The sequence below is a fragment of the Rosa chinensis genome, chromosome 6 (genome assembly GCF_002994745.2).
Source record: "Rosa chinensis cultivar Old Blush chromosome 6, RchiOBHm-V2, whole genome shotgun sequence".
Lineage (NCBI taxonomy): Eukaryota > Viridiplantae > Streptophyta > Magnoliopsida > Rosales > Rosaceae > Rosa > Rosa chinensis.
This window is the reverse complement of record NC_037093.1, coordinates 11,829,397-11,899,115: the sequence shown is the minus strand read 5'-3', so window position 1 is coordinate 11,899,115 and position 69,719 is coordinate 11,829,397. Positions and strand designations below refer to the sequence as shown.

At 40.9% G+C, this 69,719-nt stretch overlaps 8 protein-coding genes across 15 annotated transcripts in view; 3 read left to right on the top strand and 5 right to left on the bottom strand.

Moving 5' to 3' along the window:
- Window positions 1–16,108: 16,108 nt before the first annotated feature.
- LOC112170824 (heat shock 22 kDa protein, mitochondrial-like) lies at window positions 16,109–16,561 on the bottom strand. The gene has a single exon (XM_024308115.1). It carries the CDS (start codon window positions 16,559–16,561, stop codon window positions 16,109–16,111), a length of 453 nt encoding a protein of 150 aa, XP_024163883.1.
- Window positions 16,562–17,056: 495 nt separating this feature from the next.
- Window positions 17,057–19,564, top strand: LOC112170823 (stomatin-like protein 2, mitochondrial). Its single transcript, XM_024308114.2, has 9 exons — window positions 17,057–17,206; window positions 17,311–17,557; window positions 17,664–17,828; window positions 18,071–18,128; window positions 18,214–18,306; window positions 18,400–18,498; window positions 18,624–18,781; window positions 19,198–19,257; window positions 19,366–19,564. The coding sequence occupies exons 1-9, from the start codon at window positions 17,067–17,069 to the stop codon at window positions 19,465–19,467; spliced, it is 1,122 nt and encodes a 373-aa protein (XP_024163882.2). The 5' UTR covers window positions 17,057–17,066; the 3' UTR covers window positions 19,468–19,564.
- Window positions 19,565–23,709: 4,145 nt separating this feature from the next.
- Window positions 23,710–26,039, top strand: LOC112169215 (O-acyltransferase WSD1). Its single transcript, XM_024306211.2, has 6 exons — window positions 23,710–24,690; window positions 24,812–24,884; window positions 24,980–25,047; window positions 25,135–25,353; window positions 25,453–25,590; window positions 25,700–26,039. Exons 1-6 carry the CDS (start codon window positions 23,923–23,925, stop codon window positions 25,853–25,855), a joined length of 1,422 nt encoding a protein of 473 aa, XP_024161979.1. The 5' UTR covers window positions 23,710–23,922; the 3' UTR covers window positions 25,856–26,039.
- Window positions 26,040–26,049: 10 nt separating this feature from the next.
- Window positions 26,050–31,201, bottom strand: LOC112169213 (filament-like plant protein 7). Of its 7 annotated transcripts, XM_040507817.1 has the most exons (7): window positions 31,032–31,201; window positions 30,774–30,893; window positions 29,412–29,518; window positions 29,183–29,297; window positions 27,249–29,061; window positions 27,097–27,157; window positions 26,050–26,769 (listed from the first exon to the last, which is right to left on the bottom strand). In XM_040507817.1, exons 3-7 carry the CDS (start codon window positions 29,508–29,510, stop codon window positions 26,311–26,313), a joined length of 2,547 nt encoding a protein of 848 aa, XP_040363751.1. In that variant the 5' UTR covers window positions 29,511–29,518; window positions 30,774–30,893; window positions 31,032–31,201; the 3' UTR covers window positions 26,050–26,310. The 7 variants fall into 7 exon arrangements, with proteins under 7 accessions (XP_040363751.1, XP_024161976.1, XP_024161975.1 ...); XM_024306208.2 differs by having other exon boundaries at window positions 29,412–29,521; window positions 30,774–31,201; XM_024306207.2 differs by having other exon boundaries at window positions 30,774–31,201.
- Window positions 31,202–32,831: 1,630 nt separating this feature from the next.
- On the top strand, window positions 32,832–38,768 carry LOC112169446 (probable E3 ubiquitin ligase SUD1). Of its 2 annotated transcripts, none has more exons than XM_024306468.2 (9): window positions 32,832–33,300; window positions 34,426–35,118; window positions 35,436–36,206; window positions 36,299–36,510; window positions 36,619–36,981; window positions 37,224–37,381; window positions 37,465–37,628; window positions 37,743–37,889; window positions 38,020–38,768. In XM_024306468.2, exons 1-9 carry the CDS (start codon window positions 32,992–32,994, stop codon window positions 38,524–38,526), a joined length of 3,324 nt encoding a protein of 1,107 aa, XP_024162236.1. In that variant the 5' UTR covers window positions 32,832–32,991; the 3' UTR covers window positions 38,527–38,768. The 2 variants fall into 2 exon arrangements, with proteins under 2 accessions (XP_024162236.1, XP_024162235.1); XM_024306467.2 differs by having other exon boundaries at window positions 32,833–33,300; window positions 37,221–37,381.
- Window positions 38,769–40,613: 1,845 nt separating this feature from the next.
- LOC121048894 (disease resistance protein At4g27190-like) lies at window positions 40,614–47,115 on the bottom strand. The gene is made up of 3 exons (XM_040508119.1): window positions 46,826–47,115; window positions 43,504–46,701; window positions 40,614–40,920 (listed from the first exon to the last, which is right to left on the bottom strand). The coding sequence occupies exon 2, from the start codon at window positions 46,687–46,689 to the stop codon at window positions 44,353–44,355; it is 2,337 nt and encodes a 778-aa protein (XP_040364053.1). The 5' UTR covers window positions 46,690–46,701; window positions 46,826–47,115; the 3' UTR covers window positions 40,614–40,920; window positions 43,504–44,352.
- LOC112170822 (disease resistance protein RPS2) lies at window positions 43,531–44,244 on the bottom strand. The gene has a single exon (XM_024308113.2). The coding sequence runs from the start codon at window positions 44,242–44,244 to the stop codon at window positions 43,531–43,533; it is 714 nt and encodes a 237-aa protein (XP_024163881.2).
- An 18,023-nt stretch (window positions 47,116–65,138) lies between the features above and the next one.
- Window positions 65,139–69,719, bottom strand: part of LOC112170249 (polyadenylate-binding protein 2) — a 4,617-nt gene continuing 36 nt past the window's right edge. The window contains exons 1-9 of the mRNA XM_024307466.2: window positions 69,494–69,719; window positions 68,153–68,271; window positions 67,410–68,066; window positions 67,231–67,308; window positions 66,928–67,017; window positions 66,627–66,764; window positions 66,200–66,373; window positions 65,919–66,119; window positions 65,139–65,709 (exon numbers count right to left, since the gene is read on the bottom strand). The exon at window positions 69,494–69,719 is cut by the window's right edge and continues 36 nt beyond it. Coding sequence (XP_024163234.1) covers window positions 65,464–65,709; window positions 65,919–66,119; window positions 66,200–66,373; window positions 66,627–66,764; window positions 66,928–67,017; window positions 67,231–67,308; window positions 67,410–68,066; window positions 68,153–68,271; window positions 69,494–69,719 — 1,929 coding nt within the window. The 3' untranslated portion in view covers window positions 65,139–65,463. The remainder of the gene's footprint in view (window positions 65,710–65,918; window positions 66,120–66,199; window positions 66,374–66,626; window positions 66,765–66,927; window positions 67,018–67,230; window positions 67,309–67,409; window positions 68,067–68,152; window positions 68,272–69,493) is intronic.

Sequence of the window (69,719 nt, the reverse complement as noted above, 5' to 3'; positions counted from 1 at the left end):
CGGTCCGCCTATCTAACCACTGTTAACAAAGGTTTAGCTACCGCTGAACTTTAAATATTAACATTGGCGCCGTCTGTGGGAATCCTTGAACAAAAAACCACCCCACCACAACATCCACCATGACTAACGGTAGCAGTAGCGGGGGAAATGCTGAGCGGCAGGCAGAGCAATCTGCCAACCCCCATCCCACCAACCCCACGATCAATTTTAATCCAGCGGTTAACGTTAATCGTGCACTATTCAACACACCGGTCAACCCCAGCGGGGAAGCTCAGGCCAGTTGCCAGTTCCCACCAACCCAAACTACAGCGGAGGCTCAGTTGAGTGGCAGCCGCCCCCCGATGCAGGACCTCGCCGCCATGTATGAGCTGGTGCTAGCGGACCTTCACAAGGCAAATCGAGAGCGCGAGCAGGAGCGCAGAGAAAAGGCCGAGGCACAAAAGTAGGTGGCCATGCTTATGTCAAGATTTGATGAGCTGAAGAGGGCGTTGGAAGCAAACGCCAACCCAGAGCAAAGCGAGCAATCGCGAAGCACCAGGGGCAGTCAGCCCAACACCGGCGGATTGGTACCCGGACTAATCATACAGATGTAGGTACCGTTAAACCTACTAGAGCTACGAGGAATGAGACCACCTCCTGAACCCCGACTAATGCTGGAGCAGGAGGTGGAGTCACAGCCACATACCAGCCGCTCAACAACCAGGGCCAGAATCGAGGGTAATATACCCATCCCCAAGTGAGAGCTAGTTCAACGGAACATCCAGGCAAGACCCGATGGAGACACAAACACCCTAATACTGGAGCGGATGCAACAACTAGAGCAAAGGCTAATCCGGGTGGAGGCAGGCGCCCCAGCGCCAATACCAAATCCACTCTTTACGTCCAGACCAGGACCATTCACCGCTAGGATCCTGCATGCCATCCGCCCTGCACACGCAAAGACACCAAAGATGTCACATTACAGCGGCATGACTAACCCCTTTGTCCATATGGACACCTTCAAAAAGTCACCAATAACAAAGGCTTCGATGATCTACCCTCTGTCATTTGTTTAGCGAAACGCTGGATAGTGAGGCAATGAGTTGGTTCTTTGAGTGTTCGCCAGGGTCCATCGACTCGTTCAGTGCACTATCAAATGCTTTCCTCTCTCAGTTCATCCTATTGGCTGCCGGACACCACAATACATCTCAATTATTCAACCTCAAGCAGGGGGCGGAGGAGACATTGAAGGCGTTCGTCACCAGGTGGCGAGCAGCAACATCCCAGTGCCATGATCTTGATAAAACAATGGCGCTTGCAGCTTTCAAGCAGGGACTCCTCAAGGGACCATTTCTCTATCACCTCAATTACAACCATCCAAATGCCGCTTATGACCATGTCATGCGCGTGGCTGTCATCGATGCACAGGCAGAATTCATTACATATGGAGAATCCCCCCCACCACCACCAACGCCTGTAAAGTCCACCCAACCCTTCACCAGCCATCAAGAAACCGCTAAAAAAACCTCTATTGCACCGCCAACTGATAAAAAGAGAGAATGGCAACAAACCAACCACCAGAGCAAGCGGCAGAAGGACCAACATTACAATAAGGGCAGCCGCTTATTTCATGGGGATAACCTTAATAAGAAAACGGAGTCATCCCAGCGGTACGCAGTGTTTACAGTCCTCACGGCCTCATACGAGGAAATATACGACCAATGCAAGGACCAGGGCCTGCCACCACCCCCAAGAAAGTACCCAAGGGTCGAAAAGCCCAGAAACACTGGCAAGTGGTGCAAATACCACGAGGACAGCGGCCACAACACCAACAATTGTAACGCCTTCAAAACAGCCATCGAGACTCTGTACCAAGAAGGTAAGATGGAACAATTCAAAGTACACCAACCACCACCCGTGATTGCTAACATTGAACCCTTGGGCCACACCAACACCATCGACTGTGGTGCTCCAATCACCAATATGTCTCACAGTGAAAAAAAGCAATATGCACGTGCTAATCGCCCCAAGGAGGTGTGCAATATCCGCTATGAGAGGTCCGCTAAACTCCCAAAATCTGGTTGGGAGCCCATTACCTTCTCAGAGGAGGAAGAACGCGGAGTACATCTGCCCCACGACGTTCCATTCTTGATCGACGCTATACTCGATAAGTGGTCAGTGAGAAGGATCCTTGTCGACAGAGGCTCCGTTGTAAATGTCATCTTCAACAAGTGCTACGACAAACTTCGGCGGCACAGAAAACTACTGCAGGATCATGAGCCACTACTTAGTTTCTTCGGTGACATCACACAGCCATTGGGTTCCGACTACATGCGACTAGTCATCGGCGCCAGTCCATGTATGGCGGAAATCCATACAGAGTTCATCATTGTGGACTACTTCAGTTCATATAACGCCATCATTGGTCGACCGACACTTAACAAACTCAAATGCATCATCGCCGGGTACATGCTCCTCATGAAGTTCCCTACTCCCAACGAAACAAGCTGTGTGAAGGGAAGTCAGCAACTGGCACGAGAGTGCTATTCCATAATTGTGGCATGATTAGTGCGCCGCCATGAAATCCTAACATTAGGAAATCATGCAACGACACCGGATATCTTTGAGGACCGCAGGGATGACGAGAAGAAGTATGTCAAAAAAGAGCCTGTCAACCCAGAAACATCCTTAAGGATATCAGCATATCCGACGAACACCCTGAGCGGACAATCCTCATCGGCGCCCAACTAGACCCAGAGGTAGCGGCTGAACTCACCCAATTTCTACGTGACAATGCCGCCGTCTTTGCATGGTCATACGCTGACATGCCAGGCATCTCCCCTGAGATCATCACCCACAAATTGAGTATCAAACCATCCGCCTACCCTATCAAGCAGCGACGAAGGGCCTTTGATGAGGAGAGATACCGTGCAATAGGGGAAGAGGTTGCCAAGCTCCAGAGCATTGGATTCATTCGCCAAGTAAATTACCCTCAGTGGATTTCCAACTTGGTCATGGTCAAAAAACCCAGCGGAAAATGGCGAATGTGTGTTTTTTTCAAAGGCCTCAACAAGGCATGCCCCAAAGACAGTTTCCCGTTACCCCGCATAGACCAACTGGTCGATGCAACCGCCGACCACGAGCTACTCAGTATGATGGACGCCTTCTCCGGCTACAATTAGATCAAGATGTACCCTAGTGACCAGGAGTGCACCTCCTTCACCACCGACAAGGGCCTATACTGCTACAATATCATGCCTTTCGGTTTAAAGAACGCCGGTGCAACTTACCAGCGGCTGATGAATGTTATGTTCACGGAGCATCTGGGAAAAATCATCGATGTCTACGTGGGCGATATGTTGGTAAAGAGCATAAAGGCCAGCGGACACGTGGCAAACCTCATAATTATATTTGCCATTCTTTTGGCCTACGGTATGTGCCTTAACCTAGAAAATTGCTTCTTCGGCGTCACCGCCAGCAAATTTCTGGGTTACATAGTCAGTGAGCGGGGCATAAAGGCCAACCCTGACAAGGTCCAAGCCATCCTCAACATGAAGGCTCCAGAATGGAAAAAGCACATTCAAAGCCTCCAGGGAAAACTGACCGCCCTCTCTCGGTTTATCTCAAGACTCACTGACATATGCCTCCCATTTTTCAAAGTACTGAAGACAACCCACAAGAAGGTCATCGACTGGAACCCAGACTATGAGGCAACGTTCCAAAGCTTAAAGGAGTACTTGGCAGCAGTACCGCTCCTCTCTATCCCAGTGCAGGAAGAAATATAATACATATACCTAGAGGTATCACAGTCAGCGGTAAGCTGCGCCATTGTCCGGCGAGACGGCCAGGATGAGCTCCCCGTTGGCATGAAAGGGACTGAAACAAGATATCCCCCCTAGAGCAGCTCGCCCTCGCACTCATTGTCGCCGCTAGACGCCTCCACCAATATTTTCAGGCCCACACAATTCATGTCTTAACAAATCAACCGCTGAGGCAGCACTCGGGCCGTCTCAGCAAATGGGCCATCGAGCTCAGTGAGTTCGACATTGACTACAAACAAAGAACTGCCATGAAGGGCCAGGCGGTGGCAGACTTCATTGTCGAGCTCACTGAGCGTTTAGCTAAACCCAACATAGAGGCAGAACCCAGTATAGCAATAATAACCGTTGAAGAGCCAGCCCCCTAGCAATCAGACTGGAACCTACACGTGGACGGCTCCTCTTGTGCCAAGGCCAGTGGCGCCGGAGTCATCTAGACAGGGCCAGGGGGACTGAACGTAGAATACGTGTTAAAATTCAACTTCAAGGCCTCAAACAACATGGCGGAGTACGAAGTGCTCATCGCAGGCCTACTCCTCGCCATCGACTCAGGGATTGACAATGTCAACATATTCAGCGACTCCCAGCTTGTCGTTAACTAGGTCAATGACAGTTTCCAGGCCAAGGACCAACAGTTAGCTGCGTACTTGGGGTACGTCAAAACGCTCCTCAAAAAATTCAAATTTCACACCATCACACAAATCCCCAGGGAAAAGAACGCCAAAGTTGATTCACTAGCAGGACTAGCAACCGCTCAACCACACCAAAGTCCAGCGGACACAAGGGTGGAGTGTCTTGGCAAGCCTAGCATCACAAAAACCATAGCAGAGATCTTCAACATTGAGGTCAATCCTAGTTGGATGAACGAAATCATCGAATACAAGCGTAATGGAACATTGCCAGAGGACAAGGTCGAAGCACGACAACTCAAGCGGAGAGCAACCCGCTACAACATCCAGAATGGCAAGCTTTACAGCCAGGGATTCACCCATCCCAACCTCCGGTGTCTAACCTCAGAGGAGGGAAGGGTCGTTCTGGCAACGATACACAGCGGGGAATGTGGAAACCACTCGGGCGCCAGATCCTTGGCAAATCGCACAATGCGACAAGGCTACTTTTGGCCTACGCTCGGCTACGACGCCAGAAGGATATCGAAATCTTGCCACAAATGTCAACAGTATGCTGATCTCCCACATGCCCCTGCGGAACCACTGTCGATCATCATTGGTCCATGGATTCACTTTACGTGGGGTTTAGACTTAATGGGAAAATTTCAAACCGCCAAAGGCCAGTTCAAATACATCATTATTGCAATCGACTATAATAGCAAGTGGATAGAGGCGGAGCCACTGACGGCAATCACCACCGCCAAGGTAACTCACTTCCTCTAGAAGAACATCTATTGCTGCTATGGTGTCCCCCACACAATCATCACAGATAACGGCACACAGTTCAACAATAAGGAACTCATAACTTTCACCACTAACCAAGGGTTTGTGGGCGGAGAAGCTTCCGGAAGTTCTATGGGCCATCAGAACTACCCCAACTTCCGCTACTGGTGAAACACCATTCTGCATGATGTTCGGAACTGAGGCCGTTCTACCCATTGAGGTAACTCAACCTACCGCTAGGGTCGAAGGCTACTACCCCAAGACCAACGGCGAGGGCGTCAACCTCGACAGAGACCTCCTAGAGGAAAAACGACACAAGGCCCATTTGCACAATTTTCAAAACAAGCAGCGGGTATCGCGTTTCTACAATGCCAGGGTCAAGGCCCGGAACCTCCAACTGGGGGACTGGGTAATGAAGGAAGTCATTACACCGCCAACAGCACTCCGCCCAACTTGGGAGGGTCCATACAAAATTGTGGAAGTCGCTAGCCCCGGCACCTTCTACCTGATGGACAAGGATGGCGTCACAACGACCCACTCTTGGAATACCGAACACCTTCGATATTACTACAAGTAGTCATACCGCTACCCTATAACATCTTGGCTTAGCTAACTTTTTGACTCAATATTTAGCTAAGGGAAGCTACCCAACGGTACAACCCCGCTTTTTGTAAACACTGACACATCAGCTATCAATGAAACAAGGAATTATTCAAACCATTGTCGCCAAGCCCAAGCACAAGAATCAACTGGCAACGCCAACAATATTCTGTGGACCACGTTCGCTACATCGTGCACTTGGAACAATTTTAATCCCTTTAATGTTTCATTGAGTCACAAAATAGCAGTAAACTCTAGCGGTTCAGAAATATTCAAACAATGCAATCAGCAAACGCATCCACACTTGGAAAAATTTCAAAAACAAAATACCAGCTGTATATATTAGGGCCCGGGACTACCCGCCCAAGAATATTGTTGAATTACAAAAAGCCTTAGCGGCACAAAAAAAAAAAAACTAAAACAAAGGCCTTAGCGGCACTACTGCAGGATATGGAGCTATCTTCATTGATGAGGGGCTTCAGCGGTAGTCTCACCCTCAGGCGGCGGTTATTGCTCTGACTGACTACTAGTCTGATCGGACCCACGAGCGGTAGGGCTCGGTGTTACAATGGTACCATCCGCTCGGGTGTAGGCGGCCAAAAAGCCAACACGGGGAACCTCGGACTGAGTAGGAGGCGGGGTCTGATGAGGGTCATCTGTCGGACGTACACCACTCTCCCCGCTACCTGAACGGATACCCTTAGTCTCTGAGAGAACCACACCTTGTGCGGGCGGTGCGTGCTGACTTGACGATCCAGCGGGCAGGGACGCCTTGACCCAGTCAATGGCGCCCTTTTGCTTCAGCAGCTCCACGTTGGCAATAGCACCGGCCTTTGCTGCCTCAGTCAACGCTTTCTTGTACTCCACTGACTGCTTGAACGCCTCCACAGCTGCAGACGCCGCACGAGTTCCCTCCACTCCTAGACGAGCAACCTCACCCTCCAACCTCTTCACCTCAGCAAACTTAGTGGCAGATTCCCGCTGAAGGATCTCAACTTTCTTCACCTTTACCTCCACCTGATCCTTCAGCAGGGCTTGCTCTAGTCTTGAGACATGGTCATTCGTTCCATGTCCCGCGCAACGGCGACAGACAGCTTACCGCGAGCATCTGTGGCATCACATTCTGCCTTGGTCAGGCACCGCTCCGCATCCGCCAAACTGTCCTCATTCTCCGCCAGCTCCCTCTGGCGACCCTCGATCTCCTCCCTGAGCTGCCGCTCCACCCGGGGCTACTTTGAGGCCGCCAGGAACATTTTATGTACCCCACCGACATGTGCCCAAAGGCGGAGCTGTACGGCGACTAATCAATGGAGGTAGAATGCACGATTCCCTCCAGCCTGCCGAAGCCGAGCCTCTCGCAGAGGTGGAAGAGAAACTCCCGCTCAGGCTCTGACAGGAATTCGACATATGCGGCAAACGAGTCATGGTCGCTCGTCTGCACCTCCTGCCCAGCGGTCACAGTCGCCTTCAAAGGGGCCTTCCTCGCCTTCTTTCATTGACGGACCCCAATGGTCTCCACGTCAGCCGCATCATCCTCGTCGACCGAGTCGTTTGGTCGCCGCTTCCCTTTGTTTACCACCCGTGTCACACCAGCGGCGACGGGGAGCGCTCTCTTTTGCGGATCCAACCCCGCAATTGTCACCAGCTCCTTTGTAGGCGCCACCCTCCCCTTCTACAGCCCACGCCTAGTGGCAGACACCCTCTTTTTCTGCTGCACTGGCGCAGCAAGGAAATTACCTCCGCCAGCTCCCGCCTGCACCACGGGCGAGCCGTCGGGGCAAAGGTGTGAGTGATGCGGCATCAGCAACACTACGGGAACCTCAGATGGGCTCAGCGCCAATGTATGAGGGTCGATGACAGTTTGTTGGGCCTCTAGCTCAGAGGTGTACATGCTCTCCAAGAAATCGTTTATCTCGGCACGGTCCATGGCTTTCTCAAACGCCTCACGGCTTGCTCTGTTTCTAGGCGGAGAATTTGTACAAAGGAAAGAGTTAGCTAACAACAATGAACTAAAACACTCATCCGGGAATGGTACTTACTAAGGGCTCGTGTCAACTGCTGATCGACCAACAGCTCCCAGCCAGAAAGAAGGCAGAGATCTAGCAAATTGAGGTTCTGGCAGGAACCGCGGATCCTCGCCAGGCGGCACTCCTCTTCGCGCGTCAGGCTATAGCGCAAGCCTACTACAAAAAAAAAAAAAAAAGGCAAAGCAAAATGGTCATTACAAAAGCGAATTATTACGCAACAAAAATCAACTCTAAACGGCGGCAGGCCAACAACCTCGGATAGGTTGGAATTCTGACTTAATCCTGAATGTCGGCTCCCCCGCATTCGACCCCGCTTGGTACTCCCATCCATCGGTGGTAACACAGAAGGTCCCCCGCCAGGGTGACATGGAGTCCTTCAAATTCTCAAATAGCTTGGGTGCCCCCTGGCGGCGACTTAGATTCACTTGTACGTTGCATCCTTGGTGCTTCACGTACACCAACTCGTAGAAGTGCAACACCTCTGCCACAGTTGGACCCTCACAGCCAGACAACCGCTATAGTGAGTTTAGCGCCATCAGCAACCGCCGCATGTTAGGGCAAATCTGCCCAAAGGCGAGGCCAAGTTCACAGACCAAAATCTGGAGATTTGGCAGCAATGGGAATGTCACTCCCTGGCGGAAGATCTCCTCGTGCACAGCAGCATGCCCGGCTAGCAAGACCGACGATCTCTCATCCTTCAGCGGCGGTTGCATTTTCACAACACCTGGCAAGCGGAACACCCGCTTCAAGCGGTTGACGGCGGCCACCGTCATCGGCCCTCCCTCCTCGTCAACCGCGGTGACATCGCGGAGAACCCACTCTGACTCAACCTCTTCCCTGCCAGCCTCTCTCACCCCATCAGCGGAGCCACTAGCGGCGCTATTACTCGCCAGCCTATCCTCTCGCCGTTTGCGGCTAGCGGCATCCTCTCCTGCCCTAGAACTCTCCGGATGACCAGCACGACCCATGGCAACTTCCCAGGGTATGGTCTGTAACAGTGCAATGTCTAGTGGTTCGGACCAGGAGGTTCCTGCAGGGGTAGACTGACGCAACGAGTCAATAAAAACCCTATCCACCACGTTGAGCGACTCATCAAACCCGGAATCCTCACCTCTTGAAATCTCTATGACGCTAGCCATCCCAAAACCCTAAAAACCCAAACCAGTCAGTTCGTACAAGATCTAGACTATCCCTTTACAACTTACACCCAGGAACATCAAGAACAATTGCCCAACAAATACCAAAACAAGAACAGAAAGCACCTGTATACTCAAAAACCCAGATTCGACCATCCAGCAAACCCCTAAACCCCAACTCTCTACCAAATATCAAAACCCATCCCCAAAACTCGCACACCCGCAGAGCACACCAGGGAAGAACAGAGTACTCCAAATCGGAAAAAACCCAGAAACCGACAAAAAGCAAACACAAATCCAATAAAACAGGGATGAGATTCAGAGTACCAACCTCAAAAGTGAGAACTTGGGTGCAGTCAAGGGCGCTTCTCTTCACTATAGAGGATCTTCGTGCTTCAAAACTGGATACCTTCACGGAATCTTGACAATCCTCTTCTCGGAATGCAGGGCGAAGATTCAAGACAACGACACAAGGTAAAAAGTACGAAGTGCCAAAACCCACAGGTTTCCCTTTCTTTTATGTCAACATCAAACTAATCCACGCCGTCTGCTGAAAAACGACATCCCGCCACAACCATACACGTGCCTCATAAGCACACTTACTCCCGGATTAACCGAGGCGACGCCTCGGTTACAAAATCAATAATTACTCGCATTAATGAAGAGGTGACGGGCGTGCTGAAGAGACGTTATCGCACACACTAAACCAATACATGTAGGCCACATGTCGGACCCCATCACACGAAGCGTCTATCCAAGGTAACCATCGAGAAGGAAAATCGCCAATCATCGAAGCACCAAGCGAGATAGTCTCCGCTAGGCGAAACTCCACTAGCAGAATTTCTCCCTTTCCATCTTGCAAGCGAGATAGTCTCCGCTAAGTGCAACTCCGCTAGCGGAACTTCTCCCTTTCTACCTTGCAAGCGAGATAACCTCCGCTAAGCGCAACTCTACTAGCGGAACTTCTCCCTTTCCATCTTGCAAGCGAGATAGCCTCCGCTAAGCGCAACTTCTCCCTTTCCATCTTGCAAGCAAGATAGTCTCCGCTAAGCTTAACCCCACTAGCGGAACTTCTCCCTGTCCATCTTCCAAGAAAGCCAGTTTCCGATAAAGACAACTTTGTTAGCGAGAATTCTCCCTTAACACCTGTTAAGACCGACACCGCTGTCCGCAACGCCATAGACCAGGCTACCACCAGGCAGGTCCTCGCGACATTTTTGGCCGCTTATCATCAGCGGAGGGACCTCCACCAGTGGCGATTCCCGAAGGCCACTCCTCACCTTGACAACTACCGCAACGCAGCGTTGCAGTCAAAACATGGTATTCCAGGACAGGTAGGGGGATGCTCGACGGCCCTGATCAGGCATGTTGACCCCCACCACTTGGGTATCAAAGATTGGGTTCGCTACCCAACACTCTCTGCTCAGCGCAGCTCCCCTCAACAAACAATACACCGGCCAAACAGAGGTCAATCTTAACTGGGGAGTGGGGGCCTAGCAGGGGCCCACCCAAAAGGGTATAAAGTGTTTTGCTCAGTAAGCCCATGGTTGACAACGCACTGACGCTAATTATGCTTTTTGCAAGACTGGCGGAAGCAACGCTTCGAACCGCTAGGCAACTCCCCAACCAAGATTGCACTCCTTGACTGGGGACTTGGGGGACTTGTACTTACATAGGCATTTGCAACCATAATTAGCTATAATGAGCCACGCTCATGCCACTATTAGCGGTACCATCTCCGGCCAAAGGAGCGACCTACGGGAACACAGCCAAACAGGCTACCACCTGAGCCCCGGCTTGCCCTAGATCACCGCTGACGCACCATCACGCGCCTCGCCAAGACAGCATTAGAAGCTCCAGAAGCTGGGGACTGAAGCATATCAGTCCCACATAGAAAACAAGGAGAAGATCAGCTCTCTCCTCACCTATAAAAGGTTCTCTCCTCTCTCCTAATTAATTACGCATTTAATATTTACCTACTATTACTTTGTCAACACAAATATATTAACTAACTTAGGCATCGGAGAAGAGAAGACCGCCCAGCGCGGTCTCCCTCTAACGTCCTCTGTATTTCACTTGATAGGTTGCGAAAACTCTGACTATCACAGGTAGCAGTCCGCCCATCGGACCAGCTTTAACAAAGGTTTAGCTACTGCTGAACTTTAAACATTAACACTAACTTAATTAGGGGCGGGCAGAAACCGAACAAGACATCAAAAACCGGCCTAACCGGCCAGGAAAACTGGCTCGGGGACCGAACCGAATGAAACAAGACTACAAAAAGAAAAAAAACCAGACCGGACCAAAATTTAACTGTTTGGGATCGGGTTTAGCTTCAAAACCGACCGGAATAACCGAACCAGTCAGCATATTTAATATTTATTTAAATTATTATTATTTTAATTAATTTAGTATTATTTATATATTTTTAAATGGGTGTCAAATTTTAATTGGTGGAAATCAAGTAACAGCTACACCCAGCTATACTGGATTACTCTCAATGAGAGAAAACGTAGCAGACTTAGTCAGCCTCTCATTTCGAGTTTTTGACAGCGCCTCATCTCTCCCAACCCTCATCTCTCCCAACCCTCATCTCTCTCGACTCACAGACACAGCTAACCACAGTTAGCAATATCAAAAGCCGACTGTTCGATCCGCGCCCACCCTGTCCCAACCTGAATCCCAACTCCATAGTTAAACAACCAAACAAGTGAATCCCGACTATTCGACAAAATCAAAAGCCGGTGGCCTCTCAATCTTGACAAACCCCAACACTTTGGTGTCGAAATCAACTGATTCAAAGCCATCAGAGGAAGTTGGTGCTCCCTTTTGATCTTTTTCTTTGTGTTGGTTTTCCTCATTGTTTGATAACTTCTTCTCTTCCCCATTACAATACGTCTTCTTCCTTCCTCTGCTGTGTTTTCTCAGCTGATCTACAACGCCAAGTAGCCAACACCAAGGCTCTTCTCAGCTCTCATCTCATCTCTAGATGGAATCGGTTTGGAAAGCATCAGCTCTCATCTCATCTCATCACTTTTGGAGTTCGATTTTGAATTGATTTTGAGTCTGATTTTGGGTTCAGCTTGTTTGGGAGCATCAGTTTCGGATTGATCTTACTTGGGTTCGATTTTGGGTTCAACTTGTTTCAATTTGATCTTAAGTTTCTTGCTTGCTTCTTCAGTTCGATTTTGGGTTCAGCACTTTAGCTTGTTTCAAAGTGATCTTTCCTTTCTTACTTGCTTGCTTTTTCAGTTCTTCTAATGAGCATGAGAGCATCAGTTTGATTTTGAAATGAGCATGATCAGTTTGGTTTTGTTATTAGTGCTAGTGATTGTTTGAGAATTGTGGTTTGATTACTTTTGTTTCGATTTACTAATCTGAAAGAATTTTTGAGCTGCTCTGTTGTTTCCGTTTGTGTCTTATTCTTTACTTATTTGATTTTTTCTTACTTTCTTATCAGGGAAGTGGAGCATCGCAAACTCTCAATGCGACACCAACTAGGTCAAGCATCGGAACAACACCAACTGCTACAAGTGAAGTTGCTACACCGCTTATGCTTCCTCCCCCACCACCTTCTGTAGCTGCTGCTCCAATTAGTGAAGCTGAGTATACGAAGAGGAAGAACCAGTCTGCAGCATGGGACCATTTTGAGAAGATGAAGAATCCGAATGGTACTCCTTTGGCGAAACCAAGGGCTAAGTGCAAGTACTGTCCCACCACATATGCTTGCAACTCAAGATCAAATAGGACAACATCCATGAGGACTCATATGCTCTACCAATGCAAGAAGTGTCCGGCATACCAACCGGCTAAGAAGCAAAAGTTTCTTTCCTTTGATTATGCTGATAGTGGTGGTAAGTTAGTTGCTAGGGGTTGGGGCCCAGATGAATGTAGAAGAGCTTGTGCTAGAATGATTGTGAGGGATGAGCTGCCATTTAGTCATGTAGAGGGGTAGGGTTTTATTGATTTTATGAAAATTGCATCACCAAGGTTTGATCCTCCTTCTCAAAGGACAATTGGTAGAGATATTAGGGATATCTACCAATTTGAGAAGGAAAAGATTCGAGAGTTTTTAGCTAGGAATAATCTGAGGGTTTCTCTTACCACTGATACCTGGACCTCGGTCTAGAATATCAACTACTTTGTCTTGACAGCTCATTTCATAGATGAGACTTGGGCACTACACAAGAGAATAATAAACTTCACTGTTATTCTGAATCACAAGGGTAAGACAATAGGGAAATTGGTGGAGTCATGCTTGATTACTTGGGGTATTGAGAGAGTTTTCAGCATTGTAGTTGACAATGCATCAAGTAATCATGTTGCAATAGAGTATATGAAGGAGAAGATTGGGAATTGGAAGCAGTTAGTGTTAGGTGGGAGTTTTCTGCATGTTAGGTGTTGCTGCCATGTTTTGAATCTTATTGTGAAGGATGGGATGGAGGAGCTTGATTCCTCCATCAATGCAATTAGGAACGCTGTTAAGTTTATTAGGAGTTCACCTGCAAGGCTCAAGAAATTTAGGAAGTGTGCATCTAGAGAGAAGGTTGAACACAAGGGGGGTATTGTGCCTTTAGATGTGTGCACAAGGTGGAACTCCACCTATTTCATGTTAGACATAGCTGTGAAGTATAGGCAGGCCTTCATGAGGTTGGAAGATGAGGACCAGCAGTACGAAAACTACTTTCAGGAAAGGGTTAGGGGAGGAAAAAGGGTCAGGCAGCCTAGAAAAGAGGATTGGGAGAAGGCTGCTAGGTTGGTGAAATTTCTCAATATTTTTTATGATGCAACTTTGGCATTTAGCGGCACTAAAATGGTAACTGCAAACCAGCCTATTGTGTGGATGTGTACCATCATTGAAGAATTGGAAAAATGCAGCCAAAGTGTCGATCGATCCTTTGATGGTTAACATTGGGGCATCCATGAAGAAAAAATTTGACAAATATTGGTTGAAGTTGGAGGACTTGAACCCTATTCTGCTGCTTGCTATGATATTAGATCCAAGATACAAGATATTGTATCTTAAGTTCTTTTTCCCTTTGCTGCAGCAAGACATGTGCTTGGTCTCGGAGATGATAGATGATGTTAAGGGTCAATTGATGCAGCTTTATCATGAGTATGCTAATTCTGACCCTGTGGCTGCACAAGCGTCATTTGAAGCTACACAGCCACCTACTCAATCAATTTCTAACGCCGGAGAGGAGGATAGTCATGATGCATCAATGAACAAGTTCTTGAGGCTTAGGAAGCAAAAAGATGTGGTTGAGATAAGGAATGAAGTCGACAAGTACTTGCTTGAAGCTGCCGAAGACCTTGCCAATACAAAATTTCAAGTTTTAGATTGGTGGAAAGAGAATTCTCCTAGGTTTCCAGTTTTGTCTAAAATTGCAAAGGATGTCTTTGCTGTTCCAGCTTCAACGGTGACTTCGGAGGCTGCTTTTAGCCTAGGAAAAAGGGTTGTTTACCCATTTAGAGCTTCATTGACTCCTACAATGGTTAAAGGGCTGGTTTGTCTTAGTGATTGGTTAAGAGGTGGTGCTTTTAATGAGTACAAAGAGCCGACGAAGACTGAGTTGGAGCTTTACGGTGAGCTTGAGAAGCTTGAGTCAGGTATTTTTTGACTTTACAGTAATTGTTAATTTGAATAAATTTATTTGTGTTAGTTTATGATTGTTGTTTTTGGTTTTTATTAAACTTTGTTGTGACCCAAGTGTCTGACTCTGAGGGATGAAGTAGGTTGCAGATGCTGGAAATCGGACTAATGGAACAAGCTTTTGAAATAAATTGTTGTGCTGCTGGAGCAAGTTCTCCATGACCCAACTTTCTGTTTTTTGTTCTTCCCTTCCGGTTTCATTCAAGTATGAACTGCTTTAACTTTGGTTTGTAATAACTAATAACTTTAACTTCTGTTTGGTACTTGGAACTTGATGTTGCAGCCTTTAAGTTCTTTAACTATGGTTTGTAATAACTTTAAATTTAATGCTTCGTACTTTGAAGTTTGTACTTGATGTTTGTGCTGCTGGAACTTTGATTTACTGCATAATTTATGTTTGTGCTCGAACTTTGATTTGCTACTGCTAGAACTTTGATTTACTGCTGAAACTTGGAAGTTGGAACTTTGATTTATGTTTGTGCTGCATGTTAGCTATTTGGTTTGGAAACAGATTGTTAGACTGTTGGAACTTTGATTTAGTTTTGGAAATTTCTTTTTGGTTTTAAATGTTGAACAGCTGGAGCAGATTGTTGATATTTGATAGTTGATCTGCAGGTTTGACAGATTGTTAATGTTATTTGTATAGTTGAGAACTTGAGATGTTGATGTCATGAACAGGTTACTTGTAATGTTCATTACTTGATTTAGTGAACAAATTATGAGTGGTTTATACTTTATTTTGTTGATATTTTGATAGTAATGGTTACTCATTTTAGGACAGCTAAATTTGTCGACTTTGATCGAAAATATGCGAAAAAGAAAAGAAAGTCGAACACAACCGAAACTGATCCGCACTGCACCACAAAACGGTGTACGTTTTGAAAATGTAGTTACGGTTTTAAATATAACACAACCGAATGAAACGGTTCGGTTGCGGTTTTGGCCTAACACCAATCCGCACCGAACCGCGCCCACCCCTAAACTTAATGAATGGGTTGACTTACTTTTGATCAATAAAAAAATAAAATAAAATAAAAAGTTTGTCAAGAATTCTTTTACCTATTCAATCGATTCCTTGAAGGAAGTTCCTTCTACGTACATGTGAATGACACTGATTTCTGAATATCATTCCAGAACTTCTTTGGGATGACAGCATAATGTGCAGTGATCGTTTAAATTGGATGCTATAGGACCTGATTCTAGTAGGAGAAGCAAGCATCAAACCAATAAAACATAGAACTCAACTCATCAAACAAATCAAAACTATCCTTAACCAATCCAACAAAATCAGACGCATTTTTGAAATAATAATGCTCAATTGTTTTTACAAAATAGTTGGGATTTGATCTAAAAACCGATGGATATCTAATTATATAATATTTATTTATGATTTCCAAGAATTCCATGCCAGAAGGGTGTAAAAAAATAAATTCAAGGCTTTAAGACTTGAAATTCAGTATGGTTCATATCCCAATAATAAAAAGATATAGAGAAACTTGTAGAATTACTCTATGTTGACACTAAGAACTTCACTCTTCTGATCCTCTTCTTCATCAAGGACCTTGGGCACAACAACCTTCAGCACACCGTCGTTCATCTCTGCCTTGGTGTAATCGATAATGCATTCCTCCGGCAGGTTATAAGAGGTCCAATGCCTGCCATGCCCGGCCCGGCCTGTGACGGTAAGAATGTTCTCCTTTCGGTTCACGTCCACCTTCACGTCCTTTTTCTCATATTCATGCAAATTCAATCGGACATAATAAGCTTTGTCCGTCTCTTGCGCGTACCACTCCCCCTCGCCGTCGTCGCCGTAATCAGCAGGAGCACTGGAGATGAAGTACTTGGAGGCAGCCGACAGGGTGGTGGTTATAGAGCGAGTCGATGATGATATTGGAGAAAGGGATTTGGGCATAAGTTTTGAGGACAGGAGCCGCCTTAGGGTTAGTGAAGATGCCATCTCAGAAGCTAAAGATTATCTGATTTCTTTGTAAAATTGGAGGCTATAGTTAGGACGGTATGCATGCACGCAAAGAAACCTACTTAACCTAGGGCTCCGTTTTCTCTCAGAAAAAAAGAAGAAGAAGAAGAAAACAGCGCTCAAATGAGATTGGATCTTTTCTTCTTATCCACGTAAGATCCAGTCAATCAAGGAGATTGTATTTTGTTAGAACTGAATCTAAGGAGAAATTAAAACCGAAATAATTATGTCAAAAATAAAAATAATATCCAATCAAATTCCTGAAAAAGCTTTGTTATTTTATTTAATGCTACTTTCCGGGTTATATAGCGCGCCATCTTTGCCTTTTGTTGTTACTTAAGTGACCTTAACGTACCAAAACCACCGGTTCTGTTTTCTTTCGCTCCAAGGAAGACTTGCCGGACTTAGATCGCATATAAGCACGGGTTATAGGGCTTCAGTGTCATATCTGATCGAAAACCGCAGATACTTGAAGTAAGTTAATATGTTTAGGGCGAGACATCTCATCCGTCCCACATCTGCCATCACCCTCGGGCATCCAAACCCTATTCTCTCCTCTCCATCATCTTCTTTGAATGCATACAATTTTCCCACAGTTCGAAATTACATCAGAAATCGAGACAGGTTGGTTATCCTTCATCAGGGACAAAGATTTTGAAATTTATATTTACTATATATGGGAATGAATGATTTTCCGACTGATTTGGGGTTTTACTTGTTATATGCAGTAACTATGTGAATAGGTGTCCCATGAACTTTGGCGTCCTTTTTGTGCCGGAAGCGGAAGCTTTCGTGGTCCAGCGGTGTGGAAAGTTCACCCAGATTCTACCCCCTGGAATCAATTTCTTGGTTCCCTTCGTAGATAAAGTTGCCTACGTGCATTCCTTGAAGGAGGAGGTCATAAGTGTTCCTGACCAGTCTGCTACCACCAAAGACAATGTCGAAATTAGGATTGATGCAGTGCTTTATGTCAAGGTACGTGATATATGTTGAAGTGTTCGACATGTTTTTGTGGCTTACCTGTATATTTGAGAATTGAGATAGCTAATCATTATCTCTCTTGTCGCTTGTGTGGTTACAGATTGTGGATGCTTATAAGGCCTCATATGGGGGTGGCTCATATGGGGGTGGAAGTCCTATTGTTTTAGCTATTAACCATGCCCAGGCAGTCATGCGTGACGCAATCGGACTTATGACTCTTGACAGGACATTTGAGGGAAGAAACTACCTGAATGAGAAAATATTGGTTAGCTCATATTCTGCTTTGTATTAAGACTGAATATTTCTTAATTCTTGTCTGGAGCACAAATAAAGCTGGTATCAAATAAATAATGGATTATCAATTTTCTTGCAGATGATAGCTTGATAGCCGTAAACCCCAATCACTCTTTCTGATATATGAGCCTATCTTCTTTTTTTATTTTTTTGGAGATCGAAGCACGAACTTTTGTTTTAGTTCTCTAACAAGAATTATTTAATGTACGGCAGGAGGCACTTAAAGGTAGTGAGAGCGATTGGGGCTTAAGTTGCCTTAGATATGAAATAAGTAAGAGACATATCTTTCAGAATCTTTGTCATATTTCGTGAAAATGTTTTGTAATTCCGATAACTTTATTATCATACTTGTTTAGGGGATATAACTCCTCCACGTGCGGTGAGGCAATCTATGGAGATGCAAGCTGATGCAGAACGCAAAAAAAGAGCTCTAATTCTTTCTTCCGAAGGTACTGGGCAAGTCTGTATGTAGGTCACGATCCATTTGCGCGCAGAGACTAATCCATTGATGTGCAGATATTAATGCATTTTTTTTTTTTCAGGAGATAGACAAAAGACCCTTAACAAGGCAGATGGAGACAAGACTAGAGATATTTTAGCAGCAGAAGCCAAAAAGAGAACTGTATGTTTAGTAGGAGAAGGTACGTACATAGTTGATTGTTAAAATCTTGATCAGCATCAAAGTAATTCAGTCCATATAAAGTAATTCATTTGATGCATGTTGATGGATTTATCATTAATTTGTTATTTTTCCATCTACATGCAGGAGAAGCGCAAGCCATCAAGGCTAAAGCAGATGCAGAAGCGCAAGCCATCAGGGCTACAGCAGATGCAGAAGCTTACGCCATCCGTGCTAAAGCAGCTGCAACATCCGAAGGTATTGCTCTCATGTCAAAGAGACTCGAGGAAATTGGGGGTAAAGAGGTGAGGTCTTCAATCCCCTTTTTTAACTGTGCTTTTTATGTTTTTCTTTTTTTATCATGAACATAATCTCTTGTTCGGTTACTAATATAGAAGAAAACAAAACACAAGATAACAACAAAATAACACCGTGATTAAAGGAGTTTTAGCAAAATATGTCTACCCTCTCAGAGACAAACTTATTTTTCACTATAAAAATAATAACAGTACGTACAGGATACAGTTGAACTAAATTGCCATAATTTTCAATCTGTAAGCTCTTGTGAAATATATGTAACAGCATATGATTTCCCCAGCCTAGCTATCTTTTGATAAATTTGCTATTAAAGCTTTTTATCTATATGAGTTGGTTTACTGATTGTGATTTTGGGCAAATTACATGAAATGGAACTAATATTGTGGTATATATTGACTGGCAGGCTGCCGCTTTGACTATTGCTGAGCAATACGTTAATGCCTTTGGAAATATCGCTAAAGAGGTGAAAACATAAACCATTATTCAAGTTTGTAAATATTGATGCTCAATTAACACCCACAAAATTAGTACTGCCATGCGTGCTAAGTTTGTCACATTTTTTTTTTTACAGGGCACAACTGTGTTGCTTCCATCTGCTGCTTCAGATCCTGCTAGCATGATCTCTCAGGCACTGAGTATCTACAAAAGATTGAGTGACAAACACTCCTCATGACTTACGTGAAATTTGCGAAGAGTGAAATAGATCAAGTTTGACATGGCGAATACCTCAATAAGTAGATTTCTTGGGCTTTTTTTGCCTGCAACTTCTCGGAATTAAATTAGACTTTTTTTTGTTTATCAACATTACTTTATTTTTTGAATGATGGTTTTAGTTTGATCTCCAAATTTGATATTTGAACATCAGTCTTTTTTCAATTATTAATAGACTTTGTCAACTCATAAGAAAAGACAAATAAAAATAAAGAGAGGAAAAGAACGAAAGAAAAATTGAAAATTATATAGTAACTGTGAGGGTCCTTTTAGAATTAAGCATTGACTAGGCCAAAATCAACCCAATAATTGATTAATGGGAGCATTTTGTGTGTGATTCAGATAATGAACAGAGCTTGACAGCATGAAGCGTGGTGTGGGAGGTAGAAATACATTGCGGTGAGAGAATTAGAGAGTTTTTAGATATGGGGATCCTGGAAAAATGGATTTGAAGATGGTTTTGGGAGAAAGTGGCTAAGAGCTGTGTTTATGCTTAAGGCTTGAAGGCTTGATTGTTGTAGGTATTTATAAGTTTTCTGGGTTTTGCTCCATCGTGTTGGATGCCAATTCGAATTCCAAGTTTCCCTTTTTATAGGTTTTATTAAAGAGTATTGTGGTGACTAAGAGCATTTGGTTTTCTGGATAAAATTAAGGTTCATTCTTCAACTCATACAAGATTTCTGCCCTAAAATCTAGGAAAGGAAAGCTTACTTGAGAGATGAACTTTTGGGAGAAAGAGAAAATCGTTGCAGCAGTCGACAATGGTTGCAGCAGAGGCAGCTGCGGTGAAGCAAAACCTGGAACGAGGTGTACAAGGAAGCTTGAGAATTGTGAGCTCATTGTTTAAGGAAGAAGAGGATATCCCTCTACTGGTCAAAAAATTTCTTCCTCTCCAACTAAAAGAAAGGATCGATATTTCTCAAGAATTTTGGTTTGAGCTGTGTATCTAACTGCTGCGGGGAAGAAAACGAAGCTATAACAGAAAGAAAGAAGGCTTGGGCTTTCTGTTTCTATGGGTTTTGAGTTTTAAGAAAAAGGTTGGCCCAAATCTCATATTCACCATTTCGCTATTGATTTATGTCATCAGGCTTGGATCTCGAGCCCAAGACCGAGATCACCAACGACGCTAAATCAATAGACGAGCATTATGTGTTTCTATAACCTTTCACACCACACCCACTTCTGCAAGCCCCAAGAGCGTAGTTGTGGCTTACGTCCACATGCGTGGCATGATGGTTCGAGAAGATATGTAATTTTTTTATCTTTCCGAATGTGGTTTGCATATATATTTTCTTATTGGGAATAAAATGTGTGTAGGGAATGTCTCGTGTCTATTTGGGTATCAACAGTAACACTAGACAAAAGTTGGAAAAATAGAAAACCCAACTCGTTTAAGTTTTAAACAATTAAGGCCATTTCTAACAGATGGGTTGAAAGGACCATTTGTTAAATTGTAGCCCCTTTTGATCTCTAGAAGCAACCAAAAAGAGGGCTTGCTAAAGGGCCATACAGAGTCAGAACTATATTGGGGCCGGTGGTGGCTCTAGGGTTTTAAGGTTAGGGTTGCCCTTCTCCTCTCTTTTTTCTCTTTTGCTTCGGCCCATGCCTGTTTCCCCTCTTTTTCTTTTCTTTTCTTGCTTTGGCCCAAGCCCAGAAGGAGAAGTTTGTGGTGGGCCGCTCCCCTTTTTTCTTCTTTTCTTCAGTCTTTGACCGGAGCGTGGGTCACTGGTCGACTCTTTCTTTCTTTTCTTCTGTCAACATGTGGGCTTCTTTGACTGAAGATGTGGAACGCCTCCTTCCTTCCTTTTTTTTTTCCTTCTTCCTCCTTCTGGTTTTTTTTTTCTTTTGCTGGCAGAGCTGCATCAGTCCGACAACTTTACGGCCGATTCCTGGGGTGGTGGTTTCGATTCCTAGAGCCTAGGGTCAAGGCGGCAATGTTGGCCAAGTTTGATGGTAAAAGGTGGTCTGGAAGCTTGTGAACTGGGCAGGGATCTTTTTCTCTTCTTGGAGGGTACTTTTCCGGCCGGTTTAGGTGGTTCTGCCACTGGTTCTGAGTTCCTGGGATCGAGAGCTTCAAGGTGGGGTCGGTGGTTGTTAGGATTTGAAAGCTACGATTTTAGGGTTTTAAGGTTAGGGCTTCGTGCTGATAACGTGTTTTAGAAAAATTGAAATTGGAAGAGAATTGAGTCGTGCTTTCATTGATAATAGGGAACTCTTTATATAGATGATTACAAGCATAAAGACAGAGTTGTACATGGAAACATAACAGTACAATAATTGGATATTTACGAATATCTTCGAGAATATTTCTAACATAAACCCTATTACAACTAGAGCAAGTAATCTAGAGTTTGGACCATACACATATTCTAGATTTACTTGAACATAATTAATATTTTGAAAAACAATATTTTGTTAATACAAAAATAATATTTAATTATTATAAAAATTGAGTAGATCATTAACAGATCGGATCAACCTAAATCTGTATTTTTTTTTACTTTGTCAAGGGGAACCCAAAGGCTTCCTAGGCCCAAGATAAACCCCTTCGGCGCATGTGAAATGCTTCAACTGTACATTGCAACATATTGCCTAGCCACTTTGACAGCTTCGGGGTTTGAACCAAGGTCGGGGAGCACACCCAACTAAGCAAGAACCACTAGGCCACTTGCAGTGGTTACCTAAATCTGTGTTTGATCCATTAGATATACAGATTTACTGATCTAGCATGAACGGATCAATGGATTAAATTTTCAATTTAAATATGTTCAATAACCACTGATCAGGAGCGGATACGGATCAAAATCCAGTTCATTTATAGGTCTAATTATAACACTTTCTTTGAGAGAAAAATATACTGCATTATGCATTGAAATAAGAATGGTGATTAATGTATCACACTGAAATAAGAATGACTATACTTGTTAGAGAGTACAACCTTTTCCATTCTTAGAGCAAGTTCACCCGTAGTCAAGAAATGTCAAGGTTGAGAAGTCAAGAATTCGACCAGTTTAAGATATTGTTCACTGCCACTGGACATGGGTTTACACCAGTTTTTTTCTTGACCGGTCAAACTGTTCATCTTTCACTGTTCATCCACTTTTACGTTATTTAGGGGGTCGTGAAAATTGACTTTTTATACTTTAGGAATTTGGGAAAACTTCCTTCATAAAAGTTGTAGAGTTCGTCGATACGATCTCGTGCATACATGGAACTCAATATTCGGAGTTCGTATGAATTTATTATGAATTTTTGAAATCTGAAAATTTTCTATAAATAGCAACAACAAAAAAATTCTATTTTGTTTCATTTTTCTTTTTTCTTTCTCCCCCCCCCCCCCTCCGGTTCTCTCTCTCGCAGCTACACCAGACCTGGCAGGTTTCGTCTGACCCGACCTGGATTTTTCTCCTTCCTCCGGCGTCCTTTGGCCAAGGACCCGGCCCCCCCCCCCCAGGTCGCCTCACCTTGTCCGGCCGCTCCGTGGCGTTAGCCCGCCCAGACGCTGCCCGAGGCCGAGATTGAAGCAACCCCAGGCGGGTCTGCTTGCTGTTGCTGCTTCAGTTTCTCCTTGCTGCTGCCCCCGAGGTCGCCTCACCTCTTCTCTCTCTGCAGACATCACCCACGTTTGGGTGTGGGCCGAGCTGGCACAGGCCTTGGCTGGGCAAGGAAAATGTCATTCTCTTGCCTTTTTTCTTGACTGAAGTCAAGAAATGTCATCCTTTGCCCGGTCAAGCTTCTGTTGGTGGAAGAGATTTTTTTTTCTTGCCCGGTCACCACCTCAGCAAATCCATGCTTTGCCAGGTTAAAGAGGAACCGGTGGACTTGCTCTTAGTGGGGATATATTAAATATATATTTGCATTGGCCTACACACGCTACACATAGCTTGTAGGAAGGCTGGTTTTTTTTTTTTTTTTTTAAAGAGTGTGTGGTGGAGGTAATTAAAAATAGTGAGAGTTTTCATCCACCACCACGTTTTCACTACATTTAATTGAATTTTTACTTTTAATTTTAATTTTTTATTTTGTCAAAATATTTTAATATATAAAGAATAAATTGATTAATTATGAAGAGCACGCTTTTTTTTGTGTTAGCAGTAGCATGAAGAGCACGCTAATTCATCGAGCCGAATTGTGAGCTTTTGCCACCTTCATTGACTTCCATCCCTTCAATTATTCAAATCTAATTTACTGCATTTGTTATTTAAATGAATTCGCTTCACTCTCGCCTCCGCATCCCATTGGTGAGAGAGGACGTCAATGAGTCCATGTCTCCTCCCGTCTTAATCAGAGCGGCCCTGAAGGCCTGAATCCACGACACTTATCTTTCTTGGAAGTATATGTGGCCAGCTATGCGTTAATCCACAAGCTACTGTACCCATATCTCTTTCGTTGATCATTTCTGCCCATTTTTGCTCTGATGGGTTCGTCGTCGGCGGCGGCGGCAACAACCGACTCCGACGAGCCCGTGACTCCGGCCGGCCGTCTCTTCCTGCAGCCCCAAATGAACCAAATAATCTACTGCGTGATGGGCTTCAAAAACCCAATCGACATCGACTCCATCAAATCCCAGGTCAGGTCCTCCCTCATGCTCACCCACCCAAGATTCTCCAGCCTCATGGTGCGTGACTCCCACGGCCGAGAACGCTGGCACAAAACCACCCACATCGACCTCGACCGCCACGTCATCGTCCTCCACGACCCCGTCTCCTCCTCCTCCTCTTCCGACGACGAGACCGCCGTCAACGACTACCTGGCCGACCTCTCCACCGGCTCGGGGCTCCCCACCGACAAACCCATGTGGGAGTTTCATCTCCTGATTGCTCACAAAGTTGGGATATTCCGAATCCACCATGCTTTGGGAGATGGGATATCGCTTATGTCCATGTTCTTGGCGAGTTGCCGGAGAGCCGACGACCAGGAGAAGTTGCCGACTTTGGCGTCGGGAAAGAGTACTAAAGGTGTGAATGAGAGGAAGGGTCTGTGGGTTTTGCTGTGCGGGTTTGTGGCAATGGTGTGGTTTAGCATGGTGTTTGTGGTGGCGTTTCTGTTGAGGTGTTTGTGGGTTTGTGATCGGAAAACTGAGATCAGTGGCGGTGATGGGGTTGAGCTCTGGCCTAGGAAATTAGCTACTGCAAAGTTTACGCTTCAAGATATGAAGCTTGTGAAGAAAGCTGTTCCTAATGCGGTAAGTTGTGCTTTTTTGATGCCTGTCATGAGTTTTTCCATTTTGGCTTAGCTACATTTTTCTTCTTGAACATTAACAAATCAAGGGTTTTTGACTCTGAAGCTTTCTTGGCTCTGTGCAGACCATCAATGATGTACTTTTTGGGGTGATTTCATCAGGGATATCAAGATACTTGGACCACAGAAAACCAAATGGTAAAAAAGTTGTGTGACAACTGGGTTTGTTTTCCATTTGAATCAAATAGTTATGACATTGGACCACCATGACTAAACCCAATTGTCTATGTCAGCTTTGCCTGAGGGTGTTCAAATTACAGGGGTAGCTATGACTAATCTAAGAGAGCTACCTGGATTGCAGGTTCTTCGTTGTAACTATTGTCCTTACTTCCTTCTATTCTCCTCGTTTTTTCTCTATGGAAATGATTGAAACTTGAACTTGTGCCAGGAACTATCCGATTTGATGAGAAGCAATTCAAGATCAAGTTGGGGCAACAAGTTCGGCATGCTTCTCCTACCTATATATTACCATAACTCTAAGAGCAATGGCGACCCTCTAGCCTATCTCAAGAGATCAAAGGTGATGATTGACAAGAAGAAGCAATCTGTAGAGGGTCATTTCTCATACAAAATTGGGTTGTTTGTGATGACCTACTTTGGACCAAAGGTGAGGACCAAAGTGAGGTTTTGAAATAACAAAAGAATAGAAAGTTCAGTTTCCAATTTGTATGTTCAAAGTTAAATTGCTTGTATCTATTGTATGCAGGTTGCTACCTGGCTGAATTACCGGATTCTCTGCAATACTAGCTTTACCATCTCAAATATACTCGGTCCGCAAGAAGAAATTACAGTTGGAGGCAACCCTATAACTTACCTAAGAGCCAGTTCATCAAGTTTGCCCCATGTACTGCCATAGAATCACTTCAAATTCTAGCAAAACTGAATGTTCGAGTACAGCAGATGTGATATAGATGTCTAATAACATGATTGTTTTTGCTGGTGTGGTAATGCAGGCACTCACAATGCACATGGTGAGCTATGCTGAAAGGGCAGACATGCAAATATTGGTGGCTAAAGATATCATCCCTGACCCAGCATTTCTCGCTAAGTGCTTCGAAGAGGCCTTACTTGATATGAAGGAAGCAGCTGCAGCCATCACAGAAACCTAGAAGGACCACTATAGGTTTTATTGGAATAGCTAAAACTAGAGTGGTTTAAATATGAAATGTAAGATTAGAGTCATAGATTGGATTCACTAGTAGAATTTGTACAATATCATTGATTGTACTGGAAAGATCGACTTTCATGTAGGAAGGGCCAATTCCAGAAATGTAATTATGTTTGATCTGCTCATCGTCTGTCATTAATTATGTAATTTGTAGTCATCGAAGCTACTTCAAACAAAGAAATATATACATCAGGAAGACTCACAATGTCACAGATCTCTCTCGCTCGCTCACATTATGCTACAAAAGAAGCTCAGACTCTAGTAATGCCAATGACTAATGAGAAACAACCAAACAGCAGAAGAAATCAATAGTCACATGTACCAAGTCTTATTACCTCATAAAAGTCTTGTGATTTGCTGCGGTTTTTTCTTGTTAGGTTCTTCACCTTTTGAAAATCAAGCTTTGGCCAAGGTTTGGGGTTTCTTGCTGCTTCCTTTCTTCCTCCTCAGCAGTAGCCTCCTTAGAAAACCAAAACCTCCCTGTTTCTTACTCGGCACAATAGCCAGATGCTTTGAACCAAAATGACCTTGCCGCGTATTTACCAGAGCACTAGGAGTGGACAATGCATTATGACTATCAGAGTGAAGAAGGGATGGTTTCTGTGCATCTGCATCCCTCATTGCTTGTTTATCTTTTGGAGACTTCAGAACCTCTGCTCTGGGATCTTCATCAGCTAGCATTCGATCACGTAGGGAAGAGCGCTTGGTGTTGGCTGCAGCACTGGTGGTTGAGAACACCTTGTCAAACAGTGCTGCTTCTCTTGGTGTAGCTAGTGCCTTCAGCTGTTTTCCCAAGTTTAGGATGGTTTCTTGGCACTCTGCCAACTTCACTGAAGCTGTTGTGATTTCCCATCCCTAAAAATTTAACAATTGTCACACCAGAGTGCCTAATTAGAAGATTCTTTATGGAAGTTCATTTGTATTTATTCACTTGAGAATGATTGAACTCCTTTCAAAACAAAGTGTAATATAATAGAGATGATTAACCATTTCTACAACATAATCATTTGCTCATTGCCTTTTGGAACTGGTCTGTCAATTTACAAACAGACAGAACACAGATGGCTGGAACGAATGTGATTATCTTCTATTGGCAGCAGAGTCCTCTATTCTGGTAATTTGTTGGTATTTAACTCCATTAACTAAGTTACGAAACAAGGAAGATGGGTATGAGTAACTTACAGGTTGGGACTGTTTTTCCTCTTTGCTTATGCCATACTCTGGAGTTTCCGTCTTTGCAGCACTGTGAACCAGACATTTTACAAATCAGAAATCTCTCATTAAACGAATAGAAACTATATTACACAAGTAAAATGCAGTGGACCGTTGATTACCTTTCTTGCTGGAGTTGGAGCTCAAGACATGTTGCTTCTAATTCTTCAAAACAGTTATGTTTATCCTCCAATTCCACTTCTAAAGACGAGAACTTCTGGAAGACTTCATTTAACTTTGCTTTGGCAATAGTCAGCTGGGTATCGAGATCTTCATTAATCGACTTCTGATTTTCGAGCTGGTCTTCTATCATCTTCTCCGCTTCTCTCAGACTCTCCAGTTCTGTTTGTAAGGTTCCAAGGCTTTGCTGTGATTCCTGAAGTTGTACCATCAACGCTTCATTCTTTTCAGTTTCTGACTGTAGCCTAGCTTCCATTTCTTTCTTTGCAGATTCCATATTCTTCAGTTCATTTTTTAATCTGCTGTTTTCTTCTTGCAATTTATCACCAACCTTGCTTTCATTTGAGGAAGCAACTAGAGCAAGACACAGTGACTCCTCTTGATATTCTGCAGTTTTACTAGCCTCATGCTTGGTTGGCTGTTTTAGGTAACCCAAAGCAATTTTGATGTCCTCAAATAGCTCATCTAGGCTTCGTTTTGAAACATTCTTTTGCTCCAACATTGCTTTTAAAACAACCTGAAGCCAGTCAAAAGAACTCTCAGGTACTACATCTCTGGACTCGCCGTACTTTCTTATGTCACTGACGCGAGATTGAACTTCAACTCGTCCCAGGTCCTTACCATTAAAACGAAGATTATGGGCATTTTTAGGAGGTGTATCTGCAGAAACTATTGCCAATTTCTCCATCTCAACAAAATCATCCATTAAGCTCATGTCTGAAATCTCCATTTCTTTGTGCTGCTGTGGACTTTTAAGCCTCCCACTTCTAAAATGTTCCAACTCTGACAGTAATGCACCAGCCCAAGATTCGGAGGAACTCATCCCATCATCACTGCAAATGTCATACCTTGAAGATCGAGAAACATCATTTGGGATAGGACTACATCGTGCCAGCTCCATAGATTTCTCAGCTTGAGACAATCTGGAAGCTATTTGAGAATGCATGTTCCTTGAAGAAAGGAGCTCAGAGTTTTTCCTGGTTAAAATATCTCTAAGAACTTTGTTTTCTTCTTCCATATTACATAACTGCTCAATCATGAGACTCATATTCTTATTTGGTATTTCAGGAGAGTTTCCCATGTTGGCATCTCTTACGATCATATCTCTAGTAGGATTAAGCTTCCTTCTTCTCATCTCTGTCTGATCCCTCCCCATCATTTTAGCTTCATTCTTCATAGTCATCGAAACAGGACCTGGCAGCCGTTTTCGCAGAAGAAGATGAAGTCTTTGACATTCTTGTTCTAACTCTGTGATTCTCATCATACTCTCCAAGTGCTGTTTGTGAGATTCTTCAGCAGACCGACGGTTGTACTCCATCTCCTCACTACGAATCTCGAGTTCCTTCTCGAGCATGTGAAATTCATATCTTAAGAAGGCATTTTCTTTTTCTGTGGAATCAAGTCTAGCCATTAGTGCACTAAATTCTGCATCTGTTTGAGACTTCTGTCTACGTAAATCTTCCATCAACTTCTCTTTTGCTCGAAGGGCCCTGGTCAGATTCGTATTTTCAACAGCTAAGTTTGTAACCTGTTCACTTGTCTCTCGCAACTTAGCTTCTAATTTTTTCTGAGATTTCTCATACTCTCTCGATGTCATCATAACAGCATCATGTATTCTTTGCTCCTGTTCTTCCCGAACAAGAATTAATTGTTCCATGCATTCTTTCAATGCATCATCCGAATGAATCGATCTTTCATTTGCAGCTATTCCCTGCCTCAAAGCTTCATCTAGTTCTTGCTTTGGTACCAAATCTCCTGACAAAAGCCAACATAAGCAACCAATGAGAGCAGGTTACCATAACGTACAAAGCAAACTTCTTAAAGAAGAAACATGATGGAAAATCTGAAAAAGAGGAAATGCATAACTGATAATTACCTGGTATGCCTTCTTCTTTAATGTTAGAGTCCAGGAGGACTGAAGCTAACTTCTCATTTAGATTTTTCCCTGGTCTCTCTACATCATTTCCTTTCTCAGGCAGATTTGTTTGTACCTAACATGGTAACACATTGGTGACACAGAAAATGAATTCAACATCTACAAAGAAGACTACGGCCCTACCGGCCAGTTTGGCAATGCTTTTAGTAGTGTTAAAAGCGGTAGTTACCTCTTCTTCAATTGTTCCTAAAGGAATGGCAAGTCTGTTAGTTGAAACAATTATCTTCTCTGAAGACTTCTTCCTCCAAAGCCAACCCTTGTGGTCCATGATTTCAGCTGCTATTCAAGAACAGAAAGGGACAATTAAATAAGCATTAAAAACACCATCTGCAAAGAAAAGTCACATAACAATCTTAATAAAAATGAAATAAAGTGATCACCTGCAGCAGCCAAATCACATTGAGATTTGGTATAAGAGTCCATGAAAACAAATGTACTAATTTTCTTTCAACAGAAGTCATAACATTTTCATTGATGTGCAACCAGTGCAGATAGCATATTACTATACAAGTAGTGAAATGCTTTTCTCTCTGTACCTAACATGAAATTCTGCATACACCAGTGTAACAAAATCCTATCTAGAGAGGTAAAATGCTTCTCTCTCTCTATACCTGACACGAAATTGTACCATACAGCCCTGTACAAAGATCCTATCTAGATAGCATAAAATCCGAAGGTTAACATTTCCTTAACAGATGTTACAGAAAAACCCAAATCGAAATTACTGCTGTCGCCTCAAATGCACAATACTATTACTGGGCTTATAATGTTTGTCAGAACCATAAGAAGAAAGCAGCAACTAAGAGATCTCAGTGTCTTTACTTACAAATATTGCATATCTATACCAATCAGTGACCACATTGCGTCTCACCCAGAAACTGAGGCAAAATGGACCAGACTGATGGTTTAAAAACATTAATTATTCACTGAGTTAAGGAAAAAAGAATGTAAATTTCCAGAAATCCAAGTGCAGGATCCAAAAGAAGTAAAACTAAGATGGAGGGCTATAAAAGACTGTCAGAACTCAGAAACAAGAAGCTGAAAGTTACTGATCAAGATGATGATGAAATCATTCTAAGCTGTTCCTAACATTAATGCTATATTTTAGGTTTTCTTAACCAATTTGCTATAATTACAATTACAGTAATATGTGAGAAAATAACAGAGTCATGGATCAGTTAATTTTTGTGCAGATGTTACCAAAATCTCGATCAAAATACCATCTTGGAATCATCACTATATGTTTGAAGGAAAGCCCATTTTTTCGATCAATTAGAAAACTTTATGCTCACCATATAAAAAATTGGAATCCGAAAATTTTATGCTATGACAGTTGCAGAACCGAAAAAAAAATAGTAATAAAATATAAACTATGGGCTTACCGCATGAGAACTAAGAGCTACAAGCTGCATGCATGAACAAATTCAAGAAGAAACAAAGGAAACTACTAAATTTAGAGAAAAAAGGTGATGATATGAACTGACATTATACCATTTCAAGCTAAGAAGAAGAAGAAGAAGTTTGTTCTCACCTGGTAAAGTGAAACACCAGAATTACTGTGTAACGTTTGGAAATGAAAGTCAGAGCACAGAACCAGCTTATATCAACAGAACATCATAGGATGCTTGCACTCACCGACAGCTATCCGTGGCTGTAATAATGCATGAGAGAGAGAGAGAGAGAGAGAGAGAGAATGAGAGAGGAAAAAAGTGTAAAAGGAAAAAGGGCAGGGAGGAAAAAAAAACGAAAGACAAAAGGAGTCAAAAGAATGGATGGCCAAAGGTCGAACATGCACAGCAGCCGTTGAAAGAGAGTGATGGTGTTGGGTTTTATTTTAGTAGCAGAAAGACAAGGCTCTGCATCAGAAGACGAAGCTTTGGTGGATCCTAGTGTCCGTGAATGGAGTTGGTGCTAACTAGATTGGACAGGCGCATGTATAACTCATTCACTATAGTAGTACTCTATGTGCTATTGGACAAAGGAAAGTAGGTGCATATGAAAATATATGGTGGTGTCTTTAATAAGTGAGCCAATGATGATGATGTCTGTGGTCGGAATGGTCCTATGGATTTCTTTTTGTAATTAGTATCTGTTTAGGTTGATTCTAATCACCCATGACATGAGTCATGAGTCATGACAATGTCCTACTGAGATTGTCATCGTACCTTGCTAGCCACATACTAGCCAGTGAGATTTTATCTCTTTAGGATAATGTAAGAGATTATGATGATTAGTTCACGAATAATATCTCAGAATTTTTTTTTCAAAATTAGGTTAAAATTTTGGCACTCCGGTTTATTTTATTTGTTTTATTCAATGTTTTAAAAGTCGCTAGATTGTAGGCGGACGATGAGGAGTGACATAGCATCTAATTACTTAGGCAAGGATTAGGTGTGGGAGCTTCGGTGGATATATTTTTTTTTTATTTTTTATTATAACATATAAATAAGTATTTTAAATAAAATATGGGAAAAAAGTTAAGTATATAATGAGTACATACAATCAAAAGTTAATTTTTAAATATTTGATTAGAAAAAAATATTTTGCATATTTTCTTAAACCACACATGTGTAAGCATTGCCTAGACTAATCGAGTCGGCTAGCCACCATCTAGCACTTGGACTCCTACTTTCTAGCACCTAGGCGCCTACTCAAGGGATTTTTAGAACACTAATTTTATTGTCTCTTACTTTATTTTTATGAGGCGATTTATCAAAATATATGGCTTTGGCCCTTTTGTCCAATCTCCTTCAATACATCTTAATCATGTTCAAGCCTCTTTTAGGTATTTTATCAAATATACAGCTTAACACCATCTAAAACAAAAGAGCAAAGACACTTGAAAGTCTAACACAACTTTGGGCAACAATGATGGTGCTCATAACTCATTATGAGAGATTGGATATATACTCGTGAATTTCTTTAATGCACTTCACAATTTATCTTCCTTTTTATTTATATTTTTATAAACTTCTATTTTTCCCATATTCAGTCTTCACCTCCACCCACTTCGGCCGCCATTATGCCTCCACCGAGTCAAACCCGACCACTAAAGGAAGCCTAAACCGAGAGCACCACTTTTGTGAAGGGCTCACAAGTTGTTGGAAGTTCGGAACCATGAGGCCCAAATACAGTTGCGCAGTTGTACTAAATTGAAAAAGGATCCGATCCGATTTAATCTTCAAAATTCCTCCTTTAGTCCAATCTAAGATCTAGTTAGCTTTAGATTTAAACCTCTCCCTTTAATCAACTTTGATTGATTTGGAATGGACCAAAAGAAAAAAGTGTAACAAGAGTTCATAAACGAGCCCATAACTGAAGTTTGTTTCACAAATGAGGCCTCAAAAACAGAACTCTTGTTCCTCTTGGTGTTAACGTGATGCGAAGGATTAGTTTCTGAACCTAAAAGGTTTTTAAAGACACTGTGTGATTAACAAATAAAAAAAATCAAAAAACGTGATGTGACGGGATTGGAACTTTGAGAAGGTTCCCAGCAATGTCTCTCTTTACCCGCGTACACGTCATTACTGTGGGCAAAATAACCGACCTACCCCCTACCCTCATAAAGACCACATGGGGACACAGGCCCGCCGACCAGGGGCATTACAGGAATCCAAAAATAAAAATCCCCGCACTCACCCATCTCCTTCTTCCCACGACCCAACCCCCTCAAATCCAATTCGAGAGCGCAGACCGAGGAACCATCGATCACCAAAGCCGCCCCGGATTCGGACCCCCTGACCCGACCCATGGAGATCGCCCCGGCGCCGCCACAGCTTTCAGACCGGGACGTCCCAAACGACGCCGCGTCGCTAAGCACCGTCAAAACGGCGCCGTCGGAGAGCAACAACGAGGCGAACGTGTCGACGTCGTCGTCGTCGGTGGCGGGGAAGTACGACGATGAGGAAGAGGAGGAGGACGTGTGCCGGATCTGTAGGAACCCTGGCGACGCCGATAACCCGCTCAGGTATCCATGCGCGTGTAGCGGAAGCATCAAGTTCGTGCACCAGGATTGTCTCCTTCAGTGGCTCAATCACAGTAATGCTCGCCAATGCGAGGTTCGAATCTCTCTCTCTCTCTCTCTCTCTCTCTCTCTCTCTCTCTGTGGATTTTTAATTTTTTCAAATTAGGCGTGAATTTTTTGCATCTCTGATTGGCAATTAGGTTAGGGTTCTAGGGTTTTTTCAAGTGAAAGCGGTGTCCTGTTGAGAGATGGTGGTAAATTTCTTGATGATAATGGTTAATTCGAAAGGGAATTAGGTTTTTCTTTGTAGTTCCTCTGTAGTGAACAGTGGCGTATGAGTCCATTAGAGACAATTAAACGGTGGAACTAATCTAGAGGTGGCGTATCAACATGGATTTTCCATAAAAGCCTGATTCTTTTGTGCTCCATGAGATGCATTTCTTGTTAGTATCATCATTGTGTTTTACCTCCTCCTGAAGCGATGGTCAACCGCAAACAATAATGCACTTGTACTAATCTAAAAATGGCGTCCCAAAAGGGAATTTTGTAAAGAAGCCTGTGTGTTAAGTTTTTCTGTTAGTTCATAATCATGTTATAGTTTGGATGTGTTAACTCTACCACCTTAAGAAACAAGAACCAAATATGATTGTATGATAGTGTAATTGGGGTTGCCTTTTTCTTTTTTTTTGGTTTGTTGGGTGGAATGTTTTATTGCAAAGAAAAAGAAAGGAAAAGACCAATGCCGTGGAATTCTTTTGAGTTTTTATAATCATTTTTTGGAAGGAAATGTGTTACAGTCTCTGTAAGATTGAGAAGAATACATTGACTTGAGTATACCACTTCTTTTTCTGCTTTTAATAAGTTGAACTGTTGAACATTATTCTCATAGTCGAAACTAGAAGGTCAGCCTCGGTGTCAGTCTAAACTTGTGCGTGTTGATATCATATAGTGTGGCAATGTGATTTTGTTGAGGAGTTTTTATCCGTTTTTTCTTTTTTGGAACTAGAAGGTTCTCCTTCGGAGTTTATTTTAATTTTTTTGGACCGGTTGTTCTATTAAATGCACCTGATTAGTTTGATATTTGCTTCGATTCCGTTAGCCATAACTTTGGTTGTGGCTCACTTTTTTCCTTGAAAAAGAAATTCACATGCTATTTGTGAGAGATTATCATGTTCATACTCTTTTTAGACTCATGAATATTTCTTGATATGCCTTGCAGGTTTGCAAGCATCCATTTTCCTTCTCTCCCGTTTATGCTGAGAATGCACCTGCTAGGCTTCCTTTTCAAGAGTTTGTGGTTGGGATGGCAATGAAAACTTGTCATGTTCTGCAATTTTTCCTGCGCCTTAGTTTTGTGCTTTCCGTTTGGCTCCTCATTATACCTTTCATCACATTTTGGATATGGCGGCTGGCTTTCGTGAGGAGTTTTGGTGAAGCTCAGAGATTATTCCTGAGTCATCTATCAACTACAGTCATTCTTACTGATTGTCTGCATGGGTTCCTACTTTCTGCTAGCATTGTGTTCATTTTTCTCGGAGCCACTTCTCTGAGGGATTACTTCAGGCATTTACGTGAGCTTGGAGGTCAAGATGTTGACAGAGAAGATGAAGCAGAAAGAAATGGCGCTCGTCCTGTAAGAAGAGTTCCTGGACAAGCTAATAGGAACTTTGTTGGGGATGCTAACGGGGAAGATGCTGCTGGAGCACAAGGGATTGCTGGAGCAGGTCAAATGATTAGAAGGAATGCAGAAAATGTGGCTGCTCGCTGGGAGATGCAGGCAGCTCGTCTTGAGGCTCATGTTGAACAGATGTTTGATGGTCTAGACGATGCCGATGGTGCAGAGGATGTACCATTTGACGAGCTTGTGGGCATGCAGGGACCTGTGTTTCATTTAGTGGAAAATGCATTTACTGTAAGTTATAGTTTATTCTGTTGCTTTTAATTTTTAATTTTTATCTCCTCCCCCTGTAGCTTCCCACACACATTTTCTCACTAATTGATGTTTCTGTACGGCTGTCCCTAAACAGTCATGTCCTAGTTGTTCCAGGTTTAATTTTCCAGACAGATTAACACACACTCCACTAATTATGCATTTTTGTGTGCTTTTGTTATTTGGTTGAGGTCATCTGTCACAGCTAATTGTGAATTAACAATCTACTCTATCAAGAAACTTTTACCTTATAATAATTGTATTTGTATTAAGAAGTTGAATGGTTTCATTCTCTGCAGGTACTGGCAAGCAATATGATATTCCTTGGTGTAGTAATATTTGTGCCCTTCTCGTTAGGTCGGATTATACTCTATCATTTATCTTGGCTTTTCTCCACCGCTAGTGGTCCAGTTTTGTCAACAGTCATGCCACTCACTGAATCAGCCCTTTCCTTGGCTAATATGACTTTGAAGAATGCATTAACAGCTGTAACAAATTTATCAACCGATAGCGAGAAAAGTGGTATGGTTGGCCAGGTTGCAGAGATCTTGAAAGTTAACATGAGTGGACTGAATGAGGTTTCGAACAATAATGCAAGTTCAACACTTTCAGCAGACTTCCTGAAAGGGGCAACAATTGGAACTTCAAGGCTCTCTGATGTGACAACTCTTGCTATTGGATACATGTTTATATTCTCCCTAGTTTTCTTCTACCTTGGTATTGTGGCTTTCATTCGGTATACTAGGGGTGAGCCATTGACTATGGGGAGGTTTTATGGTATTGCTTCAATGGCAGAAACAATTCCATCTCTCTTCAGGCAGTTCCTGGCAGCAATGAGGCATTTGATGACAATGATTAAGGTCGCTTTCCTTCTGGTCATTGAACTTGGAGTGTTCCCATTAATGTGTGGATGGTGGTTGGATGTTTGTACTATAAGGATGTTTGGGAAGTCCATGTCTCACAGGGTGCAGTTCTTCTCAGCATCTCCCTTAGCTAGCTCCCTGGTCCATTGGGTTGTAGGAATCGTATACATGCTACAAATAAGCATATTCGTCAGTCTTCTTCGAGGGGTACTGTTCTCTGTCATATTATTGCATATGCCACATAGCTTTTTTGAACACCTTTTGTGTGTACATCTGTTTTATATGCTTTATGGTTGCAGGTTCTGCGTAATGGAGTTCTTTATTTCCTTAGAGATCCAGCTGATCCAAACTACAATCCCTTCCGTGATCTCATTGATGATCCTGTGCACAAGCATGCTCGCAGGGTCCTGTTATCCGTTGCGGTGTATGGGAGTTTAATTGTGATGCTGGTGTTTTTACCAGTTAAACTAGCTATGCGGATGGCACCTTCCATTTTTCCTCTTGACATTTCGTAAGTTAACCTTCAACATTTCAGTGGCACCTTTGTTCTACAGCTGCAGTTTTATTAGTGGGTACTCATTTTGGTTTCTAACATGCACCCTTTTCTCCTCTTTGGCAGGGTATCTGACCCATTTACTGAAATTCCTGCGGACATGCTTCTATTTCAAATATGCATTCCATTTGCCATTGAGCATTTCAAATTACGGGCAACCATTAAATCCCTGCTCCGTTATTGGTTTACGGCGGTTGGCTGGGCACTTGGTTTAACAGATTTCTTACTACCCAGACCTGAGGATAACGTTGGACAGGAAAATGGAAATGCAGAGCCTGGAAGACAGGATAGACTACAGGTTCAATTGGGGCTACAGGATCAGGCTTTAGTGGCACTTCCAGGTGCTGATGAACCAAATCGAGGCCTTCTTGCATCAGGGGACGCGAATGTTGCAGAGGAGTATGACACTGATGAACAATATGATTCTGAGTAAGTTGGGAGAACCCTTCTGCTTTGATATGCGATGCTAGAGCTTACCTTATGTTATAGAAGGATGCACTTCCTGAACTTAGATTTCTTGGCTGGGTTATATTTTGAGAGTTAAAGCAGCTGTTCTTGATTCACTATACGAGTTATGGCATCATTTGTTTTTTTATTTTCTTGTCTTTGTTTTTATTGCTTAATTATTTTAACTAATTCTACTCTGTCATTTTTGTCATTGTCTTTAGAAGGTATCGCTTTGTGCTTCGAATTGTCCTCTTGTTGGTGGTGGCTTGGATGACTTTACTCGTCTTCAACTCGGCCTTGATAGTTGTACCAACATCACTGGGAAGAACAATTTTCAATGTCATTCCTTTCCTCCCTATAACTCATGGCATCAAGTGCAACGGTAATTTCTTTTGTAATTATCTTGTTTCCTACTTCTGAGTCTTGAGATGAGTGCCCAAAATTTTTAACTGTTCCTTTTCTTAGATTTATATGCTTTCATCATTGGAAGCTACATAATATGGACTGCTGTAGCTGGAGTTAGATATTCTATTGAACACATTAGAACAAAAAGGGTTGCAGTTCTATTGGGCCAGATCTGGAAGTGGTGTAGCATTGTCATTAAGAGTTCTGCACTGTTGTCAATATGGGTAAGAGTCATTTGGTTTATTTTTCTTTTTTGAACATGAAAAAAAGATGTTTGGTATCTTCCTTTTAACAATAATAAAGTTTGTTTTTTTCTCTAACGTACTGTTCCATTCCAGATTTTTGTCATTCCAGTATTGATTGGGTTGCTCTTTGAGCTTTTGGTGATTGTGCCAATGCGGGTGCCTGTTGATGAAAGCCCAGTATTCCTGCTGTATCAGGACTGGGCTTTAGGCCTTATTTTTCTCAAGATATGGACAAGATTGGTAAGTCATCTATGGTTACTCTTATAGAATATTAACGTCAGTTGCATATTTTGTGGACTTGTTTATCTGGGATTGATTACTTTCCATACATGACGGACTTATTGCTGGTGCTTGTTATGTACTTCTGCAGGTGATGTTGGATCACATGATGCCATTGGTAGATGAAAGCTGGCGCGTAAAGTTTGAAAGGGTGAGGGAAGATGGCTTCTCCAGGCTGCAAGGTCTTTGGGTGCTCCGGGAGATTGTATTCCCAATCATAATGAAGTTGTTGACTGCCCTGTGTGTGCCTTATGTACTTGCGAGAGGGTTATTTCCTGTGCTCGGTTACCCATTAGTAGTCAACTCAGCAGTGTATCGGTTTGCCTGGATAGGATGCCTGTGCTTTAGTCTGCTGTGCTTCTGTGCCAAGAGGTTCCATGTATGGTTCACCAACCTTCACAACTCTATACGTGATGACCGATATCTAATTGGTCGTAGGCTTCATAACTTTGGAGAAGATGTTGTAGAGAAGCAAAATGAGGCAGGGACATCCTCTGAATTGCAGGACTCTAGTTTTGAAGTAAGTGGTTTAATTCCTCATGACCGAGAGGCTGACGATGGTCTCCGTCAAAGGCGTGCTATCCAACATAATGCTTAGTTATGAGGCAAGGGCTGTAGGAGGTTTTGGTCAAATATGAAGCTATCATGAAGCTTTTAGATGTATACGTTACATTCCAACATAGAACTGGTTTGTACATCACTTCCATGGGGATGTAAAGAAAGGGTGTATTCAAAATATCCTCTATTTAGAGTTGTCGCTCATTTTGTGCATATTATGCTTGTTTAAATTATTAGTAGGTATATGAATCAAAATTGTCTATAAACTCATTTTTCGGCCTAGTTTACTCATTGGCAATTATTCCTCTCTTCTTGCTCGTCTCAATCATCCGAACCTTTTTAGAACTTTAGGTTATGAATTCCTATTAGCGCTTACGAATGATCTTAACGGCTTTATTTCTTTTCTGATTACACATTGAGGGTGGTGCTGCTGCTGTGTCTAGGGTCCCAAACAACACCGACCTCAATCTTCTCGGAATCAATCCTTCCCCTCGGAGTAAACCATGACTCTGGGCTTCAGTTACCGGTAAGGACACAAAGTAGGGAAGCTTCCAAAACCTATGGTTGATATAACTTGAGGAATGCTAATGCCTTGGGAGTATCCACTGGATGAAGAGATTCTATTGCTAATAGAGCCCGAGTTCTATTTTCTTTTGTCATACACCATAAACAGTAGAGCATCATTTATAATTTTAGTTCTTGATATGGAATCTCTACCATCCTTATTCTGTTATTCATCCTTATTAAAAATTTAGTGGCTCTATCCAATTGGTTGTTTTTACTTGGTTTAGATAAAATAATGTGTGAATGGTGAATTTTTTGGAATAAAAAACCGAAAAATTGCACTGAAGAAAGTTAATTGAAATTGAAACGAACCAAATGTTTGGGTGATGTTTGTCATAGGAAAAAAAAAAAAAAAAACCGAAAGCATATAAATAATTATATTTTATATTTTTATCAGAATCAACTGCATCTGCTTCATGTGCAAGAATCTTCACTTGCGGTGGTTTTTCCATCATTCTTTGTTTATTGCAACCCAAATTAACCGCTGCTCTGAAGCCTCAAGAGCCATTCCAATCTCCAGGAGCTGATCATCACGAAAATTTGCCAAACTTCCAAAACATACATAGACAACTGTATGTGTATATTGGGTTTCTTTGTGTCGAGCCAATTATACATTCACCATGCCTTTATCCCCAGAACCTTGCTGTAATGATCGACATAAGCAGATTCAAGCTCATAAAATCTGCTAACAAGAACCCCGTAGCTGCTCTTTAGTGCTATCGTACATTCTTCATACACCTTTCTAATCTCATCTTCAACTCCATCTTCAATGAAATTGGTTAGCTTCATTCTAGTCAGCTCCATATCATTTGGCTAATTAGGGATCACGAAAGGTTCTGGAATCGGATGACACCTGCAGATAAGGCTTATACAGTTGCAAACATCGTGAGGCACACATGCAAGGAGAAATAAGTCAAATAACTAATTAAGTTCGTGGAAAATGCATGCTCATGCCGAACCTTGAGGCCACATTAGTAGCCCAAAGGAAAGAACATGTCAGCCACAAGGCAATTGCGCCTGGTTTGCTTCAGAGTTCAGAAACTGCTCAAGCTGTGGTTGAAGCAAGGCTGGTCTTTCAAGAACTTTGCTTGCATTTAGATTTTCCGGGGGAGTGGGTGAGTGAAAGCTCTGACAGTTTCTGGAAGTCCAACTTCAACACTTGGAACTTCAATATGGAAAATGTCGATTTGGGTAAAGGGGTTTTCAATTTCTTGTGGATGAAAGGTGCATCTAGAAGGGTTGTGATCACGGTTACTTTGAGACCTCTGCAAACAAATATTTTGGCCATGTGAATGGCTGGGATAATGTGGCCTTGAGCCATAAAAGGAAAGAAGGCAAAAGGGAGAGAAACACCATATGCATAGACAATTAGCTGGTTCATCATGCTATATAGAAATGATTTCTGCAATATTGTACTTTCACGTACGCATATAAATCAGAACAAAGAAAAAAAAATATATTCATATGCCAATGTCCTAGCGGATCATTATGAATTTGCACTAGTCCAGACAAAACTAGACGTATATAAGAACTGCATTTGGTATTCAACAAGTAGAAATTACAAGCCAAAAAGCCAGATAAACAGAGTAGGTTTACAAATAGAATGGCTTCTTTGCACTTCTCAAAGATCAAGTATACATCAGACCTGAATGATCAGTCCACGTAAGTTGAGACCTTAGCAAACAGAACAGGAACATTACAATGCACACAAAATTAAATTAACATAAGTGCATCGATAGCATATATAAATTCAACGAACACAAACGAATTGAAGAACGACTGAAAAGAAACAGTACATCTTGCCAAGAGTGAAAAGCCAATTGAACATCATTTTCTTCAGGGCCATTGGATGTCACCTTCCCTTTCTCTTCTGCACATTTATAATCAAATTGAAGTATATAAGTTAGTAGAACAGAATGTATGTTTTGGTTTATGCTCTACCAACCTAATTAAATCATTAAATGTCTCTTAATTATACAGTTTACTACATGCAAATCATGCACAGAAGAAAGTTAAAGTAGCAGAAAGCTAAACTTCAAATAGGCTCTCAAACCCTTGAGAAACGATGTTGGGAATCACTATGTTTGGAATTATTTAGAACAAATGGCTCTTCATGAACATACAACCACGGAATTGTCACACCAAACTTATGGAAGTGTCTTTTAACTTGGATAATTGGTAGGTGTTATGATAATTTTGCTACTTTTGATAAATGGCTATCCCTGATTCTGCAGGTGCATGTATTTACTTATGAGGAAAGACATAATTGTCTTTGCAGCTACTTTTGATTTGGCAAATTGCTTGTTACAAGGATAGGGTACTATACTCCATGACAATACGTAGTTCACTGTATTTACTTGTGTTTGACTCAGGACATGGAACTTCAGTGCTTGAGACTCATTTCTTAACATTTTTTCATGTTTTACTAGTAAACCATTATGTTTATTTGTTTGCTGGGAGCAATTTGAATGTAAACTGGTATTGATAACAACTAAATTTACAAATAGCAGAATGCTTACTCGTCTGTCTCGAGAGATCTTTTCATGTTCAGATCTCTCCATTTAGCAGGGATATGTAGGAATCAAGTTCTATTTCATCATACTCTATCAAGGAACATTGGTAAGGTACTTTCTGTACCTTGTGATCTATGATCTTTTTCCTTGCTCTAGTTGTGGTCAATAGAAGCAATGTATTGTGAGTGAATTTGATATTTTTCTGACATACCAACTTGTTTGATAAGGATCCTTATGCTGCCTAGTCTTCATGAGATTTGAGCTAAACTTTACAACTGTTATGTTCCTATATATTTCATAGGGCACGAGTGACAACTAGATATTGAAGATACATCTTCTTCATGCTTCCAATTAGGTTTTGTCTAATTGCACTCTAGTTTATAATTAATGTCTTTGGGACTTTACTTTTTGCAAGAACCAAATAGACTGTTATCATTCTATATAGCATGATATATATAAAATGGAGGGTTAGAGGCATAAGCTTGATTGTTTCATATTTGAAACAAGTTAGTCAGATTCGCTTGGAAGTATAATATTAAGTAATTTGTTGTATATGCCGGAAGATTTGGGACATCTTACTGATAATAAGATAAAGGCTGCAGAAATAAAGGTAACTTGTAGAGATTGGCTTTACACACAATTTCACAATGATTTATTAGTTAAACCCAATTACTTTTTCTTTTTAATCTACATCCAATCCGCATCATCAAACATTCGATCCTTACTAAGTAGATTATTCAATTAATACAATTTTCATCTATTTTCGTGTTATCATTGTATCCTTTATTAGTTTATAGAAAGTCATATAGAAAGAAATTAACCTATATGCCTAAATTATAGCATTCTTGAAAGTATGTGATTTATGGCTTAATTCGTGCATTCTTTGATATTAAATTTTCCTTGGGGAAAACTTTTATATATATATAGCACTATGATTTCAAACTATGCATATACTATTTCAGCTCCTATAGTCCATAAGAAAGAGTTCAAATTGTTGTTGTCCATCACCTATGCATTTGATCATATTCTCTTTCTAATTTTTGACTTTCAAAAATACGGTGTCTATTGATAAGGTATGTTATTCAAGAGATTTAGTTTTTCAAATTTTTCTTTTGTCATCATTGTGCCATGAATTTTCTTATAGTAAAGCAATTTTTCTAGATTTGAACTTTTCCTTTTGTATATATTGTCATATTAATTTGATGATTGTTCATTCTCAATTGTTGCCTAATAGATAGGTATATAAAAGTTCCTAAGAAATATGGTCAACTCGCAATGATAGAATACCTAAGAAAGAGGTTGATGTGAAAAATGATTTACAATATATAGTTGATATGAAAATTACTAGAAGTGAGGTTAGCTAAACATACGTGTCTAATGTTTAGATTGTAATTAATTTGAAGGAAAAAAAAAACTTTAAAATATGAAAATCATAGGTCTAGAGAGTTGTGTTCCGAAACACAATAGATAACAATAACTAATACTAATTAACTGAGCTTAAAAACACTACATTCAAAATAGAAAGTTAAAATTACCAACAAAAGTAAATTCCATATTCATTTAAATCTAAAACCTCTGAATTCAAAAAAATATGTAAAAAATAGCTCCATAATTCTAGCAATAATGATGATTTTAAGGAAAACTGCTGGAATAATAGGACCAATAAAAAATCTACAATTACGGTATTTAAAGATGACGTTAATCATGCTAGTTGACTTATGTTTATTAAATTTAATTAGTGACAATGTGTGTAGTTTGTAGAAAAGTAGAAAGACAATATTTATCTTAGTTGCCAATAATTGGGTGAAGATTGAAAAGATTTAATAGCTAGGTTTTTTCCATTAATTTTTTTGAGAATTGGGTCTTTAATGAATTTTCCCACAAAGGAAAGTAAAAAAAAAATTAAAAGCAAATGAAATTTGTAACACAAGCATACATACCTTGAAGCAATTTGAGCATGTGATTGTTCATCCTGTAACAATTTTGACTCGGTTCCTGCTGTGGAAGTTGTAAGTAGAGGTTGGAAACTGTGGGCACTGAAACGCAGTTAAGGCTTCCAATGACGGACACTCAATCTCGTCATTTCCAATGTAGAAGCTTGTGAGCTGTGGAAGACCGAAGAAATTGAAGATTCTAAGTTTTGGCAAAACTATTTTTTTCACTGTTCCGTCGCCTGGTCCAATGATCATCTCCAAACAACCGCACCAATTTACATTAAGCTTCTCCAATTGCAAGAGACATTGAGATACATCATATGTGAAGACATATTTCAATTTGTCGCATCGTGAAACTTCCAAACATCGAAGGTTACGGATGATTGCATAACCAGTAGGATCCCTCCATATGTTTTCCAGTTGCTCTAGACCCCACAATCTCAATTTTTCCAACTCAATTTGTTCTTGCCCAAAATCTTCTGACCCAAACACATATTCCGCACATGTCACACCTTGAATAGCAAGTGTTTTTAGATTTTGCAATCTTTTCAACAAATTTGATGGAAGAAGTGGATTCAACAAGTTCCAACAAGTGTGAACCACCAAAGACCTCAGATTGCCCAGAGACCCATGTGGTAATTCACCGACACACAACTCTTTCAAATTTTTCAAATCCATCACATGCAAGACTTTGAGATTCTCGAACATAGGTTTATTCGCAATTGGAACCCTTGTTGTTGTGTCCATCAAAGTTTCACCTTGATAGCAATCTGCGATAAGTAGACACTCAAGTCCGAGTAAATTTCCATGGTCATATTCCACTAGAATGTTATTCAAGCCCTCACACTTCGTGTATCAAAGTGTCTGGGCTTTTTGGGTAACAGCACTATTGAACCAACAGGGCAAGGTGTTAATGGTAGTGTTCAGGCCCAACACTTTTGAATTCAGTGACTTGGGAACTTTCATTATGCGCCGACCCCCTAGATAAACCGAAAATATTTTGGATATGTTGGGACCTCCGACACGTACGTGAAACTTCACCCAATCGGGATTATTGTTGGCTATATTCTCAGGCAAGCACTTTGCATCGATTATGTCAACCTCCAAAACTTTCAAGCGTAACAGGCTAATCAACTCATCAAATCCAACATTGGTTTCTTCTCCTTCTCCCTCAACTTTACTCCCCCAGTCCTGAAAACTATCTTGCATGTATAGTTCTTCTAACATGGACAACCTTGACATCAAATTGGATGGAATTCTCTTAATGCGCCGACACCCACTAAGATCAAGCATTTTTAGCCTAGCCAAATTTCCTATCCCTTCAGGTAATTCCTCAAGGGCTGAACCTCTCAGGCTAAGAATTTCAAGTTTCTTCAGTTTTCCCAGTAGAGATACATACCTTATTGACTGGCAATCATCTAGATATAATGCTTGGAGGTTGGTCCGCAGACTCAAAGACTCTGGTACGATCGAAATACCAGTGCGACTGAGATCTAAGACCTTTAACTCATTCAAACTTTCAAAAAATGTTTCTGGGATCTCCTTTATATATTCATTATCTTGCAGTAATAAAATCTGGAGTTTTGGACATACCAACTCTTCAGGAAGCTTCCCAATATAGTTCTTCATTAAAGAGATTGCAGAGTGGCGTTCATCTGCATTACTTGGCCAAACCGTCATTTCAGTTCGAGCTTTGACCAAAAATCCACCATCATATTCAGATGATGCTATTAACATGGCCATATCCCGAATGACATCATGCATCCTTACGAATTCATCCCTTTCACCGTCCAAAAGCAAGTTGGAAGCTTTAAGGTAGTTGATCACCGAATGCGCTCTGCTTCTGGCATCTTCAAATGTGTCCGCCCGAAACAACCCTTTCCCCAGTCCATACTTGATCAAGTCATTTTCTGGGATATCATAGTCTTCTGGAAAGAGGCAACAAAGCAAGAAGCATGATTTTGCATCCTCGCTGTTCAAGAAATCATAACTTAACCTCATACATTCGAGCACACGTCCGTCATCATCATCACTTGCAGGTTGGGAATTCTTTAGTCGTCGTGCTGCTTCTTGCCATTCTTTCAACTGGTATTTATCTCCAAGTGCCCTTGCAACTGCTATCAATGCAACTGGGAGGCCACCACACTCATTAGCTACTTGCTTTGCTACCTCACAGAAATCGGTTGACTCAAGAGACTCATTTCTAGCAGTCTTCACAAACAACTTCCAAGAATCATCTTCTGATAATATGTTGAGACGGATCACCACTTGACACCCCATGGCATGACAAATCTGGCTTCTTCTTGTGGTAAGGATGACTTTGGAACCGCATCTTCTAAGCTCGTCGTGGCTAGGAATTCCTACCAATCCTACGTCAGACAAAACCTTTGTGTCCCAAATATCGTCCAAGATTATGAGGATCTTCTTTCCCGCTTCTATTATCGTCTTCTTCAGTCTAGCTGCTCTTGTCATTTCTGTTGTTTCATGCAAATTCAAGGCCAGCATATCTTTAAGTTGGTCTTGAATTTGCATCACCACGGGGTTCTGAGAGACAACAGCCATAATCATACGATTAAAGAGTCCATTACACACTTGTCTAGCAACCTGTTTCACCACAGTTGTTTTCCCTATGCCACCCATTCCATAGACACCAATGGCTGTGATCTCATCTTTCTCCAGCGCGTTCATGACTTCATACATGCCTTGTCTAGTTGCTTCAAATGGTTCAAATCCTTCAGTGGAGATCAAGCGCTGAACTTCAAGTGGTTGTCGAACTTCAAGTGAAACAGTCTCAAATTCTGCCTCTTCCACCAGGTTCTTTAGTGTTGTTGTCAGATTCCATGCTCTCTTCCCCAAATTGTAACGCCATTTCAAATCCGGACACCATCCTATAAAGCACTTTTCACCTGCTTCAGCTTCATCTTTCAATTCTCTCGCATCTCCCATGGCATTTTCAGCTTTTGTTAGCCATGCTTCAACCTCACGCTTGATTTGGTGTCCACCCGTTCGAGCACTAGCCACAGATTCATTATGATCATTCCACTTCACCTCAAGGTCAGAAAATTGAAGGTCAAGAGACTGTAATTTTTTCTTGTAATGAACCATGTAACTCATCCCACGCTTCACAGGAGTCCACACCCACTGACCAAGTTGCATTACTGGACCTAGAATTCCCACAACAATCTCCCCCATCTTATATTTATCCTGAAAACACAAGCAGAAGATACATGAAAAAGAGAAGCTAGCTAGCAATATTGTACGATACAAATCATAAAATAACACCATAATCTGGGCAAACCAAACTATGATATTTAGCTAATTAACAAACCTTTGAACAAGGGAGCTTCCTGAATTTGCTTTAGCTGATAGATATGAAAAGACTTTGAGAATTGTTCTGCGTTGGACTGTCGGACAGAAATCAGAATACAATCCAATCAAGGTCGATGAGATTAGAGATCAAAATGAACTTGTTTAGAAACACCTTGTTCTAGAGTACTCTTCAAATCATGTTTTTTTTTTTGGGGGGAAATACTCTTCAAATCATGTAGTGGAGAACAACTTGATAGTAAAGTTGATGCTTCCGAGGAGCTAATATTGCCTAATTCCTTATTATTCAAAAAAAAAAAAAAAAGTTGATGACTTTAGAAACAAATTAGCACATTACTCGGCCCCTTCTATCATTTAAGAGAATCAAATTTGCTCACCACATAAACTCAAGTGGTGATACCACCACTATATATGCAGCCACCACGTATAACTCTCACTAACTCTGGTTAGCTGTTATTAATACTTATCTTCTTCTTTTTTTAATATGTTTTTCTCTCACCACGGTTCATCCATATCTTTTCCTTTCTCTCTCTACCATATTCTTTTTCTTCATCTTTGTTATTGATGAGAAAATTTTCTGAGACTCTTCCACTACCTCTTTGAGTCTCTGGTAATATGAATTTCAAGAAACTGTCATTACTAATATGTTTTTCTTTTGTTTTATGGATTTCTAGATATTCTGATCTTTTTACATCCTTCCGGTTTGTATTTTTTTTTTTCGGAGCTTTGAAAAAATTTGATGAATTGATGATAATCGAAATACCCAGAAATTACATAAACACAGATGATCATATTTCCCATGAATTGATGATAATTGATGAACTGAAGTGCCCTTGGAGTATACCCAGAAACCAACACACAAAAAAAGTGTGATGAATTGATGATAATCGAGATGGATTTTGGAAAGTAGTAGCAGAAGGAGAGTGGTTGAAAGAAGATGCGGCTCGCAAGAGAGAAGATGATCTGTTTGAGAGGAATTAATTGCTTGAGAGAGGATTGATTAAGAAAGAAGAAGAAGGCAGAACAGAGAAAAAAAGTGAAATCCATTGGAAGGGATGAAAAGGACTTAAAAATCGAAAAAATCGGCGAAATTTCGTTGAAAATTTCGTTTTTTTGGAGGCCCGATATATCCATAGCATACCATGACAATTTCAGTCGAAATTTTCGATATTTCCCGAAATTTTCAATATTTTCCGATATTTCCCGAAATTTTCGATATTTTCCCATACATTCCATCTCCACCAACAATTCTCACATGCAAAGTCAATCTCCGTGGGCCCAACACGTGTGGTGGATGAGTAGTTGACATAAAATTCAATCCAAAAAACTAACAACAACACCAAAAATCGAACCTTGGTCATCCCACTACCCTTTGAGAGGGTTTGCTAACTCTGCTGCACAAACCTTTATGTATTAATCACAACATTCTAATATATATTCATTTGCCTACAAATCTGAAAACTTAGATACACGTCCAATCAATAACTAACTTGAAACACTTAATTACTATATTGAATTTTTTTTTTTACTAAATGTTCAAATATTTTACAACAACATTTTAAATTATAACTTCTATAAATAGTTTAAAATAATCTTCATACCTTGTACCTCATAGGTCTTCTATGTGGTTCTAAGTTACTCATATAATTCAAGGTGTAATGTATGATATGTACAAAAAATGTATATAAGGCGTGATGGCTTAGCCTCCCATTGGGTTTCTAGCCATAAAAAAAAAAATTAGATGTTTATTTAAAAAAATTTCAGAGTTATCGGTGATTCAGCATTTACCATAACATCTTAAATTATTACAATTTACTATATAAACAAGGTTTATTCAAGATTTTCTTTCTATATATAGTAGACAATTGATAAAATAAACATATCGAAAAGTTTCACTTAAAATTTCCATGTTTTTCTTCAAATTTCCATCATTTTTCTTGATTATTTACCGAAATCGATATATCCTTGATATTTCCGTCAAAATTTCCGTTTTCGGGACCATCGATATTTCCTCGAAACTCGATATTTTAGTCCTTGGATGAAACGCCGTTCTAAGAGATGAAGAGAGAGATAAATATAAAAGAGTTATAAAACTGAAAATATTTTAACCAGAGTTAGTTAGAGTTACACGTGGCGGCTGCATAAATAGTGGTGGTATCACCACCTGAGTTTAGATGGTGAGCAAATTTGATTCCATCATTTAGGCCCCATGATCCCCATCAATTATAATAAATAATTGTAGTTATTATTGCTGTACATAATATTATCTAACTTTTTGGTATCTCTACCTAAGAACTCACTGACTTTTGGAAAAAGTTGTTCAACCTGTAATGCACTTTTCCAAGACACCAACAGCACTAGTATATAGTTCCAAATTTATTTTCAAAAAAAAAAGTACGTAGTTCCAAATTAGCGCATAAGCAGCAAATCTTATCGTATCCGAGACTGGCCATCCTTTAATTGTGAAAAGTTTCCTACTTTATCCTTTAATCAAGAAAAAGAAAGAAAACAGAACCCATCATCAATAACGAGCCAGCCTCCGTTCCTGGGTGACTGAGGAAGACGTTTATGCATTTTTTGCAACTTTTTTTTTTTGCTTGCGTCTTCTGATAAAGTTCGTGCAGTAATACTTTCTTTAACAACATAAAAGAATAAGGATTCGAACTTGAGACTTCTCTCCCAACAAAAGGGAGAGAACTATACCATATGCAGTAGACCATTAGCTAATTGGTCATGATATAGAGAATGATTCCTGTTATAGCACTTTCTCATACATATGTACTAGAAAGATTAAAGACAAGTAAGTTCACCCTAACAAACATAAGAGCTGGATGTGGAATTTCAGAAACACTAACAAACCATACCAAAGCTAGATAAACTGAACAGACTCAAATAAGAGAATGGTTCTATTGATGTGCACATCTCAAACAGCATATATACATCAAGACCTAAAGGACCATTATAATCTCATAGAACGTTCAGGCCTAACAAACAGAACAGGAACATTACAATCCATACAAGAATTCAACAAACAGAAACATATCAAAAGCCAATCAAACATCATTATCTTCAGGACCAGTTGATGTCTCCTTCCTTCCTCTTTGCAGATCTAGAATCAAAGAGATAAAATATAAGTGATCAGCAGAACAGAATGCATGCTCTATGCTCTTAAAAACCAATATAAATGTCTCTACATGAGAATCATGTACTTCAGTAATGTAAAGTAGTGAAAGGTAAACAACAGAGGTCCATCAGAACAGATTGATCAGCTAAATAAAACACAAAATATTTAGAACTGTTATCTAATATAATCTGTCACGAGGAACTTGTCCATATTGGTCTTTCATGTATGTCATATGTGTAATGAAAGGCGAAGTCCCATGAATTGATATTATGTGGACAAATCCATCTATCATCGAAAGTGAGTGCATTAAGAAAACTTCAGAAAAAAGTGTGATTAATAGGATCTGTGCTAACAAGAAAATCAAGTAAAAATGGATACTTAAGGTAACACTCATTTCCACTACACGATTTGACAAGGAATTTTACATACTGAATGGGAAGCTCCAATCCCAGATTTAAGAAATTCACACTGCGATGATATCACTTTAAACAGAACTTTATCTTTGTGGTACTCTTAGTGGTTAGAACTTAGAAGCACTTTGTTAGATTGAGAAGTGTACATCTCAGCAACCTGCCCAGATGAGGAAGCTTCAGAACAGTACCCTAACACTAACAAGACGTGGAAATTGAAGTGAAATCCCCTTGTTAGGATCCTCTATGCCAACTGCAGCACAATAAAATGACCCAGTCCTCTTGTAAAACTCTTCATTATTGCTATCGTAGCAAGCAAGGAGAAATGCACCATAGACTCCTGTACATTTGCCCCGGCCATGGAATTCAGCAATAGGTACCAAGTCTAGTGTGTCCCCAAAACTATCCATGTAATCTTTCTTCAATTTCAGATACTCAAGTGACCGCTTTGAAGACTTATATGTAACGTCTTTGTTTAATGTTTTGCTCACGACTTCACAGCAGCATCAGGAAACCTATGCATTTCAGCATTATCCATTAAGGTTATTGCTACATCTCCCTTATTGTAAAAGTAAATTGAGATTGGAATTGGTCTACTCATTTCATTTCATAGCCCCTTTATATTGGGAGAGAATTACAATGGAAAGAACAATTACAATGATGACATTAAACGCTAATTGATCCGTAATTGTACTTATTGATGGTAATCACTGATTCCTTGATTCCCTCTCCGTCAGTCGCTTTGACGAAGGCACATAATGTGCTTTTCCTTTAACACTCCCCTTGTGCCAAGTCAAAGACTAAATGGTGCATGAGTTGTTGACTCACTAAAAACCTTGCCAAGTAACAATAAAAATCCTATGGGACAAAAAATACACCTTGGTATAAGGAAAAGAGCACAACGCACCTTCTATATTTAAGTATAATATGTGTGTGTTAGACTCCCGCTGATACTTACATTAATCAAGGGAGTTTAGAAAGTTTTCGCATTCCTATGCTTTTCACATGTTTCTCAAATATGGCCTTGGGCAATGATTTGGTGAACAAACCTGCCACATTCTCCTCAGACCTTACTTGATTCTTTTGAATCTTGAGGAGGGCCTGTTGTTGCTGATTGTAGAAAAACTTTGGTGATATGTGTCTTGTATTATCACCCTTGATATATCCTAGCTTCATCTGTTCGATACAAGCTGCATTATCTTCATAAATGCAAGTAGGCTCTTCAGTGGTAGAACTCAAACCACTAGTCCCTCGAATATGTGTGATAATAGCTCTTAACCATACACACTCACGAACCGCCTCATGTAGAGCAATGATCTCTAAGTGGTTCGAGGAGGTAGCCACAAGAGTTTGCTTGGTTGATCTCCAAGATATCGCCGTGTTCCCAATGGTAGATACATAACCAGTTTGGGAACGATCTTTATGTGGGTCAGAGAGGTACCCAGCATCAGCAAAACCAACCAAACCATTATTTGGTGTTTCGGTGTAGTGAGTGGCACTTTCGCCATCAACATTTCCTTTAGGGATTGCAATTCCATATACGGTCCCTTTTGTCTCTCTGTAGGGAAAGAACAGTCCCAAGTCAATGGTTCCTTTTAGGTATCAAAGATGTTCTTGATACCATTCTAGTGACGCTGCGTTGGCGCTGAGCTAAATCTAGCTAACAAGTTCACTGAGAATGCAATGTTTGGTCAAGTAAATTGGGCTAAGTACAATAATGCGCCTATTGCACTTAGATAGGGAATTTCAGCTCCCAACACCTTTTCGTCATCTTCCTTTGGACGAAATAGATCTTTCCTTGCATCCAAACTTCGACCGATCATGGGAGTGCTAGCAGGATGTGCTTTGTCCGTGTTATATCGCCTGACTTTTGGACATATGCAGACTGGTGGATTAGTATTCCACAAACTCGGTGTTCTAGTTCAAGGCCTAGACAGAATCGAGTTTTCCCAAGATCCTTCATCTCAAATTCAGATTTCAAGTAGCTTGCGGTTTCTCTTATTTCATCAAGAGTACCTGTTATGTTCATATCATCGACATATACTGCTACAATTGCAAATCCGGAACTTGTTTTCTTTATGAATACGCAGAGGCATAATTCATCGTTCTTATATCTCTTCCCAATCAAGTAGTCACTTAGACGGGTATACTACATCTGCCTGGATTGTTTTAATCCGTAAAGTGAGCGTTTCAACCGAGTTGCAAACGCACTCCGTGGTTTAGAGTCACTTGACTTGGGTAATGTAAGGCCATCAGGCACTTTCATATATATATATATATATATATATATATATATATATACGGAGGCGTTCCAAAGAGGACGTCCGCACTTTCGTTAAAGTGCAGACGGCGCTGCTGCAGCTCGGCTCGGGACGCGACTGAGCGGCGAGGGTTGTCGGAAGGACGCCAGGGGTCGGGCGGAGCCGTCTGCAGTAGGTGGAGTCGCCGGCGACGTCGTTGGAGGGCTGCCCAGAAAACCTGCAGTTGCAGGTCGGGTTGCTGCCCAAAACCTGCAACCCCGACCTCCTCCGACCGTGAACACTGCCCAGAACAGTCCAAGATGCCTCCGGCCTCCCTCCTACAAGCCGCGCGCCGCCGCCTCCGCTGCATCGCCGTCCGCACTTTAGCGAAGTGCGGACATCCGCTTCAGAACGGGCCTCTATATATATATATATATATATATATATATATATATCTCTTTGAATCTAGATTCCCATAGAGATATGCAGTAACCACATCTATGAGCTGCATTTCCAGTCCTTTGGAAACTACTAAGCTAACTAAGTAGCGGAACGTTCTAACGTCCATTTTGGGAGAGAATGTCTCCTCGTAGTCAATTCCATGGCGTTGTGAGAAACCTTGCGCCACAAGGCTAGCTTTGTACCTTAGGACTTCATTCTTCTCATTACGCTTTCTGACAAAGGTCCATTTATGTTCTACAGGCTTTACACTTGGTGGGGTTAGCACTACCTGACCAAATACCTGTCTCTTTGTCAAAGAATCTAATTCTGCCTGGATTGCTTCTTTCCATTTAGGCCAATCTGCTCTTTGTTGACATTTTGCAACAGAGCGTGGTTCGATATCATTGTGCTCTATGATTCCTTGAGCAACAGTATATATCATCAATGTGTATGGAAGATCTTTCTATCAACTCATACACACTCTCATAATCCTCTGAGATTTCTTTGTTCTCTGGAATCAATTTTATCATCGAAGCGTCCCCCAGTATTGATTCTTGGGTGAGTGTCAATCGAACCAAGTGACCTCCCCCTCTTCCTTGGGGAGCCACGGCCTCAACCACACCTCCACTAAGTGCGGTTGAAGTGCCTCTATCTGCGGCACCGTGCCCCTTGTTGGGGACTTCTAACCTTGCAGGCACATTTGCAGCTAGTATATGTGATCTCGTCACTTTTACGATATCAGTAAATGCATCAGGCATCGAATCTGCTACGTTCTGAAGATCGATTATTCTTTTCACTTCACTTTCACTTTATGAAGTGCGGGGATCAAAATGAGACAGAGTGGGAACAAACCACGACAATTCCTGTCGTTCCCTTGGAAAATCCTTTTTCCTATCTTCCCCTAACGATGGGAAGACTGTCTCATCAAAGTGACAGTCCGCAAATTTAGCGGAAAAGAGATCGCCTGTCAAGGTTTCCAAATAGCGTATAATTGTTGGGGATTCGTATCCAACATAAATACTTAATCGTCTCTGAGAACCCATTTTGGTGCGCAGTGGGGGCGCAATAGGCACATATACTGCTCAACCAAATATGTATAAGTGTGAAATGTTAGGCTCATATCCAGTTACCAACTGGTACGCAGAAAATGGTTGGCTAGCTGTGGGTCTGAAACGAATAAGTAAAGCTGCGTGCAATATTGCATAACCCCAGGTAGATATAGGCAGGTTGGTGCACCTAACCAATGCCCTAGCCACCATCTGTAGCCTTTTGATGGTGGCTTCTGCGAGACCGTTTTGTGTATGCACATGGAGTACATGATGCTCTACATCGATCCAAATAGATATGCAATAATCATCAAATGCTTTTGATGTAAACTCTCCAGCATTATCAAGCCTTATAGACTTGATAGGGTGATCAGGGTGGTGAGCCCTTAAACGTATAATCTGTGCTAGGAGTATTGTAGCATTTCTTGTGGACAATAAAACGACATGTGACCAGATTGTCGAAGCATCCACCAGAACCATAAAGTACTTGAATGGTCCGCATTCTGGATGGATCGGTCTACAGACATCTCTTTGTATCCTTTGTCAGAATGGAATGTTTTGCTTTGTATCTTTAGCATTGGAAGGTCTCGATCCTGTTTTTGCTAAAGTGCAGGCTTTGCGTAACGAGTGATGTGCCTTTGAAATAGTCAATGAGGAGTAATGGGAGGGAGGTAGTGTTTCTGGTACTTCAGAAGGCAATGGCTGCATTTGAGCAGTACTAAGACCGACACTTTGCAGTGTGGCGGACGTTTCTCCCATTTAATTTTTCACTCGAAAGAAAGGATATCCATATGAATTCTTTAAAATACGGATCATCATGTCACGACCGGGGTGCCCTAGGCGGTCATGCCAAAGCCTGTATGAGTCAGTGTCCCACATTTCATTGTTGGTGACAGCATATGATTCAATGATCCGAATCGTAGTGAGGTACAGTCCACTAGATTGACTCATAAGTTTCTCTAAAATGTGTTTCCTTCCACATTCATTAGAGTTAATATCAAGGTATTCAGTTCCATTCTCACAGTGTGTTTCTACTGGATAATCGTTGGCACAAATAGCTTTGAAACTTAACAAGGTTCGATTAGCTCTTGGTGCATATAGAGCGTCTGTGACTTGAAATGTTGTGCATTAGGCAGCAAAAATTTGGCAGTTCCTCGCCCTTTTATTACTTGTGATGATCCAATCATCGTAGTCACAGAGGAATTATAGGCTATTGATTCAATGAATAATTGCCTATTTCTTAATATTGTGTGGGTAGTCCCACTATCAATTAAGCACTCAAGTTCTCCTCCATTCATTCCTACAAATAAATGGGAGGTATTTAGAAAATATAGCTCATATTCTTTAGAGTATTTCTATTTGCGTAGAATGATATTCTTTTCATTCTAATAATTTTTCTCTAGATGTATTGCTTTACATCTTTATAGTGCTATGTCGAACCATGTAAATATGTGTATGGTAAATAAATTTGAATAAATTCAGTGCTTCAGAATAAAATTCAAAATTTATTAATAAGCCAACGATAATCAAATCAAGGTCTTGTTCAGAAATCTTATTCATCAATCCATGATTGAAAATAAACTTTAAGACCAAACAATAGTCTAATTAAAAGTGAGGCATTATGCCTTCACAACTGTCTTTAGAAAATAAAACAGATCAGTCAAGATTGAGAGCATCCATTGACTTAGCAAGTTCCTCTTTGCCATTGAAGTCTGCAATTGTAAGGTTGACGTCTAGGTCATGACGTCATGACCTCCTTCTTCCATATAGTGAGCCTCTTGTTCTTTAGACTCTATATACCTCTTGTAATTGGCTACTACTCTGTTGTTTGCTTGGCAGTTCTTGTACCAATGCCCAATGAATCCACACCTATAGCATGGTTCATTGTCAACTCTTTCCTTTTGCATCTTGTTTCCACGATCCCTATGTCCCTTTCCACGTGGTGCATTGTTGCCCCGTGGGTAGGGATCAGCACGTCCAAACCCCCTTGCATTGGAGTTATTTCCACCTTTCATTTTTCCATAATTAGCCTCAGGATTTTATTTTATTTTTTGTCCCAGTGGGCCTGGCTTTATTATTCAAGAGAACCTCATTATGTCTCTCAGCCACTTGCAGTAGGCTTATTAACTTATTGAAAGTTGTGATTCTTTTGTTGTCATACTCCAACTTATATTGGTTCGCTAGTATAAATGCTGAAGTAGGAAAGGTGGTAAGAGTCTTGTAGATCATATCATCTTCTGTGATTTCCCTTCCACATAAATTGAGACGTGCCTTAAGGCGCAACATGTCCTTGTTGAAGTCATTGACCCTTTTGTAGTCAAGCAAGCGGATTCCATTCCACTGAACGGCTAGTTCTGGGAGCAAAATGTTATGAATGTTCCCAAAACGTCCCTTAAGGGCATCCCTCAGTTCTTTGAGTGTCTTCAACTGAAGGTACTTCCAGCGTAGGGTAGGATCAATATGTCGCCTCAGAAACATTAAGGCATTTGCTTTCACCTTATTAGATGGTTCATCATCTTTGGGGTCGGTAATGGTGGCAGTGTAGTCTTTTGCCACAAAGGCAGTTTCTACATCGGAAACCCAACGGTGGTACTCAAGTCCTTCTGAGTCCAAGATGTCAAATTCAGGTCAAGTTGGATCAACCATCTATATAAACAAGAGAGAAGATATAAATTACGCAGTCATAAAGACATCCACGTAAATTATTTTCCAAAAAATGTGAATTAGATTTCAAGACCAAGATTCGTAATGGTCACATTTTTTCTTTCGATGCTATGTGAAAATGCTTGATCACAGTAAGTGTGTATGGGTAATACGCATGAATTTTCATTATCATGGCCAAACGGAATTGATATGTTGCATTAAAAATAATCATAGCACATTTAAACATAGCATATATAAAAATATAAACTACATGGCATGCTCAAATTCCACAAATATACAACAAATTATATACTACACATAATAAGAGCAATAATATATCATGCGTAAAATAAAATATAAACAATAGCATAATATAAAGGCATGCGTAGGCATAATTGATATAGGCATAAATAAAATAAAAACATGCTTAAAATTTCATAATAAAAACATAAGCAATAAAATATACAGCATGCTTAAATATAATTATAAATCATAAATAATAAGGCATGCTTAAAATGATCAAATTATCTAACTAAACATGCTTAATAACAAAACAAAAGCATAAACAATAAAGTATAAAGCATGCTGAAAAATAGAAAACAAAAAATAAAATTCACATGCTTGGTTAAAATCATAAAATAAAGAAAACATACTTGATTTCGAGAAAACAAAACTATCTTAGCGCACGCGCGTGTTGATGCAGGTGTGCGTAGCGATGTTTTTGTGCTTGAGGCTTCTCCCTTTCTCTTTTCAGCAGTGGGCCTGGAGGCTTTATTTTTTTCTTTGCTTTTCTCTTCTTCTTTTTTTGGGCTGCAGGCCTGCTTTTTTTTCTTGTCTGGGCCGCAAGGCCTGTTTCTTTTCTTTTTTTTTGGCTTGGGCCGGTTCTTCTTTTTTATTTATTTATTTATTTTTTTTAGATTGGGCTGGTTCTCTTTTTTTTCATTTTTTTTTCTCTCTCTTTTTCTTTTGTCTCTTCTCTCTCTCTCTCTCTCTCTCTCTCTCTCTCTCTCTCTCTCTCTCTCTCTCTCTCTCTCTCTCTCTCTCTCTCTCTCTCTCTCTTCTCTTCTCTGCGTCTTCTTCCTTCTGGTTCTCTGATGAGTGGCTGATCCTGCGAGCCATGCGAGGCTAGGCGAGGTGGGCAAGAAGGGGGAAGGCCGATTTGGAGGCGCTAGGCTGCTGGGATATGCAATGATGTAGGGCAGCTGCATGGCATAGGGTACGCTGGGCTGCGGGGCTGGGCAGCAGTGTGTGCATATGGGAGGCGCGCAGGGGGGAAGGCCGATCTGGAGGCTGCCCAGATTATTTTTCCTGTGAGGGTGCTGGGGCTGCTGGAGGCCGGGGAGTGACCTGGGCTAGGCTGGAGGCCGGTGTTGTGTCGGGGCTGGGACCGGTGCTGCGTCGGAGATGGACTGCAGGTGAGCGACTAGAGAAGAGGGCCTAGAGGAGAAGGCGCTGCTCTGGTGCTGGATGAAGACTAAGGCGGTCCGGCCGAAATCGGGCTGTAGGAGCGTGGGTGGCCAGAGAAAAATTCAGACTTTGGGGTTTTTTTTTTTTTTTTTTCTAGTTTTGATGGGAAGAAGAAAGAGAATAAAAAAAATATTTTTTTTTCTTGGCTATTGGCTCTGAGCGTGCTGATAACGTGTAAAAGTAAATTGAGATTGGAATTGGTCTACTCATTTCATTTCATAGCCCCTTTATATAGGGAGAGAATTACAATGGAAAGAACAATTACAATGATGACATTAAACGCTAATTGATCTGTAATTGTGCTTATTGATGGTAATCACTGATTCCTTGATTCCCTCTCCGTCAATCGCTTTGACGAAGGCACATAATGTGTTTTTCCTTTAACACTTATGTTTTTTTTTCCCTACAGGTTCGCCTCCCGTTATCAAATTTTATTAAGTCTATCTACGTGTCCATTAAACTTGAGGGTATATACCGTATATTCGCATTTTCTAAGTCAATTCTATTCTGCAGCAACATACCCCATATTCTATTAATTTTTTTTTGTCACACTGCATTCCTGGTATTGTTTTTCTCTTTAGCCTTGATCAATTATTAGAGAAAGTCTTATTAGTTTACTTCCTGCTAAACTTCACTGAATAAGTGGAATGATACTGCGTTTAACAGGATCTCTTTCTAACGGCCCATGAAGACAGGTCACTGTATATATTGCTTTCTCGTAGTGAATAAAATGGCTGACATTCTTCGATTTAAAAAGCCTTCATATTACTAGATGTTTTTATTTGTTTTAAGTAATGTAAAAATAGTTTAGCATATATAGATATATTTGAATTTCTCTTATCTTTTTTATCTTTCAATGTCTATATTAGATTCAAATTAAAATATGGATTATTATGCGATGAATTCCTTCTGCACAACTTGTTGTCATTCTAACTCAGAGCAATTGTAACCAACGTATCTTTGGAGAAACCTAAGCGCCGCCTAGTGTCCTTGTGCGACGCCGCTAAGCCTCCGGGCACACCACCAATCCTTGCCGTCATGTGGCAAGGAAACGTCCTGGTATGGAATTGCAGAGGAATTACAAACCAAGAAACGCAGCGTGCTCTCGTGGATATGGTCCAATTGAAGCGCCCTCAGTTAATCTTCCTTGCTGAAACCCTAGCCTCACCAAAACTGATTGATTCCCTCACTAATCGTTTAGGTTTTGCTGACAATATTTGTTTCCCTCACGAGCAAAACTCCCTAGGCATTGCACTTTTATGGAGTGCTGAGTTACACATTAATATCCGCATGTCCTCTCCACATCATATCGATGCTGAGGTGTGTGAAACCGGTGCTCCTGCTTCCTGGCGTTTCACCGGGATTTATGGTGTAGCTTCCAAAGCCAATTGCAACATAAATTGGAACTTGATAGATACCCTAGCAAATGAAGTTTGCTCTCTACCTTGGCTTATGGCAGGAGATTTCAATGAGTTCATGTGGCAATCTGATAAATCTGGTGGCCCACCTCGAGCTGCTGCTCCAATGGCTCATTTTAGATGCACAATGGTCTCTGCAGGCTTGACGGATATGGGTTATGTGGGTTGTAAGTATACATGGTCTAACAAATTCACAAAGGAAAGGTTAGATCGTGGATTTCAGTCTGTACTATGGAGAGATCTATACCCCTATAGCAGAGTAGTTACATTACCTCCTTCAGATTCTGATCATATTCCCCTGCTTGTGGAAGTAAGGGCAGAAAGCAATCAACATAATAGAGTGGGCAGGCGTTTCCGTTTTGAAGAAAGTTGGCATGGTAATGACATGTGCATGGAGATCATTCGACGCAACTGGGCAGCACTGTTAACCGGTAATGTGTTGCAGCAGCTAGACACTAAAATCGGTGCTGCAGGAAAACAACTCATGCAGTGGCATTGTGTGGAGTTTTAGAAACAAAAAAATGAACTCCATGAACTACAGGAAAAATTATATGATATCATGAAGCAGCCCTTTTCATCTTGGCAGTATGACGAGCAAAGATCCCTTCATGTTAGGCAAAGCCATTTACTTGCACTTCAAGAAAAATACTAGAGACAAAGGTCAAGGGCAATTTGGTTAAAAGAGGGTGATCGTAATTCTGCATATTTTCATAGAAAAGCATCAAATAGGAAGAGTCGTAACTCCATAAAGGGCCTCAATAATGAGGCAGGGGAATGGCAAAAGGATCCAGCTGAAATTAAAAGGCTTCTCTTGAATTACTATAACAACATTTTTACCACAGAAGGAGTTGATGATGGGGCTATTTCAGAAATATTCAAAGCCACTCCAATGAAGGTTACGGCCCTCATGAATGAGGACTTAATCATGCCGTACTCTGATGAAGAAATTAAAGATGCTTTATTTCAAATGCATCTGTCCAAAAGCCCCAGCCCCGATGGTATGTCTCCATTCTTTTTTCAGAAGTATTGGCATGTTGTTGGTCTTGATGTATGCACTGCTATCCGTAACTTCTTTGAGAATGGTGAGATCTGGGAAGAATCAAATTTTACACACTTATGTCTTATTCCGAAAATAAAAAATCATACTGATGCATCTCACTTTAGACCTAGAGCTCTATGCAATGTCATTTACAGAATCAGTTCCAAAGTCATTGCCGATAGATTGAAGAGATGGTTGCCTGACATTATATCTCCACTTCAAAGTGCTTATGTGCCTGGAAGATTGATTTCAGACAATACACTTATAGCCACTGAGGTGGCACATTTTATGTACAAGCTGAGAACTAAAGAAGAGGGTTTTTTCTCCCTCAAGCTGGATATAAGCAAGGCTTATGATCACCTTGAATGGTCCTTTCTACAGGCCATGTTAACAAAGCTAGGGTTTGCATCGAAATGGATCCATATGGTGATGAGTTGTGTAGCGTCTGTTAGCTATTCCATTCTAGTTAATGACAAGGTGATCCACTCTCGCCCTACCTCTTTATTTTGTGTACTAAAGGGTTGTCTGCATTAATAACCCAAGCTGTTAACTCGGGAGCTCTTAAAGGTTTGAAGATGTGCCCGCAAGCTCCTATCTTGCATCACCTATTTTTTGCAGATGATAGTTTTCTCTTTGGTGCAGCCACCTTGACTAAGTGTCTTACAATTAAAGAAATTCTGAATACCTATGCAAGAGCTTCTGGCCAGCAAATTAATTTTTAGAAAAGCAGTGTGGTATTCAGCAGAAACATGCCAAATAGCCACCAAGCTGAATTAGCTTCGATTTTAGAAGTCAAGTGTGTAGATGAGCATGACCGATATATGGGTCTCCCTTTGAGAGTTGGAAAATCTAAAACTCATATTTTTCAATACATCAAAGAAAAATTAGAAAAGAAGTTGGTGAAATGGAAGGCAAAAATTCTCAGTTGTGCAGGTAAAGAAATTTTGATTAAAGCAGTAGCTCAAACGATGCCTTTGTATGCTATGAACTGCTATCTTTTGCCTAAAGGTTTATGTGATGACATACATCAGCTTTGTGCGTCTTTCTTTTGGGGAGACACTGATGAGAAGAAAAGAATTCATTGGAGGAGTTGGGAAAAGCTTTGTCTTACTAAACAGGAAGGTGGAATGGGGTTTAAGAACATCTACGCTTATAACCTGGCTATGCTAGCAAAACAGGGATGGAGGCTTGTTACCAATCCTCATTCCCTAATTGCTAGGTTGTACAAAGCAAGATATTTCCCACATGGTTCCTTTTGGGACGCCAAGTTAGGGGATGCACCGTCATTTTCATGGAGAAGTATCCTTGGGGGCAGACCGGTTTTGAAAGCAGTTATCAGATGGAGAATTTGGGATGGTTCTGAGGTACATGTCTGGAATGATAATTGGGTGCCAAACTATCCACAATACATGATTCAGAGGCCTGAAAATACCACTCTTGATAGGGTTGCAGACTTAATAAATTCCTATGATTGATCCTGGAATTCTGAGGCCGTGCATACCTTCTTCCATCCTCAGGTTGCTACATAGATCCTAAAGATCCCTCTTAGCCGACGTTCAATGCAGGATAAGCTTTTGTGGAGCATGGAGAAGCGGGGTTTTTTTACTGTCAAAAGTGCATATTGGGTGGCTAGAGAGCACGTACTTGGTAATGTCCTAACTACAACATTAAATGGTGATCCATTTAGAGAATTATGGAGGAGACTGTGGAAAGCAAATGTCCCTGGCAAAGTTCAAATCTGTGTGTGGCGTGCATGTAGCAACCTACTGCCCACAAGAGACCATCTGCTTACTAATGGGTACATGGGAGAAGTCAGCTGCATGCTATGCACTCATAGACTGGAAGACACTGCCCATATTTTTTGTAAGTGTCCAGTAGCTCTTGAATTATTATCTGGTGCTCCATTTAATGTTCAGAGCTCTCTTCTTCCTAATCCTAACTTCAAAGAGTGGATGTTGGAGCAAGCTTTGCGTCTTAAGGCCTCTCTTTGAGAAACTCATGATGATCATATGGGCACTTTGGAAGAATAGAAATTCAAAATTATGGGAGAATCAGTCACAAACTGCAACTGATATGCTCTTTAGTTGTATGACTTGGCTTGAGGAGTTTCAAAAGGCAAGAAAGCCTGCTGTCTTGCCGGTTAAACAGGTATAACAGAAGTGGAGGCCTGCTGCAGCCTATAGAGTAAAAATTAATGTTGACAATGCCTTTTTAGAGCAGTTACCACATGGAGGAATTGGGGGAATAATTCGTGACTCAAACAGCCAGTTCATTACTGCCTTTGCTCAACCAGTGCAGCATGTTAATTCTGCAAAGCATGTTGAACTGTTAGCCATTAGAGCTGGTGTTGACCTCGCCAAGCAGCTGCAACTTCACCAAGCAACAATTGAATCTGATTGCATGCAAGCGGTTCAAGAGATTGCATTTGCAGATTATCAGTCTCTGGACTTTGGAAGTGTCATTGACGACATTCGAGTTGGGATGATGGACATTCAGGGGGTCCAACTCTGTTTTGCACCTAGAACAAGCAACAAAGTTGCTCACAGGCTAGCCAATATGGCTTTTGAATCAGATCAAAATGAAACTTGGTTTGGTTCTATTCCAAATTGTATTCTGGACATTGTACAAGAGGAGACTCATCCTCCTATTTGATCTTTTGAATAAAATCTCAGTTTCCCTAAAAAAAAAAAAAATTAAAATTATTAATCTATACTGTATCCAAGAGAACCCACTTAGTCAACTAAAGTAGGTGTGAAAAGACAATAAAACTCTTAGATCTTATATTAATTTTTAATAATTAAATAATAGTATGTTCAATAACAATATAAAAAGTTAAATTAAATAAATAAATAAATTTTCAAACAGTTGATTGTGTCATGACTGTAGTAACTAATTACCTATAGTGCAGATAACCTCCCACTTTCTTTTTTCTCATATAATTTTATTTTTCTTCACAATAGTAGTGATAATAATAAGAAAAGATTTCCACATGTAGAGCACATGAAAATATTATTTTTGAGAAGAGGGCACATGAACATAATAGTTTATGTACTCATTTGTAAATACAAAAGTTGAAAGTGAATATCTTCATAAAAAAAAAATGCACTTTAAATCAATGAATTTGAGATTTAACCGAGAATAACTGAAGCGCTGGAATGCCTTTTTAAAAAAATAAATAAACAAAACCATCTGTCCAAAACAGTTAATACTCAAAAGCCAAACTAATCAAACCAAGTTTACCCATCTCATTGAAAAAAATAAAAATAAAATTTAAAAAAACTAAGTTTACCCAATTTGATTTATCCTTAGCAAAATTATAAACTGAGTTTTTCTATTGGGACCTCCATATTTGCTCATTTGACCTCTCATCTCTTTGCACCTCCTATTTATTTTTTAAAAAGTAAAATTTGCTAAGTAGACCTCTTTTAAATACCTAATTTAACCTTACTCATAAAAGAAAATGTTTTGGAGCATTAAAAATGAGTTTTAATACTCCCATAATTATTTGTTTACCACAAAAGAAACTTGATATTGTTCAAAAAAAAAAATCTAAGATTTTATTGAAAAAAGATAGTGTAACTAATTAACATAAATTTATCAGGGGTTTTTCAAGTCTACTATTTCATGCTTAATTATGGATTTTCAAAGCTTAGTTTTTATGGTTTATGCCTTTATGGTGGCATGCTGGATTTTAGATAGGTTAATATTAAATTTGTTCATGTTCTGTTCTTTTATTATTTATTTTTGAGAAAATGGTACAAACAGTACCCGAACTAAGACTCATTCTTAACTTCAATACCCGACTATGCAAAACTATCACTTTGGTACTCCAAGTTTGAAGTCCGACCCAAGAATGGTACACGTCGTTCATCACGGCGTTAACTAGCTAACCATATGGCATATTTTGAGGGCCCTCATAGTTTGCCACGTAGCAAAGACCTAACGCTGTGATGGACGGCGTTTACCATTCTTGGGTCAAGCTTCAAACTTGGGGTACCAAAGTGATAGTTTTGCATAGTCAGGTACTGAAGTTAGGAGTCGTTAGTTCGGGTACTGTTTGAAATATTTTCTCTTTATTTTTGTCTTATATGCCGCTTCACAAACTTATTTGGTTAGTTTATATGAGGGCTCTCTATCTCATTTGTCTATTTTTTTTTTCTCTCTTGCATCATAGTATTATTTTTATATAATTTGCAACGTAATTTTGAATGTTTTTTCCCTTGATTTTTTTTCTTCTTCAGAAGCTTTTATAAACAAAGAAACTGAGATATTTGAAATGAGAACTAAAATGGAAATGAATAATTAATGTAATGTAAATATGTTTCCATTATTACAAATCTTTGCAGAGGGAAAAAATATTTTTCTTATTAATTTGTTGTCTGTAACAGTCTTTTTGTATAAAGATACACATGTCAATCAATAATTAAAAAATAAAAGAGGTCTAGTGAGTAGATTAAGAAGTTCCAATAGTGATACCCCGACCCCGTAACAATAAAGATATCATTAAGAGGACTCTGGTGTATCTAAATTGATTCGGACAAGGTACCGTCCAAAATGCAATTTAGCTCCAAAAATAACACCATCCTTCGGCCAAAAAAATATATGGAAAGCAACAGCTGTGCATAGAAATATTTATGCATAAACGTCACAATCTCAAAATAAACTTCAAAAGCTCACAGAACAGACCAAAACCAAACCAGTGTCTACCTAACTCGAGAAACTTGCTGTTCAGACTGTATCAAAACCCATCCACACCTAAAATAGAATAAATCCTCCGTTATCAAAGACAACATACGCTGGCAATTAAACTCTCAAGAAACAAGATTATCATTGAGCGACAATGAGGCTAGTTGATCAGCTGCACCGCCAGCTTGCTGCTGCTGAGCAACATTCCTCAGAACCTCCATAGCTTCAGCCACCTTTGCTTTCAAAGCTTCAGGTGACTCGAGCAAATGCAGAACCTCAGTTTGATCCATCTCAAGAAGCATGCCAGTAACCTTCGCTGCATTGTCAGGTTCCAGCTGTTCCACCAGTGGGTAAAGATTCTCCCCCAGCATCTACAAATTCCCACACAACAAACAATGAGATTAAATAAGTGTCCAATTCTATTATCAACAATAGCAGCAGTCATCATAAACTGTTACTTTTTTGTCATAAGCATCAAAAAACAATGACACAATCGTAGGGGCGTATCACCAAAGTCCCAACTTCTAGCATAGACTTCTAAAATTCATCTACAATTAAGATGAACCAATAGACGACTTACCGTCCTTTGCTGCTCCGGTGTAGCATTTGCAAGGGCACTAGCCAAAGTCCCAATTGGAACAGGCTGAGACAGTGCTGGATCACGCAATGGCATGCCAGACAAGTCATATGGAACAGAAAACATGCCTCCAACACCAGGCATGGGACCATCAGGCAGAGCGCGCCCAGACGGGTAACGGTAGACACGCCCTCTTGGAAGCATCTGTATTTATGAAGCCACTAAGTCAAACATATCTAATTGCATGCACACTACACAGAAATGGGAAAAGACACAATTCTAACCTGCTGTTGCATTAATGGAACTGGTTGCTGGTTTTGCTGCGCAGGGCCTGCACGTCTGCCACCAGGGCGCTGCCCTTGCTGCCCCTGCTGAACCATTGGCACAAAGAAGTTTGGCATGGGAGCGCCGCCAGGTCTCATACCAGGAACAAGCTGCTGCTGATATCCAAATCCAGGCTACAAAGAAAAGAAATAAAGCCAGAATGAACAACACCACCAGAAATGAAACAGATAACTTAGAACTGCTACATCTTTTATTAAAAGGTAAGACTATAAAATTAATAATGAGTTGTTAAAAAATATTATCACTGGTCACTGAACACAATTCCCAAAATTGAAACCAAATACTTGCTACTGCTACATTTTATAAATCAGTAAGACCGTAAACGAAGATGAGAGTGAACTTTAGCGAGAGAAAATAACTTGTTACCTGGGAGGGAATGATAGCAGGTGGGGCTTGACCATAGAATATTTGCTGTCCAATACCTGGACCACCAGGAGGGTACATTGGCATACGAGGAGCAACTGAAGGTGCCATTGCAACTGGCCGCATTTGAGAAAACTGAGCCTGTGCAGATGGCAAAATGTGCATAAGACTTTAATAACACTGAAGAATGAGAGAGAGAGAGAGACAGAGACAGAGAAGCACTGGCTCTAAACAAGCATTGATGAAAAGAAAAAACAAAAAAAAGAGAGAGAAGCGCCACTATAACAACCCACGACCAACGTACCTGGAGCCTCGCTCTTCTATCTTCTTTTCGTTGCGCAAGTGCAACATAGAGAGGTTTGCTTACAATCATTTTTCCATTCATCTCTGCCAGCTACCAAACAAAAAGAAAAACATAAATCTTTAGTTAACAATAACAAAACATTACAAGACCACTAATATCCTTGAACATTCATAAATCTTACCAAAAGTTTGGCCTATGGCAGCAAGAAATTGTTATAATTGTACACAAGGAGTAAAACTTGTCTTAAAAGGATCAAATAGCAAAGGGAGCGGGACTAGACACTCATATACAAAATTAACTTACAGCTCTATTTGCCTCTTCAGGAGTTGAGAATGCAACAAAACCGGAACCCCTACTTACTCCGTTGGGGTCTCGCATGACCTGCTCATGTGTCAAAGAAGCAAAGTTTTTATGAGGCATACGTACTTAAATAATTTAGAATAATTATGACAGATGATTTGCAATATAAGAGCCCTACATACCTTACACGAGGTAATTGTGCCAAATGGAGTGAAGAGCTCCTTAAGTTTATCATCAACTATGCTATCATCTAAATTTTTAACATACAAGTTTGCTCCTTGATATTTGTCTGCTGCCTCTTTCATGCTCTGTTCAAATCGAAGTTTCAATTCATTTTCCCTTTCAGATTTCTTCTGGGCCTTCCCAACATACCACTCCTTATCATCAAATTTCTTTCCATTCAGAGCCTCAACAGCTCTGGCAGCATCATCTGGATTATCAAAGTTGACAAATCCAAAGCACTTTGATTTTCCATCTTGATCTCTCATGATCACTACGCTAGTGATTGGACCAAATTCACCAAAAATTTTGGTAAAATCATCTTCAGTAGTCGATTCTGATAGATTCTTCACATAAACATTCTGGAACTTTGACTTGTCAGCAACACCCTCCCTTTCCTGTTTGCGGAGGAATGGTCCTACAAAAACTTGCTTATCATTTATAAGCATACCATTCAACTTCGCAATAGCTTTTTGGGCAGCTTCTTCATTATCAAATTGCACAAAGCCATAGCCCTTTGACTGGCCAGAGGAGTCTGTTGCCACCTTGCAAGAAAGGATGTTTCCGAATGAAGAAAATGTATCATGCAAGGCTTTGTGATCAAGAGCTTTGTCCAAATTCTGCCCAATTGATACAACTGAAAGTGTCAGCAAGGACTGATCAAACTGACGATGACAAACAAAATATATAATGTTTCAATGACTACCTTAATAAATATATTTCCAGACCCACTTTTACGAATACTAGGATCACGGTGAGAGTACATGATCCTAATGGGCCTCCCATTTACAGGAGTGAAGTTCAACACATCCAATGCCCTAGCAGCTGTGAGGAACATCAACGAAAAAAAGTGAGCAGGAGTGGGGAAAGAAAAGTACTAGCTCTCCTTTTATTATCTCTCCCTTTCCTTTTATTTCTATTTGTTTGATAGGAAAAACAAGACTAAAAGGAATATAGTACAGAGCAGTGGACAAGATAATGACTATAAAAAAAAACCAAGGCACGAGCTCAAAATCACAAGGCAAATAAAACATTAATTTACAGTCTCATTCATGTAGTGAAAAGATACAATTATAGAACAGTAAGTATTTACTTTACAAGAAACAACATTTCTGTCTAATTCATGCAAAATGGCAGCCACTAGATGATGGAGAAAATTTGTACTTCAGTTTAAAGAGACCATGACAAATCTTCCCATATTGACATTTCAGGGAGGAAAAAAGATATCCCATGAAATAAATCCAAAGTTTACAAGCTCTATAACAAAAAATACATGATCATCAGAAACCCAAATTCACAAAGTCCATAAATGTCCAGAAAACATAACTCATCCGAGTATTAAAAACTCATACCACTGCCCAATATAATAGCAAAAATCTAAGGCTCCTACACGATCCCCACATAATAGCCCGAATGCAAACATACCAAGTCACCATAATCCTTCCTCATACCACCACACGATAAACATGCTGATAACTTAAAATGTGCTATTCTTCTATCAAATATATCTCCACAGAAATCAACAGCTGAAAACAAATACACAATGTCCAGTTTGGTTCCCCCAAACCCTCAAAAAAAATCTCTGCTTGCAAAATGCTGAAAGTCTAAACCTTTCAACACACAACACTAATGACCACACCCATCACTTAATTGCGCAACGATTGATCCACACCCACCCCTCAAAGAATGCTACTTCCACACGAAAATCACAAGACTAATCTGAGTTTACTTAAAACTCCTATCAATTGTAAACATAATCTGCGCTGACAACAAATCCAATAAACCACACATCCATAATCCAAATTGTATCCGAAACGCAAAGCAATCCAGTACAAGCATATAAGAGAGCTTCAAAATCCACCAACACAAAACCTAACCTAAGCCCTATCAATTGTAAACATGATCTGCGCTGACAACAAATCCAATAAACCACACATCCATAATCCAAATTGTCTCCGAAACGCAAAGCAATCCAGTACAAGCATATAAGAGAGCTTCCAAATCCACAACTCCTCAAAACCTAAGCGAATAAAAAAAAACGACTTACCATCCTGCGGGTTGCTATAATTGACATAGCCGTAACCAAGCGACCTCCGGGTGGACAAGTCCCTGCAAACCCTAACAGACACGACCTGACCCAGCTGGTTGAACAGGTCGTACAGCTGCGAATCCGTAATGTTCTGGTCGAGATCCCCAACGTAAAGCGACGTCGTCACGAACTGGTTGGCCCCACCACCATTAGCCGCCGCAGCAGCAGCCGCCGCCGCCGCCGC

Coding starts and splice junctions, on each gene's coding strand:
- LOC112170824 (XM_024308115.1), bottom strand. CDS start 16,561: ATGGCATCTTCACTAACCCTAAGGCGGCTCCTGTCCTCAAAACTTATG.
- LOC112170823 (XM_024308114.2), top strand. CDS start 17,067: ATGTTTAGGGCGAGACATCTCATCCGTCCCACATCTGCCATCACCCTC. Junction 17,207..17,310: donor TACATCAGAAATCGAGACAG/GTTGGTTATCCT, acceptor TGTTATATGCAG/TAACTATGTGAATAGGTGTC. Junction 18,499..18,623: donor TGTATGTTTAGTAGGAGAAG/GTACGTACATAG, acceptor ATCTACATGCAG/GAGAAGCGCAAGCCATCAAG.
- LOC112169215 (XM_024306211.2), top strand. CDS start 23,923: ATGGGTTCGTCGTCGGCGGCGGCGGCAACAACCGACTCCGACGAGCCC. Junction 24,691..24,811: donor AGAAAGCTGTTCCTAATGCG/GTAAGTTGTGCT, acceptor GGCTCTGTGCAG/ACCATCAATGATGTACTTTT. Junction 25,048..25,134: donor GAGAGCTACCTGGATTGCAG/GTTCTTCGTTGT, acceptor AACTTGTGCCAG/GAACTATCCGATTTGATGAG.
- LOC112169213 (XM_040507815.1), bottom strand. CDS start 29,665: ATGGACTCTTATACCAAATCTCAATGTGATTTGGCTGCTGCAG. Junction 29,062..29,182: donor TAAAGAAGAAGGCATACCAG/GTAATTATCAGT, acceptor GGCTTTTGTCAG/GAGATTTGGTACCAAAGCAA. Junction 26,770..27,096: donor AGGAAAAACAGTCCCAACCT/GTAAGTTACTCA, acceptor TTAAATTTTTAG/GGATGGGAAATCACAACAGC.
- LOC112169446 (XM_024306467.2), top strand. CDS start 32,992: ATGGAGATCGCCCCGGCGCCGCCACAGCTTTCAGACCGGGACGTCCCA. Junction 35,119..35,435: donor TAGTGGAAAATGCATTTACT/GTAAGTTATAGT, acceptor CATTCTCTGCAG/GTACTGGCAAGCAATATGAT. Junction 36,982..37,220: donor GATGAACAATATGATTCTGA/GTAAGTTGGGAG, acceptor CATTGTCTTTAG/AAGGTATCGCTTTGTGCTTC.
- LOC112170822 (XM_024308113.2), bottom strand. CDS start 44,244: ATGGACACAACAACAAGGGTTCCAATTGCGAATAAACCTATGTTCGAG.
- LOC121048894 (XM_040508119.1), bottom strand. CDS start 46,689: ATGGGGGAGATTGTTGTGGGAATTCTAGGTCCAGTAATGCAACTTGGT.